Here is a 72,089-nt window from a genome sequence, read left to right on the forward strand (position 1 = left end):
AAAATCCCTGAATAATAACGCTAGTATATTGAATAACCAAATTAATTTATCGTTTAGTCCTATTCTAGATATATTTCCAGTAAACCGCTCTGTTATTGCCGGAATTCCCGCAATTACCCGTCCCCCTTTGTTAACCGCCCACTCAAACACCTAAATTATATGTTTTGTTTATATATCTGTCAATATTTTGTATCATAGGTAAGTTTTAATATTCTCCTGACGAAAGAAGGGTGCTTCCGAAACCGGTAGAGTGCAATTAAAATTAAATTGGTCTAAAACAAATTTATATCTTTTATTGTAAATTATGACGAGCCACAAAGTAAATGCCTATACAAATATGTAATAAACTTATAAATAAAATCTAATGATATTTTCACATAAATATTAAATTATTACGAATAAGTAAGGGTCCAGAACCCTTGGGTTAAAATAATTACCAAAATTAAAAATTGTTAATATTATATAAATACAAAAATAAAATAGAAGAACTCAAATAAATATATAAAAACAAAATATCTTTCCTACACTAACAACACCAATAATCACTAATATATGCCTACAACTAAACTGAACAAATATTTATAAAATGAATGGTATGCAACTGAACAGGATTCATAGCAACAACATGATAAATTGCTGTGTATAGTAAAAAATTATAAATTATTCAATGTTAGCTAGGATATATTTTTTAAATTTTCTTGAATCACACGACAATATGTCAATATCATTAAAATTCTTATTAAATAATTTACACGCTCTGATTATAAAAGCGTTTTGTCTGTTATTAGTAGAACATTTATAAATATAAATTTATTTCCAGCAAAAAGGGCGAACAATCAATAAATTCATTGATAATTTGATGGATATATATTATACGTATATGCTGAGTCTCTTCTAGTTTTTAATAGATTTAGTACATAATAGTTCATCGAGCTGTTTATGTCATGATTACGAATATTTATCTTAAAATATAACAGATTTTCATATTTTCTTTAGACGGATTCAATGCGTTTTATATAAATAAAGCTTTGAGTAAATAAAGCAATATTTAAATAAAGCTTTATGTGAAAAAAGCTTTATGCAAATTAACATTTATGTAAATAAAGCTATATGTAAATGAAGCTTTATGTGAATGAAGCATTATGTGAATGAAGATTAATGTGAATGAAGATTTATGAGAATGAAGCTTTATGTGAATGAAGCTTTATGTGAATGAAGCTTTAAGTGAATGAAGCTTTATGTAAAAAAATCAGGATTCCATTAAGGAGAAGCAAATTCAATACGAATGCGGAACATAAGAAAAATATTAGGTTTTCAGTGTTATTAATATCATTGAATCCTTTTCCGACACGGAATAAGAATCCTAACATTCAATTCTTAAGCGTATAATCTAATAAAAAAAATTTTAGAAGAAAACAGTAACATATTTTCACTGCCGAGAAATAAATAATTTCTGCAAAATCGTAGCGGATTTCTCTTAAATAAAAGCCACGAATATAATTTTTATCTGAAATCACCCCATTTGTGCAACATGTTTGCGCCATCAAACTTCTCCAATTAGGTCTTCCCTAATGATAATGAAAACTGGATAACATTAGGGTAACAAGGCTGATTATTTAACCTAGAACTTCCGGGCATCGTAACGGGTAACGGGTCTAAAAATTAGCTTCATTTGCAACAATGAGCCTTACTTACAAAAATACCTTGCTCGCAATGTTCGGCTACGCAGCATGAAATCAAATGAAAATCTTTCCCTGGTTAATAATTTTTAACGTATTATATTTTCATAACGCGGCCCAGCTGTAAAGATCTTTGGCTACATAACAGCCGTATACAGCAAATAGAACGCAGCGGGTTTTAATAAAGTTTATTTATTTTTCATGTCACATAATGATAATAACGGAAAATTATTATTAACCGGTGCATATTGCGTGGTGGCGGTAGAAACCTAAGATGGGTCTCATTGTGTCGGGAGGGTCGTGCCGTTTTCAGTCGTTACCATGGTTTGGTCCGGACAACACCGGGACTTTTTTGAAAATGACCGTTCTTTTGTCGCCGCCCAGCGGGCTTTCAGGCTGCAATTTGCGACTTTTTCCTGTGGAGTACCTCAAGGAAAATATTTTTAAAGATCGGCCTTATATCTTGGAAGAACTCAGAAGTTGAATTCGGGAGGAAAGGAAAAAATATACCCGTCGAGATGTGCCAAAATGCGGCCGAAAACTTTAGAAATTGCCATCATTAATATATCGCTGCTGGGGCTATAATCTCTCCGGTGTCATCTTCAGAACTTGATGCATTAAACGGCATGGTGTACTGAATAAAATAAAATAAACCATATTTCTGTTAGTTGCGCGGTTTTCTTAAAAGCTTTTCAAAACTCCACTCTCAGTTTTAACACTGTCTGTTTTGCCTCATCCTGTAGATTGTTTGTTTCCTGCCGAAGATACTATTAGAATCGTCCTTTTTTAGTGATAGTCTCAAATGCGATAGTCCCGAAGCCAGCGGGATTATGGAATCTTCAATTTGGGTATGTAAAGTAAAAGGTTGGAAAGTACCTGGTTCTTCAGATATAGTGTCAGTACACATAACTAAATCTATTTTAAGCAACGTTTCGGTTCTGAATAAATGAAATCAATTACCATGGTACTAATCTCAATAGTTCTTGGTATCCAATAATTGACGGCTACACCAAAATTAAACGCAAAAAACCGTCTTAAAATATAATGTATCACCAGTTCTTAAAGAATTGGAGTTGGTGACAGGGAATCACATCTACATAAAAAAGCACACAATTCACCACACTCTTTACACATTTGCCCTGATGATGGACACTGCAATGCTCTCCGAACGATGGCTAAAGAATAAGGTAGCTTAACACGGCATAATACCCAAAAATAAATCAATTTATTTTTTGTATTGTGTTTATTTTTTTTCAGATAATTATAAAAACAGTTGGCTGTTCATCAAAAACAATGCATGATTCTTATAGTTGTTAATTTATTTATTTATGTTTTGTAATCCAGTAGGACTGCGAGGATAGTGCAACAGTCTTGGTCGAGGGGTAAGGTTATTGACGAGCAACCCGTAAGTCACGGGTTCGAATCCCGGATTGCGCAATCGAATTATATTTGAATACTTTGTTTTATTTCACAATTAATCATTTGTAATAAAATAAGGTCTCTATATGTTGTAAGAAATGTTGCGTAAAATGGGTTTAGCCCTTTTTGGCGACCAGATCTGAAAAACCAGAAACATCCCCACCTTCCTCTACCTCTTCTCCTTCCCAATCTCCCACTACCTTTAGCCTTAAAACATGGTGAAAAATCTTAGTCTTCCATATTATATGATATGTAAATAAGAAAAAATTTAAAAAAAACACGTTGACAAACATGATACGTAAGTAATGACGAGATAATGCAAAAATATAATATGTAAAATTATTTTTATTATTGTTTGGAAACCAAAGAAACAAATGAAAATTTACAAAATTTATTTAACAAGCGCCAAACACATTAAATACATAAAAAACCCTTATATAAACCCTGTTATGCATCATAATTTAGCGTTGATGGAAGTCGTATTTTATTGAAGTTTAATTTTAAAAGATCTTAGCAAGCAGAAACTCGCGCAGGAAAATGCACGGAGTCTGTCGGTATTATTTAACGTCATTGCCAGGCATATGTGATGACTAAAGGCTTTAAACCCTGTTAAATAAGACGGGGAAAATATGATAGACAGTGCAGTCTCATCTTTAACACGGCACTTGAATATATACCGTAGGAAGCTCTCCGACGTAGAGACTACGCCCGTAGCATGTCGCTACACCACTGCTACGAATATATTCCGAGAAAACCAGGAGTGCTGAAGTTGGCTGAATAAATTATTTTGGTTTTATATTGAGTTCAGGGAAATTAAAACAGTACACTCTGAGATTATTGTTCACTTATTGTTGGTATTGCCTTTCCAAAGTATTATTAAATTGATACAAAATCACCGATGGACGTTCATTTAATAATTTATGGAATTATACTAAATCCACATCTTTTGAAAGAGGTTAGCTTATGTGTGCCTAATAATCACACTCGTGGTAAATTCTACGCTTATAAGAATGCGCCAATCAACAAAGGGACTCAACTGCTTGACGATTCTGCATTGACTATCGTCATTTTCAACGTCACTTACAGACAATTCAGCAACTATCTTAAGACGCATGTCACAAATAGTAAAAATGCTTACATGACCTTTTTATACTTACACGTACCTCAAATTTATAATATTCTCCGTAATATATTGGTGTATAATCGCTATAAGAAATACATAAATAATTTTTAGACCACTGGATCGTTTTTGGCCACATTTCGGCCAATTTGCAAACACCCGCGAGCGAACGTTGACCAAAATGTGGCCTACTTACACAGCTAGTAGTTTTACAGTTTATCAAGAGATATCTCGCATTTCTTGGACAGTACATTAATAAACAATTTATTTGTTATTTTTTACGTGATTGTTTGTTGTCGCGTTAAAAATTCCCGTGAATGTTTATTTTATTTTATGTTATTTTTTGTATTCTTTATTGAATTTTCTGCATATAAGTTATTTCAAAGTCCTAAAATTGAAAAAATGATTTGAAAATGAAGTTTAATTAGCACCTGTCAAAAATGTACTTTTTCGGTGCGGTATGTTCACTATCGTCAAATAAAATATGAAATATCGTAACTTAAATAATTTTAATAGAGTGATTAAATAACAAAGAAAAACATAATTTTCAATTTTCTAGGATAATTTATAGACTGAAAAATTACGGCTGAAAAATAAAACATCAAGGGGAAAACGTTTTCGTGAGCACATTAAAAATATTATTTAATTGAAATAGTAATGCGTAATGTAACTTTTATATCTATTTAAATATTGTTTTTAGTTCCATTAAACTGTCAATACATGTTCACAAATATACTCTAATAAGTATAATTTTAAAACATTTTTGTTAACAGTCGTATAAATTTCACGCGTTTGTGAATAATAGATATATATAAATATATATATATTTTTTGGAAAACAATAAATTAAGAAATATGGGTAAATTTTAAATGACTTTAGACAATTTATCAATCTATAGATGGTTTATTTTTATAACCTATAAATAAATGAATAATTTTGTTGTATGAATAGAAATGTTCATTGTTAAATGCATGGGAATTATAACAATTTATTGATTTTAATTATTTAGGTAAAATTTCTGTACCTCTTGCAACATTTTTAGACTAAAATAAATAAAGCATACATTTTTACTTGATATTAATTTTGTCTTCACATTATTAAAACCAAATACTATTATACAGATGGCATAAACCGTAAAATTTATATTTAGCCGATTGCATTCTTTGATTTATGTTTTGAAAAAATTTAACACCCTATTGATATATTTTTTTCCTCTGAAGTAAAAATGCTTTTAACGCTATCAATGATGGGTGTATTTGGAGGATTTTTTCACAATTCTGGCGTTTCATTTGTTTAGTGTTAGGTAAGGTTAAGGTAGATGTTAGCCTTAGTTCTAATTTTTTACATTCATTAATCAAGGAGATGAAATCCTTGCCCCTCTGACTGAAAACAGTATCGACTTGATCCACGAATCCTGAGTTTAATTTGCTTCATGCTCTCGTCACATGTAAAATGTTGAGTGACATTTTTCTACGTCACAGATTATACGTGACTTTGTTTTTAAAAGGTTGAAGACAGCTGGGCAGAGAGAAAGGAGCGCGACCAAACAAGTGCAAGGGAGATAGAATGTGGTTAACATAAACAGTAAGAGAAAGAGGGAGTTGACACTAATGTGATATTTATGACATCTTTATCGGAAAACGATGGCATTAGCCGCATGCACTACACTAGACTATACTACAGTCTTCGTCTACACTCACCACGCCACACACTACAGTCTACTCTCGTAGTCTACACTCAGCATGCTACACACTACAGAAAACAAGTGAGTTGGTTGCTCTGGAGAACTAAACCACAAGTAGAACTGAAGTGAGTTCTGTCTGTGAATTGTACACCGAATAGTTGAGACATTTTGTGTAAACAAGAAAATTACGAGCCCTCAAAAGCGGTTGTGCTAAAATCACAGATTAAAGAAATAAAGAATCTAGAAAAATAAAACGTATAAAAGGAAAACTAGCCAACAATGGATTGCAAAAGTACTTAAAAAATTCCAGGTACCTTTGCAATAAATTCTTTGGAAAATGGCTTGGAACGGTAAAATTATAATTCAATTTTGGAGATTATTTAATAAAATTTACTAAAAATTTTTTGGAAAAAGTGATGGTTTATTTAATTAGGGGAAGGGAGGGCAAGATGGAAGGAGCGGGCAAGATGGAAACTATCTACCTATCGCCAACCACGCGACAAAGTGCCCGTGTCTCTATGCACACAGATATAAGCGGCCATGTTGTATTTATGTCCGGAGACTCGGTTCGGCTCGCGCCACCAAGCAACTTGCACGCGTGTTTTGTATTTTCGCGACGTATTATTACAAAATCAGTGTACTTTAAAAGTGTGATTATTCATACAAAGTAAGTAATACTACCATTTTGTTTTTATAAACACTAACTATAAGGAATAGATTGTAGGAATTGTTATATATAAGAATAAACTGAATAATAAAGATAAAATCCAATAACAGATTTTCACTTAAAATTATAAAAATAATAAAAAATATTAAAACAAGAAACTCTTTGCACGCGGCCGTATCAACTGTTGTTACGGCAAAAAGTCTATACTCACACGCGGCTGTATCAACAGTTGATACGGCAACTTTGACGGCCGATATTCCCGCTCTCTTTCGTCATAAATGTATTTCTTGCTCACTTGGACATTTGTAGAACTATCACGATGCTGACATCTACAAGAATTTCTCAAAAATAAAATTGTATTTCATAAAAAAAGATCGATAACCAAGTGCGTCTCTTCGCGCCTTTTAGTCCTTTAGTTTACATTTTTGTCAACGGATGGCGTTTGTCATTCACAACTTTTCATAACTAAGAATGATAAGTGATCATGGTGTCCCACTTGTGTCTATAAACACAGTGGCCTAAGTACACACACACCGAGAGTGGTTTATTTATGACGCCGAGTGAATGGCGGGACCACATTCAAAAGATACGGTACGTCTTTGTATGAAATTTTATGTTTTTGTTTTTATAAACATCTAAGAGTGTTGACACACGAGGATTTGTTTTCATATTGTGGAGAATAATCTGTTCTGTCTATATAGTCCAATAAATCATGCCAGAATGCTATAATTTGACATTTAATTGCATGCATACATATTTTCAACTACCTATGCATGCAATTAAATGTCAAATTATAGCATTCTGGCATAATTTGACATTTAATTGCATGCATAGGTATTTGGGCAAGATGGAAAATTGCATTTTAGGGCAAGATGGAATAGTCTCCATTTTGCCCGCGTGCAATTATTTAGATTTCTGTTTAAATTTTTTTCAACTAATTGTGAATGATTCTCTTTATAAATGGTGTTCAAAAGAAAGAGAAAGATAAGATCTTGAACTGAAGAAACAATTCAGATAGTAATGGACGAAGCTGTAACTACTACAATACGCCCAGCTTTATTGAAATACGGAATTGCGATCGGAACCTTACACCGCTATATCAAAAAAGGTACCGCGTCCAAAAACCTAGGTAGATTTCAAACTGTTTTTTCGAAAGAACTTGAGAGAAAAAATTGTGACCTTGCCATTGAACGGGACATCCTTTTTTACGGCTTAATAAAAGAAAGTTTACAGCAATTTGCTTATGAGGTGGCGGTACAAAACAAAATACCGCATCCATTTACATGTGAGAAGGCTGGGAGAGCATGGCTTAACGGATTTATGAAAAGGCATCACCAACTAACTTACAGGACACCGGAACCCACAGCTTTAGCTCGTTGATCGGCTTTTAATCGCACGCAGGTGGATCGGTTCTATGATAACCTATGAATGGTTATTTCTCAACATAACTTTGTGTCACCTATGAATGGTTATTTCTCAAAATAACTTTGTGTCACGACCCGACGACATATATAACATGGATGAGACTGATGTCAAGACTAGTGCCTCTAAACCTCCTTGAGTAATTTCTACAAAAGGCAAAACACAAGTAGGCGTTGTAGCAACAGCAGAAAAAGGGCAATTTACCACAGTGATTTGTGATTGCAGTGCTATTGGTCGCTTCATTCCACCTTTCTTTATATTTGGACACAGGAAGAGAATGAATGAACGTCTTTTGGATGGAGCTCCCAATGGCTCTCAAGTGTGGTGTAACTGATTTGGGCTGGATAACTAACGACACCTTTAACAACTGTCTACAAATATTTATTGAGAAGACAATACCAACATCAGATAGACCTGTTTAATTCCAGATAATCATGTTACTCATCAAAATCTAGAAGCTTTAAATTTAGCTCGAGAAAAACATATAATCATGGTCAGTATTCCCCCCCACACAAGCCACAAGCTGCAACCATTGGACGTCTCGGTTTACCGTTCATTCAAAGTGGCTTTTGAGCAAGCCTAGACACTTTTCAAAAGAATCATCCTGGAAGAAGAGTAAATCAGTTTGATATAGCTAGGCTAATATGCATCGCCTATAAACATAAGTGCTACTGTGCAAAATGCCACTAGTGGGTTCAGAAAGGCTGGCATCTTCCCATATATAGACATTTGTTTACAGATTTAGACTTTGGACCGGCCACTTTTTAAGAAAACGCTCTAGTAATTGAAGGCGAACAAAATTTCATTGTGACTGATGAGGGAGACAAAAATACCGACACAAATGATTATTCGTCAATAAACCTCATATTCAATATGGTAGACAATATTACCAATGAAACATCTACTGTCCATGATGGTTATGAAAAAAAAACAGGATGAAGAAGTGCAACTTAATTTTGATAATACACAGAATACGATGTCAGAAGAAAGTATATTTAAAACAAGTTCAGGTGTTATTGATAAGAGTTTGGAACAACCATCCACCTCGTACTAAATTTCTCCAATTAAAATACTTCCATCACCAAAAATTACTCCTACAATAATAAAGAAGCGAAAATTGAGATGTAAAAAATCAGAAATCCTAACTAATTCTTCATTCCAAGAAACTATTGAAAAAAATAAGGAGCTGAAAGCGAAACCAAAATAAGTCCTTAATCCGGTCATCAATGGCAAGGAAAACAAAGGAAAGGGTAAAGGAAAGGGTAAAGGAAAGGGTAATAGAAAGGGGAAAAGGACAGAAAAAGATGAGAACATACTACAACATCCGGAGCAGTCAACACAAGACGATGTGTTGTGTGTATTATGTGGAGAAGCATATGTGGAACCGTCCACAGAGGACTGGGTACAGTGTCCACAGTGTTGTGGTTGGGCACATGAACTATGTTCAGACATAGAAAACGGTTGTCTTTTATGTGTCAACTTTAAAATGTAAGAATATCCTATTCATTCCATCTTGCCCTTATAAGCTTTCCATCCTGCCCTCAGGGTTAGGGCAAGACGGAATTTTTCGTGTTTTTCTTTTATGAGTCCTAACAGATTTTATACTAAATTTTAATTATTTTTAATAACTCAATTTTATAAGCATGTAAGATCTCTCTGAAGATTTATTAAAATAAAGGATTGATATTATGTTGTTATATTTTTTTTTACATCTTAAAGTTAAGCCTTCCATCCTGCCCTCCCTTCCCCTAATGGGATTTCGAGAGTTATTTAAAATTATATTATTTTTTCTGAAAATTTCATCCCTCCTCCGTATTCATAACCTGATGTGTTATAGAGCGAGATAGCCAGTAATTTGACTCTCCCCTTTCTATTAATTATTTGATGGTGAAAAAATCAGCATACGAGATAAAATTTTGTTAAATAAATTTTAACCGTCTGAGTTAAAATTTTTGCAATATATGAATATACTGAAAATGTTTGATGAGGCTCCATTTCGCATTATTTGAGGGTGACTGCAAACATCTAATCACTCGAGTATTAATATATTCATTCAATACGGGTACAATAAATTCAGATACAATGTCTCATACTTATACCACTTATAACATATCCCAATCAATTTCCCAAGTCATGTTTCTTCTAAGTGTATTCTAGGGAATTGACTAGAATAAATATTAGATTTTATTGTAATCGAATCATTGGAAAAAGTTTAAGCTCCGTACGAGAAAATGAGAAAGATTTTCAGCGTTGCACTTCTAAAATCGATTAAACGAAGTGCAAGACGTGGAAAGTCACTGAATTAATCAGTACTTGATAATAACTATCGACGGTAGTATTTAATGCTAATGTCTAATGAACTTTGTTTTTAATTGTCTTTATTAATGATAAATATATAAACGATATATAAAATACATTTTTATTCTTCTTTTATAATGATTATCGTGATTATACCTTTATGTTTAGCAAACGCTCGCGTCAAAAAGAAGAAGGTGGTAAAAATCGGGATTCCATAAATGTTTAGTGGAAGTGTTTAGAAAGAGTTTAGATTTTTTTCCTTATCTTGTACAAAAAAAGATAATATAAGAGATAATATACATTAAAATAATAGATAGGAAATAGAAAAGTAAAAAGCGAAGAGGAAAAAGAAGATAATATTTTGTAAAATTTTACAAATAATAATAATTGTGAAATGCTACTGATTGATGTAGCGTAATGAGTAAGATTAAGAAAGGGACGCTTAGATGGTTTGGGCATGTAGAGCGAATGAGCGAAGAAAGAAGTGTAAGGAGAATATACGATGCAAATGTGAATGGTAGAAGAAGTAGGGGACGCCCGAGGAAGACATGGCACGACCAAGTGAATCAGATACTTGAGTCGGGCCATGTCAAGAGTCAGAATAATAGAAGAGTATGTATGAGACGATGTATGAATGTGAATGAGGCAAGGCAAATGTGCCAAGACTGAGTTGTTTGGCGATCCGTCCTCTCTGCCTACCCCTGGACTCGGGGACTTATATATGGCTTAGGGTAATGTTTTAAGGTTGTAAATTCTTGAGAACCATATTCGTCCTAGCCATACATTCTCCTTGCACTTCTTTCTACGTTCATCACTTTCCTTTCACTTTACCACAAATAATTATTTGATTCATGTCTTTCTCGAGCATCCCCGACTAGTTATACCATTCACTTCATGTAGGATAATGAAATCCATATTGTTACTGTTAAAAAACTGCATCATGTCGAATTAAATTCTAATCTGTATTTCATTATACAGGGTGCGCCAGAAAAACTTACTTATTTGAAAAAATTCCCGACCGTTGAGTTGGGCAGGTAGAGGGGCGGGAGGGGGCGCATCTGGAGGGAGACGTCCCCAAGTTTGTTTTCCATTCTCGTCAGTTGCCATATGGTTGCCATTATGCTGTGGTCTAGAGAGCAGCGGGCCTTCGCCGTTGAGAGCTTCTTTTGTAACGGTCGCTCAGTTGTTGCTACGCAACGTGCCTTTCGCGCTCGCTTCGAAATTCCTCCTCACAGACTCGTTCCTGGCCGTAATTCGATTCTGTCGTGGGTCAACTCATTTCGGGAGTGTGGAAGTGTCGCTAATTGACTAATAATTGGCCCTTATTTTTTTGAAGAAAACGTACGCGCAGTTACAGTGAATGCAGCTCGTTACAGGAGCATGATCGAGGATTTTTTTATTCCAAGCCTCGAAGAAATGAACGTTAGGGACGTGTGGTTTCAGCAGGATGGAGCCACAGCACACACAGCACGAAACTCAATGAATTTGCTGCGACAACATTTCCCCAACCGCCTCATCTCTCTCCGAGGCGATCTCCCATGGCCGGCGCGCTCTCCGGATTTGACTCCATGTGATTTTTTTATGGGGTTATTTGAAATCCCTTGTTTATGTCGATCGACCACGGACCATAGATCACCTGAAGAACAACATTCGCGATGCTATTGCCAATATTCCGATTGATATGCTGAGAAGAGTGGACGAGAACTTCAAAAAACGACTTAATCAGTGTATGCGCGATGAGGGTCGCCATTTAAAAGATGTAATTTTTAAGACAGTATGAAAAAAAACTTGATACATTGCATTTTCAAATAAAAAAGAATTACAACAATAACTACAGTGCTTTTGTTTTTATTGAACTTTCAAATAAGTAAGTTTCTCTGGCGCACCCTGTAGTGCAAAGATAATGCGCCAAGTCTTCGCTTACCATTCAAACAACTTTATAAACACTCCTAGCACTAATACGAACATACAATTAAATTTTCAGCAAAATTGGATTATCATAGGAAGGTGGACGGGATAAACAAAGAAATGTCAATTTTTGTCTACATAGTTAAAAATTAATTGAAGGAACTGTAAAGAAGGAACTTAAAACTCTTGAAACAATCTGATTGTTGAGTAATCATATGGATTATTTAAAATACTAATACTTATTAAATGTTCTTTGTATAATTTATAATTGCAAGAAAGATATATTGTAATACAGATTGAATTAGGGAAAATAAATTACGGTTCTGATAGTCTAAAGTTTAAAATATTTCGTATTCAAATAAAAATGTAAAGTAATTTTCTTAACCTTTATATTGTTACCACCACTGTGAATTGAGGCCTTACAAATAATGTTAAAAAATATAGTTTTTATTGCCTTACAATTTATAGTGGGATATTGACATATATCTTCAGTACTATCTGTTTTCTGCACGTGGCATTTTAACAGGCCTAGCGAGGGCGTACGTCGGAATGGTTTAGTACCCTAGAAAGTGCAGTTGCGTGTAGGTTACAGCAGTGATGCATTTAGGGTTGGGGAACATGCAGGTTGAGAGTGAAACAATTTCATTGGATTTTTGCATGACGGTTAACATGAGTCGGGTCATATCAAGAGTCAGAATAATATAAGAGTATGAATGAGACGGTGTTTGAATGTGAATGAGGCAAGGAGTGTGTGACAAGATCGAGTTGTTTGGCGATCCGTCCTCTCTGTCTAGCCCTGCTGAGAAACGGCGTAGTGGTTAGTTAGTTAGTTAGATAACTTTTGGCTGTTAAATCAGTGAGAATGCATTCAACATTGAATGTGTGTCTTTCTTTTCACCCTTTTACGTAACACCCACCTAACTGTGCATTTTTTTGCACTGCAACGTGCACATCTCGTGACTGTAGGGCCATCGGCCGCTGTGTATTCGACAGGTTTGATAGGAAATGATGCCCCGGCGAGAGCGATGCGCTGACAAGCCGGGCCCCCGGGATTCACGTTTACACTAGAATATATTCACGTCCGCCTTCACATGCCGGTCTAGTGAACTATGTAGGAAGCAGAAAAAGACGAATATAGCGCAAAGTACGCCCTGAAATGACTGAACACAGGTACATATTTGTGGTGACTACTGACTGAGTCAATTTGTAATGGACTGGTTCCTCTTTGTATAATACGTAGTGTATTCTTCTTCAGTGGTTGATGGGTAGCTTTACAATAATAACACCGGAGTGTAGGTACACTATTTACACGTTTATTGACGCACTACTGATAAATGTTACTTAAAAGGAAGCTACACTTAAAAATACATGATAAAATATAAGACTTACCCATTTATACTATTCGGCCTAATCATGCTGCCTCTTTCATACATTTAGAAATACGTTGATTAAAATATTAAATTCAGTTCTTCGTAATCATTTTTGTCTCCTGACCTCAAAAGAGCGCGCTTGTCTGCACAGTGTAAAGGCAAGGGAACTACACCACCACTCGGATATATACCTTATATGAAGGAGGTAAAAGGAGGATACCGTTAGTTCATTCAACAGGAACTGACATACAGAAAAACGAGTCGAAGAAACGACCCGTTCTCATGAAGTCAACAAATGCTGGCATCATTATCGAGAAATATATTTAAGTATCAAAATTCAACATTCAGTTGAGTTTTGATACTACAATATATGAATTCAGTGAAACATACAGACTGTAATATTAAAAGAGAATTTTAAATATTCTAAAGTATGTATGTAAATGAAAAATTATCTCAGAAGTATCTTTATAAGTTTTTTTTACTAAATCACTACACCATTACCATATTATACTGCGTATACACATGGTATAAAAAGCGCGAGGCGAGCCAAAAATTATGAAAAAAGAACGAAGCAACCGCAACGCATTATTCGCGGTTCGGTTCGCGCTTTTTTCTTATTTGTACACGCAGCAATATATAATTACCGAAATATATGATATTAAGACAGCGGGATAGTGTCATGTAATCAGAGCCCGGTCGATGAAGAGATGTAAATGTAAATGGCCGTGTGAATATAATAAAAATATGTAAAAAATTAATATTGCTCCGAAAATACTACTCGTACCAATGGGTTACAGAAAATAATAGTCGTTCCGAATGTTGAATGAATGCGGGAACGAAACCATTAGAATTGATCTAAATATATTATAGTTTTCACTATCAAAATCTACCTTTTTGTATCGAAATGTGTATATTTTTTTTGTACAACCAACAGTAGAAACCAATAAGATTGCGTAATGCATGGTAAAATATGTATTATTATTCCACCAATCGAAATTTTTTAAGATGATATCTAAATAATCATAAGTATCAAAATACAAACAACATCAAATAAAATGTGATAAAATATATACAGGTAATTTCAATATTCAGTCAGGTGTACTACAGAGTAGAAGTACTTTCAGTATTGACATTTCACTTGGTCAAATCTGAAAAACCAGTAGCCTTTTTTAATATGTTCACCATATTTTAGGTCAAATAGGAGGTGCAGTTCAAAAACCTATCTTGAAATAAGGGTTGGTCCTTCGGGGAAAAAATTTGATTTTGTCCGAAAATAAAATATATACACATTCCCTTAAATTAGGCGGTATATTCTTAAATTAATTTAACGCTGTCTAATTTGCAAATGTGTGGATTCCCTCCTTAAAAGCTTTGTCTCACTGATAGCTTCTCCAGTGACCAATGCAATACACGACCTATTCTCAACGGTGCTTTTATCAATGGTTAGCCCACATTCGGTCGAGGCTACGTTATTTTAATTTGTCTTGACATTTTTACTACCGCCATCCCTCCTCTAGTTTGATCGAAATAACCAGCACAAGAGTATAAATCACTCAGATGAGAATAAGAAATAAAGTTTTATTAATATACCTACACATGTGAAGTTGTTATAAAATGACCTTCTTATTAAATATGCATTTAATTTTCAATTATATATTTTCTATAAGGTACAGGCTTGGTACAAGTACTGATTGTTGCATTACGTACACTGTCGTAAAATGTGTGTTCCAGGTTTAGCGAGTATCTCTAGTAATGATCGCGTAATTATGGTCCAGAATATCAATAGTCAATTAATAAATACATTACGTCAACGATTTCGATTATGAGATTGAAAATGTAAAAATTGCTGCATACTATTTGCTTCCAAAGGACCATTTTATTTCCCTTGCCAACTTAGGTATGTAGGAAATTTATTCATTCTCTCCCATAATATGAAAAAATCCTCCGAAAATAACATAAGAATTTGGATTACCATACGTGAAGAACTACTCGTATAATGAGTTTAAAAGGAATTCTGTGGGATATATGAGCATTTTTCAGTATTCAAATGTGAGAATGCCCGCTGAAGGCATTAACACTACACGTGCCTCACGGCAGAAATATCTCCTCACGATTCGCATGCTTAATTTATTGAGCTCGTTACCAAACGAGAGATCTCGTCTCCACATTCCGGAAAATAGCGCGCAACATCCTCGTAAGAAACACGACGACGAATGTATTCCATTTGAATAAATACGAAATAAATAAATTGTGTACACCCCGACAAGCAAAATGCTTTCCCCGCTATAATGCATATAGGCAATTCCGTCGGGTTTCTCGACAAAATAAAATATATATACTCCTACGACTCCTCCGAGTAAAGTGCCGCTGAGGGAAATATTGTCCAAATATGATTTCACGTCATATTGTCTCGCCGGAATACAACCGAGAGTATATTTTGTTTGCGTCAAAAGTAGCGCAAAGCTTTCAGCGCGGAATATATTTCCAAATTGTAAATGAACGCTCTTCGCGTGTTTCTTTTGCTGTTATCCCCCAAAAGAAAACCGCCGAAAGTGTGCGGGTTCGGAAATTGAAAATGAAATATGGGACCCGGGAACGAGCAACGAGCAGCTCACGAACTGGGGACTGTATCTGTTTGCGGAACATCGCCCAGGGCGGGATTTACACGTCAGCCGAATAAGCCTTTATCCGAAGGTCCTCACCTACTTTCCATTTACGAATGCCGCCTACATTGAAAAACACCTAAATTGCAGTTCGTTTTTAAACTAAAATTGACCCCAAAATATACACGATAGTAAGTAAGTCTGTATAGGATACATGTAAGGGAGACTACTGGAAGAAGTGTTCTACAAATGAGGTCGGTTTCAAAACTTCTCAAGCAATTTAAAATGTTTACTTTTATTTTACAAGCAATAATTATTCGCCTGACACACTCATCCACATTGAAAAATCTCCTGATAAAAGATACATGACGCCAACAGGACTTGAACCCGTGTCCTTTCGATTTCCGGTCAACAGCTCTGACCACTGAGCTATGGCGGCTTATCTCCTATCCGCGAAATAATTCAATATATACTAGTGTTTCATTCAACAATTACTGCTTGTTATATTTTTTTTCCACCTGAAAACAACCAATTTTATTTTAATTTTGATCAATATAAATAAAATGCAGCGATTTAAGAATTGTTTAAATATTAATTTTGAAAATTTTTTTTTTTTATAAATGGCGGATTTGACTTCACATTCAATATTGATTGCTTCCTTCCAAACTTCCAAAGCACGAGCCTCTACTCTTCAAATAGCACTTAACAGATTTAGATTATACATTACTTCACACAAAATGATCAATCCCCTTTTGACAACCATCAAAGTTAATAATATCATCAAATAATATAATCCCACAGTAAATTATAAAACAAGTAATGTCTATTTTTTTTACTTACAATCAAGGTTGCTAAGGTCAACTACATGGTAAGGAAACGACCCCTCATCAGTTTTAGCTTGCTCAAAGTAATTAGACCTTTAGTAATGCCACCAATCATTTTGACGTATTCTTGATAAGGTCATCGTTCTTATTTGAGACAACATCTCGGGTCCAAATCCTCCCCTGTCTTGAGCAGCCCATGTAGATGTGTTTTTTCTCTGGTTAATCCTTTGGTGGCATTCGTACGCTTTGTATGCGTTAACTACTACCCTTGTGTGTGTGATGAAATTAATTTTCGATTACCGTTTTTTTTGTGTACCATAAATCAGGGAGAAGGCGGAATTTCATTTCGGTGATTTACCTTTTCAGGAACGTGAATTATTTTTTGTGATACAAAATAATACTCGGTGATAATGTACGTAGGTAACGGCCGGGAGAATCGATTTCACTACGGATTTCCCCGGATAATTTTTTCGGAGGCAGAGTGCTAAAAAAAGATTTTGTTGTTGTATATTTTTCAAGGTGAAAAAAAACAATACATCAGAATAGAAAAGAGATTTCGAAAATGACCTTACGCAATCTCTGGAGATACTGTGCCGAGAGATCAATTACAGAAATTAGTTTTTGCTATGGATGTTAAAGAGTGTTCTGTACCTGTATCCGTCGGTGAACTCAAGCATACTATGCTTGAGTTCACTGTTCGGAAGCATGTTTTTCACGTACACCCGAATCGAATAGTGAAATAGAGCGTCGTATTTGATTCCAACTCGATTTGGATAAATATTTATTACGTGCGAGAGACGAATCGAATGATTGCCCAAACATATTTAAGCTCCATGCGATTTATTTCGTTTACTTTCAACTATAACCTTTCGGTTAGTTTGTATGCATTTTATCCAAAACTCACAAAGTTTCATAAGAACAGGCTGGAAAAACTATAATATTTATGCGCCTTGTTAAAAAAAGCATTATACAGGGTTTTCCAATAAGAGGTGTTATTTTGAATAACCCGCTATTTCGGTAGATGTTACTTTTGAAGCTGTCATTTTTTTAACAATAGACAAGTAAAAACAACGCCATTAATTAAAATGGAACGATATACGCTTCAACAACGCATTGAAATTATTAAAATTCACTTGAGTGAATCAAATGCAAATCATCTTGAGTTATGAGGCCCATTTCCACCTCGGTGGCTTCGTCAACAAGCAAAATTGTCGCATCTAGGGCTCGGAAAACCTAAGAGTTATTGTTGAAAAGCCTCTCTATCCTCAACGTGTGACTGTTTGGTGCGGTTTATGGTCCGGCGGAGTCATTGGACCTTCCTTTTTCGAAAATGAGGCTTTAGCAACAGTTATTCCGAATGGATTGCGCTATCAAGAGATGATTAATGATTTTTTATGGCCGGAATTGGATGATATTGATCTGGACAATGTTTAATTTCAACAAGACGGCGCTACGTGCCACACAAGCCACAAAACCATTGATCTTTTACGATTAAATATCAAAATAACATCTCTTATTGGTAAACCCTGTATAAACCTTTGCTAGATAAAAATTACTGTTAAATAAGGCATAAAATGCCTGTATATAGTTCGATAATCGATCAAGTGCATCTGAGAGATGCATTTGGTCGATTATATGAGAGGTCCAGGTTATATGAGATTGCCCTTGAAGCAATACAAGATATGAGTGGAGTGAGAACTGATAAACGAATGTTTTTTTAAGTTTCTAGTATTATATGGCAAAGCAGAAGACCAAATATACTTCCAAAATAAGTTATTTACCTTTTTGGTGTCTCATTAAAACAAACCAAAAATAACACTGGTCGACATTTATTTTTTTAAGTGCAGTCCTTTAAGCAAAGCTAATTTTTTTTATATGTATTTAGTATCCATAAACACGAAATGAATAAAAAAAAAATTTGATAGGTCAGGTTTTTTTTATTATTTAACAAAGTTTTTTTACATTATTCTTCCATAGTATGACGGGTACTTACTTAACAAAATTTCAAAACTAATTCAATTTATTTTTTTTTGCTCCTGATTTGCGCTTGTGAGTATCTTGAAAGTCTCTCTGCAGGGTCCAGCAATAGTCTGCTAGCATAGGTGGACTCCACTTTCCTTGGTATCACTTTTCCATAGCCGCAATGTCCTGGTGAAATCGTTCGCCGTGCTCGTCACTGACATCTCCCATATTTTCGGGGAAAAAATTCAAATGAGAGTGAAGGAAGTGTATTTTTAGTGACGTGTTACATCCCATATTTTTATAGGCCATGAGCATTTCAGACACAATGCTGATATGGTCTTCACTTTTATGAGTTCCAAGAAAGTTCTCGACAACATTCTTGAAAGCTGACCAAGCGGCTAGCTCGACTGGTCTCAACATTGTTATAAAATTCGGATCAGTCAAGACCTCCCTTATTTGTGATCCCACGAATATTCCTTCTTTAATTTTTGCCTCGCTGAACTTGGGAAACTTTTGCTTTAAGTAAATCATGCCATTTCCATCCTTAGACAAGCCTTTTACAAAAATTTTCATCAAACCCAATTTAACGTGTAGGGGTGTAAGTATGATATCTTTAGATTTTACTAAGGGAGCATGTTGAACATTCTTCGTGTCAGGTTTAAGGTGCTTTCTAGTAGGCCAGTCCTTCTTGGCATAATAGTTTTTCCTGTCTCTGCTGTCCCACTTACACAGAAAACAACAATACTTTGTGTATCCCGCTTGCAGTCCTAGTAGGAGCCCTATTATTTTTAGATCACCACATATTTTCCATTCTTATTTTACATATTTATTTTTTGTTAACAGCAGCTTGTTGTCATAGTTTTCTTTCATGTTTGCAGCATGACCAAGTGGAATGGATGGTCAAAAAATCAAAAAATCAATGATAACTCACGAATAAATATGAATTAATATACATTTTAGTAAAACTTAAAACCAATAAAAACCTGACGTGATAGAAAAAAACTAATCACATATCTGAAATCAGCGTGAAATTTCCTGTCAGATTTGGCAGAGCTTTCGTTAGAGGAACAAAAAATGTGTTGACCAGTGTAATTGGACGAAATAATTTAACTTGATTTGAATTACTATGTAATTATTTTTTTGATAAACACTCACCGGTTACAGAACAACCGTTGCTCCCTCAGGGCAATTAATATATTATGTTTAAATTTAGTTAATATGTTAGTATATATTTTGCCCTGAAGAATGAACGGTTGTTCCGAAACCGGTCAGCGTTTATCAAAAAAATAATTAAATAGTGGTTCAAACCAAGTTAAAATGTTTCATTTATTTATAATAGATAACCACAAAGTTAGAGATACTTTCAAATGTAAAAAATAATTGGTTGTAAAGATTGAGAAAATTGCAATAAAAGACACCATGCGCTTTGTCTTGTAACTTTTGGAGAAATGGCGTTTCCCACAAACTAACAGGACTGGTAAATTAATGACCTGTGTAATTTCTTTGCAAGATCCTTGTATAATCCTAAAAGTAGGAAACGTATGTTCCTTGCGACTCGTTACCTCAGTGGCGCATACATTCATAATACCGCATATTAGCGTAAGTACTTACGAGCAGCCTGCTCATTGTTGGTACATCGTGTTCATCCCTTCTTGTTGCGCTCGACAATACTGAGAAATAAGTTCCAGAAATAAATATTCCTTGCGGTGAATTCATATTTTCCCAATGAAACGAAGGAGAAACTTAATCGAGTATTAAAGGCTTTATCGATTGCCGTGCAATATAAAAAATGCTATTTCTTGTTTATTATATACCATTTAAATTCTCACTTGCACGTGTAGGTACCTACCTTGAGTCAGTTACCGTTTCTACAAACCTATGGGTTTCTTTATAAGCCAGATTGCGATTTAAAATTCATTTTGTTTGGATATTTAAGTTGTTCAATTCTTTTATCAATGGAGCGTTGACTAAAAGTTATTAAAAAACATTCTCGAATAAAAAAAAAGTACATATTTTCCCATTTCAATAACTTAAAGCTATATTTATTGCAATCCGTACTAATCAGTGACTTATACCAATTGAGCTTGCATACGATAAAAACAACAATGCCTGGTTGTGAACTCAACATTGTGGACGACATGGTCACATATAATGCTTGTTTTATTTGAATAAGAGTACATGCATTCATTTTGTTATAATTATACCACAAACTAATATTTCCATCTCGTCTCGAGTACTGCCTCCGAAGTGACAACAGTGATTCGAAACTGGAAATAAGAAGCTGATAGTCGAACACCTGTCGGCTGTTTCCGGTTACCTGTCATAAAATACCATCTCGCTTCTTATTTCTCCAGCGGCTACCGTTTTCTAGAAATTATTCAGATGTATTCTATTCATAGCTCAGGACTCAGAATACTATTTTGTAGGAAACGCTGCATACCCAATATAAGTCCGCGTACGTAGATAACAAATATATATTTTACAGCAGGCTGTGGAGAAAAGTTATGGGTACAATAAAAAGTGGCTGCAATCGATATCATTTCACCATCAACCAACTATAATACCTTCTCTATATATATATAGGTTGTGATTACCGAGTACAATCACGCTGGAAAAAGTTTATTTTTATAATGATTCCTGTATTCTTTTTAGTGTAATCAGTCATTTTCAGTTTTCATTGAATAAAATCATGATTTGTATTTATATATAATGTATGTATATTAGAGTATTTCTTCGGAATTATAAGTGGACTACAAAGTGGCAGAAATCGAAAACATTGATTTGATTTTGAAGAAAGCAGTACATAAAAACATAATATTTGGTTTATTAAAAAAAATAGATTGATTATCTATGATATTACTAAGAATAAGTAATACCTATCATAGTTATTACTTATTTTATATTATATTAAGAATAAGCACAGATTTAATACTGTTACAAAGAATACTACATTTTAAAATTGACTGTCCCGATTTACTTCAATTTATCAATATCCATGTTCCCAAAAAATCATGCCGACATTTCTTACTTTTTTACTTCAATAACACCAGGACATTAGCTTACCAAAATTCTCCGATTCCGAGACTTCACAATCTCGGAAACAAATATTCTGATCTGGGTGATATATTTCATTTGAAAACTAATCAATTTATCTGTTGTATATTCTATCACTTTTATTCTTCTAGACACAAATAGACCTATGTACCCATATATTTTCAATGTTTACATTCTTCTTTATTGTATTAATTTTTAAATGCTTACTCTGATACAAAATTCTTGTATTTTTTTAAAGAAAAGCCCACTAGAGCGTGTAATAAATAAATAAATAAATAAATATTACTTTTTACTCCTACACCAAACTCAAGAACTAGTTCTCTTAATTGGTGTAGAAATACTAAAAAACATATTTTCACTATTTTGTTCTTACGCCATTCACTATGTATGTATTATTGCAACAATATTTAAAAATTTTATGTGTTTTGTATTTTAAAAGTATAAAATGTGAAAATACTAAAAAAAAATTTTTGCAGTGAGGTTATTGTGTTGTTTATTTAGTTATTTTATGGTTGAGCTTGAAATATGCAAAATTTTAAAATGCTGATTTAATTTAACTCTATTAACAAAAAAAATTACTATCTTTTTAAATTTTTGATACAATATTTCTTTTGGTTCCTTTTCTTAGGGTAGATACGGCTTTTCCGCCTTTCTGGAGTGTACACCACTGGGTTAAGGGGTGCACCTGTCAGAAACCTCTGTAAAAAAACACTGGTGCTGTGACATTAATTGAAAATGTTTTATTTCAGAAGTGACACGATAGACCATTGAGATATATTTTGCAAAAAATGTAGAGTGGAAAAACTGCATTTTTTTAAATTTGACAAAAAAAACATTTAAAATTAATGGAATAAACGCATACAAAACTGAATCACTTTATGTCTTCAAACTTTTGTGTAAAGTATTATAGCTTCGACATCCCCTCTTTGCTTTTGTTATCGACTTGTTCGATTCACATGACCCAGCCAATTTTCGGAAATGCAATTGTCATACTTAGGTGGGTACTGCATATTGTTTTGCAATATTTTTTTTTCAACCATTATTTGTTTCTATCAACCAACCATAGATATTCTCGAATCTACTTGAGCAAACTGTCGCATTTAGCAATTTTAAAGACTTTTATAGAAAAAGCTTTTAGGATGGGTGCTAATGGGTAAAGCTTATCGATTTGTCAGTTATTCAATCGTTGTTATTGTTTTTAAAATACCATCTATTTTTAAATGACACTGCAGAAATAGCCCTCAGAGTCCAGAGTCAGTAGAACTACGTCTTCCCCATTTGGGAAAGTTTATGATTAGCAAATATTATCTAAATGAATGCAATATAAATATATTTAATCTCAAAATGCTCGTAAGATTAATTAACTAATTTAACGACAGATCTAACCAATATATTCTGGTACAAATACATCTATTTACCACTACACAAAGCGTACCGAGTGGATTCGGCATTTGCGCCCTTTATTAAAGTGTGACCAGGCAATTTCCTGGAATGCCCCCCGCTCGACCTTCCCCCGCAGGCAATCTGGAGATGGGAGGATAGCGTCAATTCCCGAATTTGTCCGGAAACCAATCGGGCTGGGATAATTAATTGCAATGGCTAAGTCTCATCTCGGTCAACTCCTGCGCTCCTGGTCTGCTGGAAGCTGTTTGCTGCTCGGTCGCACGGTGAAACGGTGGTGGGTCACGCAAAGAAGATCCATCTCGGATGAGTCGAAGGCCAGTAGACACATTGCACACATTATGCTGCCCAATTCAAGTTATCGGAAAAGATTTAAAATGAATTCAATCATTAAAAAAAGTGGATTTATTTGTTTATTTCCAATGCTGAAGATATTTTGAGAAAAATTTTGACAAGTAAAACAGCAAGAATGTTTTTTCAAATGAACAAGATATTTTTTTGTAGATTTTTTTTTGTACAGTTTTTAATTTTAACATGTTTTTGGTTGATAGCTGTTTCGCCTTCTTAAGGTGTAGTCAAACTGTAAAATTTTCTATATATATAAGCTGTAACAATATCAAAAACCAAAAAAAAATCTGGCAGAACTTAATAATTATATTATTAAATTTGATTTTAATTCAATAAAAAAATAAGCTTTTCAATATTTTATTGAAAGTATTTTTTAATCATATTTTAAGCATGAGAAAGGATGAAAACAGACTGACAACTGTAGAAATGAGATCCCTGAGGCCTGTGTGTGGTCAAACCATGTATTATCGTGTGAGAAAAGTGGAGATCCGCAAATAGTGAAAAGAGTGAAAATAGTGAAAAGGATGATGTAAGCGTAATGAGTAAGATCATGAAAGGGACGCTTAGATGGTATCTATGTACTTGAGTCGGACCATGTCAAGAGTCAGAATAATAGAATATGTATGAATGTGAATGAGGCAAGGAGTGTGAAGTTGATAAGTGAATTTTTAACAACATTTTAATGTTTTTGAATAGTGCATTTGTTAACAAAGTTGACTGATTTTGACCCCGCTCACTTTTACTCGACGCTTATCGGAGGCTAATTTGGGCAGATCAAGCAAAAATAAAATTAATCAGCCGTATTGACGACTTGAAGATTGTTCCTGTCAGACGATCTTTAACTTGATTGTTTTAACTGTTTGATTTATAAATATTTTGTGAAAAAAATGGTAATGCCAGAAAAAAAAAATTCATTGAAAAACGTCACAAAATAACAATTTTAAATGTCTCAATGTAGGTGTTTTAATGTAGTTTTAATGTCTCAATGTAGGTGTTTTTTTTCTCGAGTGTTTAAAACAACAAATTATGAATTTTCTAGAATCTAATTCAATCCTCTCAGCTAATCAATATGGCTTTAGAACAAACCTTTCCACCAACGACGCTATCTTTAGTTTAACCAAAAACATATACTCTAACCTAGACTCTAACACTAAGACTCTAACGATTTTCCTAGACCTAAAGAAAGCGTTTGACACGGTCAACCATAAAATTCTATTAAAGAAAATATCTAACGTTGGTATCAAAAACAAAAGTCTCATGCTATTAAAAAGCTACATATTAAATCGCCAACAATCCACAAAAATAGGATCAACCTTAAGCGCTTACGATCTAGTAAAACATGGTGTTCCACAAGGAACTGTCTTAGGGCCACTACTTTTTCTAATCTACATCAATGACTTATGCAACATAGTAATACCAGGTAAAATTCTCTCTTTTGCCGATGATACTGCAATAACAGTACAAGGTAAAACATGGGAAGATACAATAAGTAAAGCCAACAAATGCTTTGCAATAGTCAAAGATTGGCTAGATAGAAATCTTCTTAGTCTAAATTATGAGAAAACCGTTTTTATTCCCTTCTATAATTCCCAAAAGGCATCCCCTAAAAATAATCCTAACCTGAAGTTCCATAATGTTAATTGTAACCCTGAGACATGCTCAAACTGCGAAGATGTAAAATTAGGAAATTACATTAAATACTAAGGTGTAACTATTGACTGTCAACTCAAATGGACTTATCACATAGAAAAAACTGTCAATAAACTGAGGCACCAAATTTACATATTCAAACGCATGAGCAATATCGTTAACATAAGAACTATGAGGCTCGTTTATGATGCATTGGTACTTTCATCCATTTCCTACGGAATAATCGCCTGGGGAGGAACATTCAATAACCATGTGAAACCTCTAAAAATTATTCAGAAGTCTATCATTAAGATAATGCACTAGAAGACCAAGACATATCCCACCGATAAATTGTTTAAGGAAACTGACATTATGGAACTAAGGCAGATCTACTGTGTCCAATGTCTTAAATTTATATACACTCGTCCTTATAATTTCTGTAAAAATCCAAATCGTTCTAGCCAGAGACACAACATATGCATGTACACAGTGCCGCACTGCAAAACTAGGCTAGCCCAAAGACACATTAACTATATTGGCCCAAAATTGTTTAATTCCTTGCCGAGTTCCATCAAGATGTGCCAAAACCTAAACTCGTATAAAATAAATGTCAAAAGCTGGGTAAAAAAGTATCTGGAAGTGAGAGAATTTTTTCTATAAGTTATACGAATATGACACCTATAATCTATATATGATAATATGTTACCATCTAAATTAAATTAAAAAAAGTTTAACTTCTTTTAAACTGTTTTTTTATTAAAATAACCAAATGTACTATATGATTTATTTTTGATTCTTTATTCATATCTCTTTTTTCATTTAAACCATAGATAATATAACCACCACTATTTTGATTTTCACCTTATAATGCCCACGCACAGGTTTCGCCTTTGTGGGATTTTTTTGTTACTCTTTATATTTTGTATAATTATATATATACCTGTATGTATCAAAAAAATTGACTATAAATAAAAAAAAAGGTACATGTATTTTTAAGACCGTGGAGTTTACTTTGCTAAATTCTCTACCTAGCTGTCTACCTTTGCGAGATGTATGTTAATGTAACGTGTTGGCGGAGGAAGCAGGAAACTCTCTGTATGTATTTCCTTCCTTATCTTATGAAGCGTTAAAAGGACGTTTGTCAGACCACATTCAACAAGGAAAAGTTTGGCGAAGTTACGGGCATGTCCGATTGTGAATCCTTTCCAAGATTCAAATGCGAAATTTACATACTTTTGTAAGCAATACAAAGAGTCGTCCAGCTTTGCACCCTTTTGAGTTAAATTATAATATATTATAGAAGTAGTATCACCGGTGTTTTATTATTAATATGACTAGTTTTATTTCCAATGTTATAATCTTCATGTAATATCGACCGGTTAGCAGTGACCAATGCATCTGGTTCCCACGTTGATGTCGAGTATTGAAATTGTCTGCTGGCTAAGTCCTCATTTTTTTTATGTGACCTCACAAAAGCACCAAGTGATAATATAAAAATAGAGTGTAAAAGGAGCGGAGTTATGTGGTTGGCAGCGCTGTGAGGATAATTAAGGTAGGGGCTGTAGGAAGGGATTTATTAATGCGGGTCTTGAAGATGCCCGGATTATATGAAGGAGGAAAAACAGATGCCAAAAAGTCGAAGAAGCGGCCCGTTCTAATGAAGCCAACATCAACTGTGAACGGGTGTTCCGCTCGTGTAGATCGAGTTTCACGCATGGGCAACAGTGTATGGGGATCAATGATGCTAGCTCGACAGAGCAGGCTCCATTAAAATACCTGTAGAACAGACTCAGGACCCACATTGCGTCTGTGCATTAGATATGGCAATCGGTTTGTCACAATGGATTATCAATCAGACAGACAGCCCTCCTTTTCACAGAATCAAGTAGGTTTATCAAGTATTGTGGGATTATTACCATTATGGCACAAACAATATTTTCCGCCTATACCTAACTATGGACCTAGGAGTATTTCATATATTTCATATTTTTCATAGCCGTAGCGTAGTGAATATTTATCTTCATTAAAAAAAGAAAAAATGAAAGAAAGGTTTCTTTATCACTTGATAGTACGCGTTAATTGACACAAGTTAAAAATGCAGATAGGTAAAACACCTCAATTAAAACTTTTAAGAATGCTGCTTTGGAGTAGGTTCAAGGAATGATAATCTAGTCTCCTTCAATGGAAGCAATCTTCCGAACAGGCCTTCCATTGATATGTTTGGTGTAACTATAAGTGACCAGCTCAGGTACGGGGGCTCCATCGAAGCCAGGGTAATGTTGGCCTCTCAGAAGCTGGGCGTACTGTACGGGGCCCGCAGATACTTTGATAGTACACAACTGCTGACCCTGTACAAATCGCAAGTGCGCCCTACTGTCGAATTTGGCAGCCATCTCTGGTCCGGAGCCCCTAAATACCTGAAAAAAACCCTTGACTCTGTGCAAAAACGGGCGGTCCGTTTGATAGATTCCCCAATCTTAACAAACGGACTGCAATCTTTAGAGCACAGGCGTCAGGTAGGTATGCTGTCCTTGTTCTATCGGTATTACAATGGAAGATGCTCTGAGGAACTAGCGTCATTGATCCCTTCGGCACTTGTGCGTAGTCGGGATACACGCCAAACGCGCGCCCAACATTTGTACACGGTTGACATTTGTCACATGAGAACGGGTCGCTTCTACGATTCGTTCTTAAGTTCAACAGCTTGGCTGTGGAACGAACTGCCGGCCTCTGTGTTTCCTCCCTCCTACAACATGGGACTCTTCAAGACCCATGTTCACTCCTTCCTCTCCACAAAAAGACCCTCCATACAGCATCCCCAAAGATGACATAGGCCCTGAGGGAAATTATTTTTTTCAGGGCCTCCTGTGTGGAGTTAATATAAAAAAAGGAACTACCTGATAAAAAAATCAGCTCTCTTAAAAATTTTCATACTAAAACTTTTTTCGTTTAGTAGAAATATCTGAATGAGTCCACCCTCAATCTGTCGTACTTATATACAAATTTGCATTAGTTTACACTATAACAGATAGTTAACTAAACAGTCTCCCCTATCATAGTACATTGTAAACGCAAGTTCAAGTCCGAACCTGAGCAAAACAGCGCCTGGGTCGAATAAAATTTTGACGCCTTTTGTCAAAACCAGTAGACTCCTATCCAGTAATCAATAATATTAGGTTGACATTTATTTTTGTGTAGCGCGTTTATATGAAAAATAATCTCACGGGTGTTTGGATTGTAAGGTATTAGGTTAGGTTAGGTATTTTTGTGTAGCGCTTTTTTATGACAAATATCTTAAGGATGTTAGGACTGTTAAGTATTGGGTTAGGTTAGGTTAGGTATTTTTGTGTAGCGCGTTTTTTTTAACCAATCTTTTTAACCAATGTTTAAAGGAAGGTTACACGCCTTTAGATTGGAGAAGGGCTGTGATCATGCCATTATACAAAGGTAAAGGGTCACGTATGGAATGTGAGAATCATAGGGCTATTAGCCTGCTTAGTTCAGTTGGCAAGCTGTATGGTAGAATTTTGATTGAAAGAGTAAGGAAGGAAACAAAGGATAAAATATGGGATGTGCAAGGTGCTTTTATGAGTGGAAGGGGGTGCATGGACCAGATCTTCTCATTGCGTATGCTCACTGAGAAGTTTCTGGCAAAAAACCAGAAACTTTTCTGTGCCTTTGTAGATTTACAAAAAGCATACGACCGAGTCGACAGGAAAAAGCTATGGAAGGTGTTGTCCAAGTATGGAGTGAATACGAATCTGACTCAGGCAATTGCGTCTCTGTATGAGGGAAGCGTTGCATGTGTTAGGGTAAACGGTGGTTTTACGGGGTGGTTTGATATCACAAAAGGTGTTAAACAAGGCTGCGTAATGTCGCCGTGGTTATTCAATCTATACATGGATAATTGTATGCAAGAATTGAAAGAGGTGGGATTGGGCGCGAATTTGAATAATTTGAAAGTATGTTGCCTGTTGTATGCTGATGATGCGGTGCTGATTGCTAATAGTATAGATGATCTACAGTCTCTCGTGTCTAAGATGAACGAAGTATGCATGAAGAATGAGTTAATGATGAATGTAAGTAAGTCTAAAGTAATGGTGTTTGAAAGAGAGAGTACGAAAACAGTGTGCAATATAATTGTGAATGGGGAATACTTGGAGCAGGTGGATGAGTTTGTGTATTTAGGAAGTATGTTTACGAGAGATGGGAAGGCTGACAGAGATATCGAAAGAAGGGTAAATGCAGGTAATTCCGTTAATGGAGGACTAAACGCCGTAGGCGCTAACAAAAAATTGTCCAAAAAAGCGAAGTTAGCAGTCCACAACGGAGTGCTGGTACCTACCTTGATGTATGGAAGTGAGGCATGGAACTGGCAAAGAAAGGATGAAAGTAGATTAAATGCTGTTGAAATGAGATCCCTGAGGCGTATGTGTGGTAAAACCATGTTTGATCGTGTGAGGAATGTGGAGATCCGCAAAGAGTGCAAGGCTGATGTAAGCGTAATGAGTAAGATTAAGAAAGGGACGCTTAGATGGTTTGGGCATGTAGAGCGAATGAGCGAAGATAGGAGTGTAAGGAGGATATATGATGCAAATGTGAATGGTAGCAGAAGTAGGGGACGCCCGAGGAAGACATGGCACGATCAAGTGAATCAGATACTCGAGTCGGGCCATGTCAAGAGTCAGAATAATAAAAGAGTATGTATGAGACGATGTATGAATGTGAATGAGGCAAGGAGTGTGTGCCAAGACCGAGTTGTTTGGCGGTCCGTCCTCTCTGCCTACCCCTGCGGGGAAACGGCGTGATGGTTAGTTAGTTAGTTAGTTAGCGTTTTTTTGACAAATATCTCAAGGGTGTTGGGACTGTTAGGTATTAGGTTAGGTTAGGTTAAGTATTTTTGTGTAGCACTTTTTTTATGACAAATATCTCTATGGTGTTAGGACTGTTAAGTATTAGGTTAGGTTAGGTTATGTGTTTTTGTGTAACGCTTTTTTATGACATATATCTCAAGGGTGTCAGGACTGTTAGGTATTAGGTTAGGTTAGGTATTTTTGTGTAGCGCTTTTTTATGACAAATATCTTAAGGATGTTAGGACTGTTAAGTATTGGGTTAGGTTAGGTTAAGTATTTTTGTGTAGCGCGTTTTTATGAAAAATATCTCAAGGTTGTTGGGACTGTTAGGTATTAGGTTGGGTTCGGTTAGGTATATCTCAATATCTCAAGGGTTGGGACAGTTAGGACAGTTACGTGTTTGGTTTTATCAGCGCCTTCGCAATTCGTAGCTCCAATTGTACCCGCAAAGGGCCGGCCCTGCATAAACCTGCAGATAAATAATCGGATAGTTATGAAGTAGTATTAAAGAATTTTTATTTATACTCAGTCAGTATATTTATTGTTGGTACGTAATAAAACATTTTTACATACAACGTAGAAATAACTCGTGAAATAGTTGTAGAACAAGTTCAAGTACCTTGTTAAATTAAAATCCAGCCCACCCGTACTGATCCACGGTTTTCGACGATTAACGTACCGCGATTCGTTAGCGACCGGCTTCCGTTACCCAAGGGACGAATACGTTTAACGGACGGGGCCATTCGTTAATCCGTTAATCCGTTACCCATATATTTACGTTCGTTTTATTATACAATACTGGACAATTACACCACTTAGGGCTATCAATATGTTGGATAATGAAGGACATTAGGGAATTACTTGTGGGATACCCGTTTCATAAAAAGGGCGATCATTTGCAGCGGCTTTAGCTACAGCCTTAAACTTTATTAGCCCAATCAACGAAACATCATATTTCCATTACAGGGTTTTATTTTACTAACCGATAAAGTAGGTGATTGTAAAATACGATATCTTTTTGGGTTAGGCTATGTTATATGTTGTTTTAAATTATGTTTTAACCACTCGAGCGATGTATACATTTTCCTTATTATTTATTTAATATCATTCATAAAAATGTTAATATGAAAATATACAAAATGCTTACTGTGGTTTAAAGCCAATGAATCCACATAGATTTCGCCGTTTATCTAAAATCTTTAGGTTTTATAAATATGGCACATTATGACAAGTAATCGCTCAAAACGTTTTTTCAAACTTTGCATAATTTGTTTAAAATTGCTTCAGTGGTTAACCATATTGAATTGTCTGCACAGACATAGGAATTAATAGACGAGAAGATAATGGCGAGGGGTAAAATCAACTGTTGAAGAACGAAGGGCGTAAGACTGACTGTGATTCGTCAATAAATCAATCTGACAGTAAATAGGCATCTCTCATTATAATATCACCATTTACTTCTTAAAAGTAAAATCTGCTTTTGAATGAATAGACATTTTTACATGGGAGCGCAAATTACTCGCCACGTTATGAACAAATTTACGAAGTCCAAATTCGGCAAAAAAATTCGTTCTATTTTCAGAGTCGAATATTTCGTTTAAGTATTTAGTTAAGACACTTTTATAAATGTTCATAATTTACTTCCCAGCAACCAACCAGCTTTGTGTTTCGCGTCCAGACGTTTCTCGATGTGATATTTATATGTTTCTAAAACTGATCTATATTATACGATGTGAATATGCTTAAAATAAAGTAAAATAATGCTTATATATGGAATGTAATACGACAATTGGGTTTATTCTCTTTTTCACATCTATTTTTACAAGTTTTCATAGTACAAGTCAACATTTTGCCGTGTTATTTCGTAAAATGAACCGATGATGCCTCGACCATAGTTCGCACAAGAATGATGACGTCACGTTTTCAAATTTCACTTGAGGCCATACGCGAGCACAGCCGGCTCCAATGGAACCGGTATGGGGAGTGGGGATAATACGCTTTTAATCACTTAGGGCAGGTCTACTAATATTCATATGTCTATGATTGTCTGCTATTATTTGAAACTAGCGCAAACCCATGGTGGAAAATCATGAGATATTATAATTGTAAGATTTGGGAAGCTGAACATATTTAAAAAAAATGCTTTTTCCTCACGATCATTGCCATTCTAAAGACAATCAGAGTTTTTTTCTTTCAAATAAGAACTCTCAGTAAAATTGAAAAATGACTACATCAATCTAATTACAATCACCTAAATTTAATTCCAGCAAGACTAAACAGAAATAAAACGTATCGTTAGAAGCCTAATTGAATACAACTCGGCAATTTTGTCTCCTTCTAAGAAAATTCACATTAATAACATAACACTGAGCGATTACAAACAAATCTAAGTTTTATAAATATTAAATTAAATACCCCACCAGAATAAATATTATCATTTCTTATTAAATACTCTAAACCTACACACATCAGAAGATAGTCTTCAAACGAACGATTTATTTTTCTTATTAAAAATACTAAACTTTAATTCGACTTATTATTTTTTAATGATAAACTAGTGTTCATAAGACAAGGTTTTATGCATAGCATAAAGTATATCCAATAATTATAAGCAGTAATGGTCTATTATGATTCCTAGATATTTTATTTTCATCAGTTTTTTCTAGAGTAGGGCAATCGCATATGTTGGTGTCTATGAATCCATGTGATTTTTTTTTTATTTTTTTATTTTTTATTATTGTACAACAGAACATTCGTTCCAGTTACAGTACAATTTTATAAACAGTATAATTTAAAACAAATTCAATACAATTTTACAAACAATTCAATACAATTTTACAAACAGTATAATTTTACATCATATCAGCATTTGGGTAAGTGACTCTTCAAAAATTGTTTTAGGTCGTTTAAAGAACAGTCATTTACATCCAAATTCTTTGCTAATTCGTTCAACAGCACCACTCCCCTCGTCATGCTATGCTTTGCCAAGACGTCGGTTTTGCCATTTGGTACTCTAAATAAGTCATGGTATCGACTTCGGCTGTAGTGGTCTGGTACATATAAATCATAGCATCCCAAGAGGAATGGGCTATCAATAAAATTGTTCCAAATTTTGAAAGATATAGTGGCTAGGCTTGCTTTCCGCCTAGTTTCCAGACTCACAGAATTGGTTTCCTGAAGTAAGTCGATATGGTGCATGAACCTGGGATAGGTTCCATGCGTCCGCATATAGACATACCTGAGGAATTTCTTCTGGATTTGCTCTATCATTTCAATGTACTTCTGGTGGTACGGTGCCCAAACATCGCTCGCATACTCCAGCTTGCTTCTCAGTATGCCATCGAACAATGCTAACATAGCATCTTGGTTATTGAACTGCTTGCATGTCCTAATGACGAATCCAAGAAGTTTGTAGCAAGACTGAGTGAGCTGCGATATATGGCCAGAGAATTTCAGTTCGGGATCAAAGACGACACCGAGATCCTTTACAGAATTTACACGTGATAGTGTTTCGCCCTTTATCTTATAATCGTAAAGTATAGTGTTTAAAGAGCGAGTGTAAGACATAGTGACACATTTTTTTGTATTGAAATCTAATTTGTTTATCAACGACCATTCAGATAGTGCATCCAGATCAGCTTGCATTTTAAGACAGTCTTGTTGGGAGCCTATTTCCATTAGAATTTTAAGGTCATCTGCAAACAGTAGACATTTACTATTCTTAACATAGTTTTGGATGTCATTTATTAGTATTAGAAACAACAGCGGTCCGAGGTTAGACCCTTGAGGAATTCCAGATTTCGCTGAGAATTTTTTTGAATTATGTCCATTTACCGAAACAAATTGTTTTCTGGATTTTAAATATGATGAGAAAAAGTTTAGTGTTGGTAGGTCGAAACCTAGTTTAAACATTTTCCTCAGTAAGATATCATGGTTAACACGGTCAAATGCTTTGGCAAAGTCGGTGTAAACTACATCTGTTTGGTGCCTTGAGTCTAAACCGGTGGCTATCAATCTCGAGAAAGTAAGCAGATTTGTGACTGTTGATTTCTTTGGAAGGAAACCGTGTTGATTTTCTCCAATGAATGGCATAATCTGGAGACTTAATTTGTCACAAATCATTTTTTCAAATAGTTTTGGTAGCACTGATAATACGGCTACCGGTCTGTAGTTTTTGACGTCTGTCTTGTCACCAGCCTTGAAAATGGGACTGACTCGGGTCAGTTTCCATATCTGGGGGAAAGTAGAAGTCAAAATACTGGTATTAAATATATGACAAAGAGCTTCACTTATCATTGGCGCTATGCTAATGATAGTACTGGAAGGGATTCCATCCGGCCCTGTAGCCTTGTCAGTCTTCAGTTTACGGATATAAGCTTCTACCTCTGTCGGGCTCGTTAATCTTAGGGAAATGTTACCTACGTTCCATGGGACCTCTGTTCGCGTAAAATCTGTACTAAGATTAGGGGTTTCACTATCATACACAGATTGAAAGTAGTCTGCAAATTTCTGACAGATAGATTCTGAGTCCGTTATAAATTTGTCTCCACTATTCAGGCCGTTATGTGACCTGGAGTTAGCTTTCTGTGATTTTATAAAATCCCAGAAGCATTTGACATTGTCTTTAATCCCGTCCTGAATTCTGTTTAAATATTGTCGTTTAGTTATGACAATATCTTTTTTGAGCTCGGATCGCATCGCAGAAAACAATAAGTAGTCTGATCTTGTGGTGTTTGTCTTGATTTTTGGCTGTCCTCTTGTATTTATGCTGTACGTCGTGAATTTTATTTCCGAATTCACGGTAATGTTTAGTGTAACTAAGTTTGTACCTAACCACGTTTTTACTTACATGATTACTAATTGTACACTTTCGTCCAATCTTTAGATACTAATAGTAAAACTGTGTCTTCCGCGTAACTAACAATTTCTCCAACTATTTTCATCTTGCATAGATCATTTAGGTAAATAATCAATACAACAGGCCCTAGTATGCATCCTTGGGGAACTTCACATGTAAGCGCCAGTGGCTTGTTAGTATGGTGATTAATTCTGACTTGTTGTGTTCTGTTACTCATATAATTTTTCATTAGGAGTTCCTTGCCTTTGAAATAATTTTTTTCTATTTTATAATAAAATTTTGTGGCTAAATATAAATAAATAGCCATCTATTCTATGTTTTTAGTTTTGTTAAATCATTATATGCTGTATACCTACTATATAATTTATCATGGGCTCCAGTCCATGCTGTACTGGTATTATTAGGTATTCTAAGCTTTTTGGATATCCGTATTGTAAAGTTTTTGTGTTAAGGCCTCCTATGGTGATTATATTTTTTATTTTGTTGAGATGAGTTGATGTACTGTTAAGAGCTAGGAAATTTGTATGGTTTTTTTTGGAAGGAAATGTCAAACTCTGGTTTGTAGTTTCAACGCTTTAAAAAGCTCAGTTTATATCTATATTAATAAAAATGTAAATGTTCGTTTGTTCAAAATCTTAAATCTCCAAAAGTTCTTCACTGAATGCTATGAAATTTTGACACGACGTATGTAGCATTCGAATACTCGTGTGTTTTTTATAAACCTACTAGTTAGTTATTAGGAAAATATTTTCACATGTGATTTATTTGAACTGAACGGATTAATAGTATTATATGTGGAAGATGTATTCAGACACGACTTATCAATAATAATATTATTGGAATTATTTAATGAGTTTTGAACTACTTGGGTAGGAAATGTTAAATATCACAAGATTATAAAAACAAACTAATTATAAATCCTAATAGTAATATTACAAATAAAATTTTGTAATGTAGTAACCTGTTCATTGATATGAGAAAATTGTGAAAAATCACTTTTTAATGTTGAGTGATCATTGAAAATAAATATCATTCGCGAAAAGTCATTAATCACACGGACCCACAATAGACCCTCGCGGAACCCTAAGTAAAACCTTAGAATAACTCCAGTTCTTGCTTTGTTATTTAATTTCCTCCGGCTCGAATTTCCTGAATAGAACCGTTACAGTTCGAAAATTCCCCGAGAGTTTCCCCACCCAATAGATTATCCGTAACGCTGTTTGGAATCGCCCCTCCTCGGACTAGAGTGTGATCATATTGTTATTTGCTCGATAATAATTATTTTTACACAATAAAAATACTGACTCAAGATGAAAATCTAGGTCGCACGATAAAAGCTTCATCAAATAAATTTATTTTCTGTGTTAAAATTATTTCGAAATGGGCAGTTTATTGCGAAGACCCGTTGCTTTGTTAACTACAAACTGTACTTGGTATGAAAATTTACGGAAAACGTACCAATGCAATTAATGTTTTTTTTTGCCCAAAGACAGTGAGATTATGGATTCTCATTTGGGATATGTTCTAAGGTTGAAAGCAGTAGGGAGGGGGATCCTAGAAAGTTGGGATGTGCCTTGCTATTCAGATCTGGTCACTAAACACTATTTCCAGAAACATTTCAATTCCTATTTAAGGTCTTCCTCCAGGGCGCCACTGAGAGTATCTACCACCGTAAGAACTATACTAAAATAGATACGCTGTGTAACGTTAATGCATAAAATATATTGAAACAATTCGATTCAATATTAGATATCTCCATATCGACGCCTAAAGTGTATAACGTAACCATTATAATCTGTCCTCCGAGACACGAACGACCAATAAAAATGAATAAGTGCACCCGGAATAGTCAGGCCAGTAATGTTGGCCATAAGAATTAATTTCATAAATTTCCCCCAGACCTGGGGTGACACCTCGGACGAGGATTTAAGGGAAGGTTCGTGTCGTCTCTTGGTCCGCTGCCAAGATCTCCTGTTGAAGCTGTAGACAGTGTAGAGTGTAGGCTGTACGTACATCACAGATTCGCCGAGAAGATAGGTACACGGTGGACTTTTAACATCTCTTGCAAGCTATTGACATGGATCTGTGGAAATATATATTGATTTTTTTAAATTTTGCATTCTTTGAGGACATTGATTAAACAGGCGGATAGAACATGTACAACGTTATAATCCAATGAATTTGAATACATTTCACTAATTTATTAATGTTCCGTTATTATTTTACTAGCTAGTTTAATATTCAGCGATTTTCTTAAAATGCGATCCAATAAAAGTTCATGAATGATGTGATTGTGGGTGATTCATCTCTTGACTTCATGGATGATGTTATTGTGTGCGATTCATGTCTTGACTTCATGATTGATGTGGTTGTGTGCGATTCATCTCTTGTCTTCATGAATGATGTCATTATGTGCGATTTGTCTCTTGACTTCATAAATGTTGTGGTTGTGTGCGATTCATCTCTTAACTTTATGAATTATGTTATTGTGTGCGATTCATCTCTTGACTTAAATGTTCATGATGTGATTGCGATACATCTGTTGACTTCATTTTATTAGCATTATTTGTTAGAAAATACTTATAAATGTGTGTTATAACTTGGAGATTATTTTTGTGTTAATTTTTTTTAACCAACAAAATTAAACACGTTTAAATTTATACGTACAAAACAGTATAGATCCTTTCGACTGCACGAGAAAAGAAGGATTGATAACCCCTTAGATTTAAAAAAATGTATTTTCGTTTTAAACCACAAATTAAATAATAAGGAGTCAAACATTTCTATGAATGTAATATGTACAATTTCCGCTACTCATTTTTATTAATTCAGACTAAATGTTAAGATAGAACAGAACAGAAAAGCAGCCGTGTGGCAGTTTTGTTGAAGTACCTACATATTTTTCATAGAACATTACTTCTATTATTAACTACCATGTATTATTATTATTGAAAAAAAAAATAAACGTCTATTTCCGATCCATCGTTTTTTAATTCCATTATTTTTTAACACAAATGTTAAATGTGTAAAAAAATATATATATTTTTTTAATATTCGATGCTTCTTGGCATTTCCTTGTATTTTTCAGAAATATTATTAATCGCGTACAATGAAGACTAATTTATAGAAGAATATATTTTTTAATCTTCTTTTTGCCCGATCATAGGCATTATCCACTCCCACCCGTAGTCATAATATCATATACGAATATTCTCATGTTATATTCCTTTGGAGATACTTTACGGCCGCGGGCTCTCCTGTATTTGTTTAATAATACGCTCCCTTGTTAATTAATTCCTGTCTCTTTGTGCGGATTTTTTCCAGAATTTGTTTGATATATAAAAAAAAATATTATTTGGAGGCGTTTTCTTTATCAGCGTAAAGCGTTAGAGAATTCTCGTATCAGAAACACTACGCTGTAAAGCCGATAGGTATTTTAAACCGATTGGCTTAAATTATTCTTGTTAATCCGCTTGAGCATACTGAAAATTCATAGATTTGAATTATTTTTCCGGGTAAATCCTTTCTAATGAATGTTTACTAAGTTTTGATTATTTTAGTGCCACACGGAGAAAACTTACTGGTTAAAATTGCAAATTTATAAAAAAATCTGGTATAATTATTAGTACTCCTGATAAAAACGTGACTCCAGGCCTTTAACGAATGAATTGACAGAATTCTTAACAAATTATCATTAAAACATAATGACATATTCAATACCAACTTGGCAAATTTTGTAGATCATTTAAAACATTTATTTCAACAATACTCCTAAACACATAATGTAAACCAACAAATAGCTGTAATTTTCTGTTTTTGTTTCTTGTGTTTGTATGACTTGTTGCATAGCTTTTATCAAATGTAATTTTATTCTTATTTTTTATGTTTCAAAGTATTTGTCAAATTAAAATTATACTACCAACCATGTAAAAGCCCTCTGGGCGTTAAATAAAAAAAAAAAAAAAAAAAACACGAATATGTTATGAAAATATCGCACATTGTGTTTTTGAAAATTGTAATATTTTGGAATTTTGTCATTATAATATATAATAACAAGATAAGCGTATTATGAAACAACTTATTTGTTAGGAAATTGAATGCTATCACATTCTTAACGTTTGTTCAAGCTGTGGACCTTTTAATAACATACCTAATCAATTATTCTTTGGCAATGAGTTTTATACAGGTAGAAGGGTACTTACAGATGTGGAGGAACATTCACTTGTTGGGAAGCTAATTCCACTGTAGTTTTGGTTTAGCAAAACTTTATTTATTGCGATGCGTTTGTGATGATTTTTATTGCTATGCGATGCGTTATGGGTAATAATGTTCATTTCGCGTGACAGTTGTTGGTTATTGACTGACTCCCGGATACAGAGGAGTGGTATGAAGGAGAACAAAACGGGGTTCAGGAACAAAATTCATTGCCATAAACAATTCTCTATGAAACGACAATTAGCCATTATTGGCGTAAACAACGTTTAATAAATCGGCCATACTCATTTTTCTCCGTGCAGACATTACATTATTAACCTTTCCCTTACTGTCCTAAAAAAATACACGCGTTACGGTGCTGTGTAGTCAATACACATCTTAAAATAAGCGATTTTAAATCGGAAAAATATGAATATTCATAGCCAATCGCTTATTTTTATTATATTTTATGTCAAAAGTGATAATAATTGTAATTTAATAGCTGAAAACATGAAAAAACCATCGGCAGATGCTAAAAAAACGTGCGAGGAGTGCTTATCTAACGACGGTCCGTGACCGAATGGCGGCTGATTCCGCTGATGGGCGCTGGACTATACGCACACAGCTTCGCGTGTTTACGCTGCCAGTCTTGCAGGGGTTTCAAACTTTTTTTTTTTTTAAATGAAATAAACAAATGTGTAAAAAGAAATATTATATTGAGAAACTAAACATTAAAAATTCCACATGCATTATATTTAAATATAACAGCAAAATTATGTAAGAACAAAACAATACAGCGAAATTAAAAATAATAAAAATTTAAAACCAAATATATAAAATTGTTAATCTAAATTGCATCGCAATTGTGGCAGGAAATATATTTTTTTTCTTTTCTGTGGCTTTTGCATACAGATTTTTGACAAATATGACAAACTATGGTGCTTCTTTTTTTTGTGTTGTATGGGCAAAATCTGCAAGTTTTCGACGGTGCTCGGGACACTAGTACATTTCTTGAATCACTCGTAATATCATTCGTAACAGCAGTTGCGGGTGGTGTTTCTTGATAATATGACAAAACTGTCTCGAAAGCATCTTGTTGTTGTTTGTGAAATTTGACCGTGCTGTTTTTTCTTTTCATTACATTGGGCTTAGCCAACTCTAAACCTAGCTGTCTTATGAATAATTTCCTTTTACTTCTATTATTTTTTTTCCACTCCGGATACTTTTGAATCCATAATAAATATGTGTTCAGTGCAGCAATGTCTAACATTTCCATGAATAAACGAAACGGCCATCTTCTTGTCGACCTTACACACGAATACTCGGAGGTCATTTTGTCCCCTGTGTCAACGGCACCTTTGGTTTTATTGTAATGTAAAATAATCTCTGGTTTTTTTGTATCGGTTTGGCTTATTGCATTTCCAAGGAATTGAGTTGATAGCAGCAAAACTGCTTTATTTTGCTGAGGCACATATGACACAAGTGTTTTATTTGATGTAAAACCAAACTGGCTACTATACAATGGCCTTTCTTTTGATGGCAAAAACTCTTTAGGGATTTCCCTCTTATTTTTGCGAAGAGTGCCAGTTATGGTCAGATTTTTAGACAAAAGATTGTCCGCCAGTGGTACTGACGTAAAAAAATTATCTGTGGTTATGCCTCTATTGGTGCCATATTGAGGTTCCACCAATTCCATAACGACACGATTGCCTTGATTTATTTCTCTTTTATTATTTATCATACCGCTGTATATTTGCATGTTACATATATATGCGGTTTTAGCATCTGCAGCGATCCATATTTTGATGCCATACCTAGCTGGCTTTGACTTCATATATACCCAAAAAGGACATTTACCTCTAAACGCCGCCAAACGCTCATCCACGGTTATGTCAAGCGATGGAGAGTAATTTGATTTACACGCATCTACCAATTTACTGAAAATCGACTTAATTGGCTCTAGCTTGTCTGAAGAAGCTTCAAATCTCTCTCGTCTTGTATCTCTATTATCAAAACGGATCTGACTATAAATATTTATGAACCTGTCTCGAGACATAGCTGCCGTGAAAAACGGCTGACAAAATGGACTTTCACTTGTCCACAACTCATTCAAACTTAGTTTTCGGGTGCGATTTCTGCCGGAAGCAAGCATTATACCGATGAATGCATATTATTCATCTTCGGATAATTGCTCAATCATATTCCCGGGTAAACGCCTCAATTGACGATTCGTTTCTTGGCATATTTCTGTCACCATATCTGCGCTTATAAATAAAGCAAACATTTCTCTTATTGTGTTAGCTAATAAACTACCATTTTTCAGGCCGGAAGTTTCATTGACAATATTGCATTGCCGACGTCTCGATGATGATGGTGGTAATACACTCCATTCGAATCCATGTTTTGAAACTAGTATTTCTCCCTCGTCTTCATTTTCACTAGTCGATTCCGAGTCCGATTCTTCTAAATGTTCAACCAAATCTTCAGTATCTGATATGTCATTGTTCATTTCAAACTCAATATCACTATCATAATCAAGTTCTTGCGCTATCTCTTCTTCTGTTAAATTTCTGTCAGTCATTATTCTTCCTGAAAATGTAAGTGTTTTTGTAAATAATGTAAAACGCAGTATTGCTTAGCTGAATATTATAACGAAAAAGAAAAAAAATGTAACATTTGAAATAAATATTCAAAAATAAATCTTAGATCAATGATTAAATGACGAAAGCGCACGGATAAATAGTTACGTAATACACACTTTTCAATACTATAATATAAGGTAATAGTATAACACAGTATTCGGAAATAAATGAAAAAGTACTTACCAAAAATTATTAATTTAATTATCGAACGGAAATAATGATTCACTTTAGTACCCCTGCACAAGTTGGTCACGAGACGAAGCTATACAATGCGGCCGTAGGTATCGATGGTCTAAATAGAACTGGGGACAAGTGGATTTCTCATGTGCCCGTATATCGAAGTAAAGCGGGACATCAATAGCGTGTCATTTCCCCGCACACTCTTCACGTAGCAATGGCACACGGTTGATTGTATTGGTGTATTTGTTCCCGATTTCTTACAAAAATCTCTGATTTTTAATTGAATTTGAAAATTATGTTAAATATTATTTTTTAATTCAGTGCATAAATGTATAACGGAGGAATACCTAAAATCTGAACCCAGAATTTATTATATTTATAGAGTTATTAAAGATATTATAAGCAATGTGTAGTAAATACACACCACAGATGAGGAAAGGTTAACAAGGATGTATTATTTTTAATTCACTTTTCTTAATCGTTGACAACATTTGAACAATATTACGGTAGATGAGCGGCGCCTTAAGAATTGCCGAGGCCAAAGGTCTAGATTCAGAATCGAACCCAAAAGTAATGGCTTTAGTCGTGTTAAGTCACCAAATCAGAATTTTCAGTACTCTGCAATTTTCCTCTTCCCATCTCCTCACTAAATATCCAATAGAGGGATACCTAAGCCCTACTAGCTCCGAGCATTGGGGATTCTTGTGATGTATGACCGAAAGCTATTTCTAACAATATTTAAATAACAATAACTATAGCTGTAACAAATAATAACAAATAAATTAACTACGAATATTAAAAAAAAACCTTAAGTAATTTCGAAATAACATAAAAACGTCAATGTTCTAAAAATCCTAATTTTGGTTTAGTGTCTCCACGTCTCCGGTTCAATAAACTCTATAACTTGGATTTATTTTGATTTTCAAAATCGGAATTGATTGTGGGAACGATTCAGACAAGCGATGAAGTAGGTATCTAAATTAAATTAATTTGATTGATTAATTAAAAATCCTGCATATGAAATTCGTGCTTCTTTTGTTAACATTTTTGATAGATGTCGTAATTTTTTAAATTCTCTAACAGTGTTCATCTTCTCTAAAATTGTAATTTTGTTTATTATATTATTTAATGTGATCAAAGAAAGTTACACGCCTTAGTAAACAACTCTACTTGTCTGAAATGCGTGTAATGATCGGTCCAATTGTATCAAATTATCATTATGTACAATCGATCGGAAAATCTGGTAGGGGATATTTTTACAGGGCTGGTTATTTATCGTCCAGCCCTGTCAGGACTCTTGGGTAGTGTTCTGTAGGGCAGCCCTTCTCAAGCGACCAGAAGCAGGGGTGGATTGCGATTTGCAAGTCTCATGGGACGAAATCATTCATCAAGTGATGTTGTTAGATACACGATATATTTATAAAATGAAAAAAGCGACATCAAAAAACCATTGACTTTGTTGAGACAAGTAGATAAAATGATGGTATACGGATGTAGCAAAAATACTGGAAGCATTGGAGCCACTCTAATTTGATATGTTTTATTACGTAACTCAAAACAATTTAAAATGGCCACATAAAATTTAAAAAAATGATTTTTTTAACATTTTAAAAATATTTATTTAAAAACTTTCATACCTGTTTTTTTTTTCAAATGTTCATTTGGGTATTGTAATGTATTTCTACGTTCGTTCACATCCATTTCTAAGCATTTAAAAAAAGATTACATTTTATTATTAGATCATTAATTTCTAACTATGTTTTTAAGGCCGATTAACAAGTTTAAAAAAAATTACTGACTATAATTGCTACCCTTCTCAGAACAGACATCTAGCACCATCATATAGCGAGGTGGGTAACGTTCACGCACATTGCACATGTAGCATATCATTAATATAAATAAAAGGTAGGGTTGCAGGCAATGATGTACATTTAAAAAAAAAGTATATTTATAATACATGTATGTTTCTTGATGTTAATTAAAACCTCCGTAATTGAGAAAAACTCGTGTGTAGGTAGAGATATTTATATGTGTACAAAATCAATAATATTATTTAAAGAAAATGAAACGGAAGAAGACACAGAATATAAAATTAAATAAATAAAAACAAATATAAACAAAAACATACAAGAGACTTGAACTCTATGTGCTATAGAATCCTTTTCAATTCCGTCATTTGATCATGTACGTTGATTTGTGAGCAAAGCGCTATTCGAACACAACTGCACACATAGATGTAGGTAAAATTATTCAGACAACTAGGAGTATATTTTTCTCAGGAATGACGCCATTTCATATTTCTCCAACGTTTGCCGTTGCAATTATGTCGACCTATTTGATGACTAGGAAAATACCTTTACATATTTTTAACTTACTGAATTCATCTTCAAAGATACTTTTTTACCATACTTTTTTCAGAAAAACGGTAAAAAGTGTATTATTTCACCGGTATTTCTGGTATACAGAGTTATTTACACATTCGGACCTGTGGAAATTTTCAGGAAAATATCCCGAGGACCCCTGTTTCCCCAGCCGGGCAGTTTTTGTTTTGCGTCGACAGGAGGCAACACAGACACAACTACATGACAGATTTACCACTTCTTTGTCTGTCGGCGAAATAGGCCGAGCTTTTTTCACTCTTTCTGATTTTATAAATAATTTCACAGGCGCGATAGCAAGGCGGAAAACAGACGATGGACATTCTGTACGTTTTAATAGGTTTAACTATTGGCAAGACGCTGTCTAGATTGCGATTTAGTTCGGGTTGAATCTTGCGATCATACATAAAGATAGTTGCCAATAAAAATGTGCGGTGAAAAAATGAAGACAATGTTAGTAGTTCTTATTCGAAGTATGATACAGTTAAAAGTGACCGAGGGTAATAGGGTCCCATTAGCTCAGTTGGCAGAGCACTGTCCCGGAAAGACAAGGGTCCTGGGTTCGAGTCCCAGATGTGACCGTTTCCTTTTCTGATTTTACTGTTTCAGATTTTCGTTTAGAAATCACTAATATTGTCTTCAATATTTAAATATTACAATTTGAGGTTTTACTCAGTAAAGTTATTCCGAAAAATAAATATTTATTCTAGACTTTCAGAAAAGTCAACATATGTCGCACATTAAAAATAAAAAATAAGATAGGTTTATTTAAAAAGACGCTGTCTGGATTGCATTTAGTTCGGGTTGAATCTTGCGATCATACATAAAGATAGTTGCCAGTAAAAATGTGCGGTGAAAAAATGAAGAAAATGTTAGTAGTTCTTATTCGAAGTATAATACAGTTAAAAGTGACCGAGGGGAATAGGGGCCCATTAGCTCAGTTGGTAGAGCACTGTCCCGGAAAGACAAGGGTCCTGGGTTCGAGTCCCAGATGTGACTGTTTCCTTTTCTGATTTTTCTGTTTCATATTTTCGTTTAGAAATCACTAATATTGTCTTCAATATTTAAATATTACAATTTGAGGTTTTACTCAATAAAGTTATTCCGAAAAATAAATAAAAAGAATAATTTATTGTTATTTTGAAAAAAATAAAAATACACTTTAGGGGACAAAATTTACTTTACGCTTTCTTTTTGACCTCACCGTCCCATCGTTGTCTTTCACATCCCCTAGAGCCCTTTTCATTTATCACCGTGGTCACAAACCGCCCAGGATAACTCCATCGCCCTCGGGAGGTGTTCCCGCCCACTTTGGTAATCCTTAATACAAACCAAATTGAATTTTATTTTCACTAGTTTATAGCAAATATTTAGCGTGCAAATCCTTAATGGAATGTTTAAAAATAACCACGTATTTTAGAAAAAGCTATTTATTATGTGAGACCGAAACGAGAACGCATTAGCAGGTATTAAGAAGTGGGTACACAGAAACTCGTAAGTACGTCATACACGTTACCTCGTTTGCTCGTGTAAAGATTCGTATGTTGCCATTGGTTTGATATAAAGTATTTCTTCCGAATTTAAAATGGAATTACTTAAAGAAAACTCTGAGTAAGCAATCGGAGAAAATCGATCCGCGGAAAAATTACTTTTGAATAAATCTTGTAAACAGAGATTCAGCAGCGTTTATCCAAATCCTGTTTCCGCTGGAGGAAATTCAGGTACCCGGTACAAAATATGTTTCGGTGGCGGAGCGAGCTATTACAAAACTCATTTCAATTTAAATAATTCTGTAGGAAAGCGGAATGGATTGGAAGGGGGATGAATTTGGAAAGAAGGAGAGAAGGCTTTCTGGCAATTGGCCTGCCTGGCTGTGCGGATATTGCTCTCTATTTCTTCTCATGGTCTCATCTCCGTTAATGTTCAGTGCAGCATCATTAAATTCTAGATACAGTCTGTTAGATAAGAAAGAATAAAATTATAATAAGAAGAATTTGTACAAGTTATGTACTTTAATCTTTATTCTGTTGAAATTTGGATAATTGAATTTTGCACGAATTCTTGTTAGGTTTTCTATTTAATCATGATTTTCTGTAAGGCGTATCTTACTTATTTCAAATAGTGTTTCTCGGAAGCCAGTCGAAATCATAGTCGGAACGACAACGGTTATTGTTACCAACCAACCATTTAACGTTAACCAATAAATAAGGATAGAGATCATTTCGTTTAATAGGTACACACAAACTAGGCATTTCCACCGCTGGAAGATTTTTTGTCCGGTCCCATGTGCCCATGTGCAGGTTGTTATGTTTGCTCACTTCAAAATGACTAATATATTCTTTTATATGTTGTTTTTATTTCAGATGCTGAGAACACATGTCAGAAAAAAAACACCTTATGCAGTATAAGACCAAAAAGTTAGAAAGAGTATATTTCTCCCAAAAACATTATCCGGCACCTGAGAATTTAAAGTAGTTGAGAATTTCTACATTATATATTTTTAATATTTCTCTTTAAATTAATTGAGTTTTTGTAAATTCTTGTGTATTATCTTATTAGATCACGCTCAGATTATTTAACTTTATTTTATGAAAACACTTTTTCTAATTAACCAAAAAACGAGTTCCTTGTTGCATTCGAAGTTTCCCTACTCTATCCTTGTGCATATAAAACAAACATGAGCATATTTTAAAGCTGTACTGTAATGCCTAATAAGCATTTTTCACAGTCGCAAGCACCTCAGACAAGTACCAAGTCAATATCCGTGTTTTGCACTACCTAACATTAAAGGGATGCCACACGTAGTAATGCAAAAACATATGTTTTTGGTTTGAAAATTTGGTCGCCTAGAAATGTTTCAGATGCTTTAATTAAATACTGCGAATAGAATACATCTTGAACTTTGAAATTATCGAGTATTTTTTATATAAGTCTTTTTATAAGCCCAGAAAAAAATAGTGTATTGGCCTATGAAAACTGCTTTAAAGTTCAGAATCTCCTACTTACGAACCCATTTTCAGTTACGATTTTATTGTATAATGTGGCAAATTAAGTTATTTATAAAATGATTCGAAAAAAAATAAATATTCATGCCTGAACATTCACAAAATAAAATAAAAGGCACTTTTTAGTAATGTTTTTTTCTTGCATAAATCAAAACAGGCGGATGGTGTTAAGCAGGAATTTAAATCTTATCCCCATCTACGTAAGGGTTTTTATTGAAAGCGGCTCAATTTAAAATATTACGTGACGTAGTGCATCGCCTTAATAACATTATCGTATTTATTTATTCGAAATCTTTTTTTGTTATTTGTTTTTGGGGTGTTATGCCGTGTTGCTCTAACTCCTTCTTTAGCCAACGTTTCGGACAGCATTGCAGTGTCCATCATCAGGGCAGATGTGTTATTGATAACACATCTGCCCTGATGATGGACACTGCAATGCTGTTCGAAACGTTAGCTAAAGAAGGAGTTAGTGCAACACGGCATAACACCCCAAAAACAAATAACAAAAATACTTTTGGCCGTGAAAATCTTAAATCATATTCGAAATCTTAATTTTTGTAGATTTTTGATATTTATACCATCCTATATTTATAATTGTATCTCCATGTTTCCTTTTGTTGTGTAGTTATTATTTTCGGATTCCGTTCTTGTTATGATAACGTTAATTACTGTTATTGATATTTCAAATGAGGTTCAATTTACCGTCACAATCATTAATAAAACATTTAGTTTCAACCAACGTAGGCGTGTTCGCGCCAATTAACTAGGAATCTTCCATATAAATTCCATATAATTAGGTAACCATACAGGTTCCACGATACCACGGTAAACAATATAAACAGAGGTTTCAATTAAATTGTCTTGAAAATAATATTATATCCGCTTAAAAATTCTGCAATGTTTCACATCTACAGTTTGGGAGGCGGATATGGGTACCGCCGCCCCGTGAACCATTTATTTGATAACCAGCATCTCTGCCATAGGTCAGGTCCAAGTGGTTCGCTACTTTTGGTGACTAAGCAGAGGTGCCCGGGATCATGAGGTGAGGTTGGTCTAAGCCTTGGTGGCGGATGCGTTTGCCCCATCTAATCCCATCTAGTAGGAGAGTAAACGCATCCACCAAACTTGGAGGGTCGAATGAGAGAGGCTGGTAAAGGGACGCCTTTTGACCTCTCCAGCTGGATTGTCTCTAGACCTATCGCCTTGCACCTCCGTGGGAAAGATGGGTTGGTTCCTACTCATCCCTCATACTTTTTATTTCCCTGTCTCTCCTTCCTTTCTCTAATAAGACCCTCCACACAGCATCTTCAAATATAACATAGGCCCTGAGGGAATTTTTTTCCTCAGGGCCTCTTGTGTAGAGCCAAAGCAAAAAAAAATTCGCCATATTTATTATGCGAGAAAACGCAAACGATTTTTTTTAATAAAGACGACGATGCAGATCTGTAATATATATTTTTGTTTGCAACAATTTCATAAAATATGTGAATTGAAATTATATAAAAAGCATAAAAATGTGGTTTTGCTCGTTCTAGTCACAAGAAGCGTGTGTTGCGTCTACCGACCGCGTCTCCGTCTGCGTCTACAGTCTATAGCCTCCGCGATGGGGAATTTAAGTAAAGTTATGACGGCGGAATTATTTTTCTAATGCCGTAATTTGAAATGAGCGCGCGGAGAAAAGAGAAACGCCCGCACGGTTTTAAGGAAAATAACAATATTTTCATAAAATATGAAAACCGTAGCATCCCTTTTTGTAGCCTCGTGTAAATTCTCATACGGTAATGCTATTTATGTAAATTTAAGGGCGTGTTATATGGATGCAAGAACCAAATTGTATAGGTAAGTACTTGTGCGGAAATGGTCGAGGCCCTAAACACAGCCAGGATTTTTAAGGTTCCCTGTTAGACAGGAACCAAAATAAATTAGACGTGGAGTCTTTCAATAAGAATAAACCGTTTTAGAAAAATAAAAACAAAATCCTTCATTTATTTTTGCTTGAAGGGCGTGTTGAATAACACGTACCTAAAGCACTTAGGTACTATCATGGCCATTATTAAATTATTACTGCTGTCCACATCCAGTAATCTTTCAACCCGTCCTAACACTATAGTTAATGAAATATATCTAAATTCGTGTTACTTCTTCAAGTTAGACCTTCCTTATCGATTACCAATTTTAACCATCACATTTCACTGGTTAAAATCTTTAAAGAATTTAATGTTTCCGTTCGCTGACAACTAATTCTTGTACGTCGACTTCGTATACCAGTACATCTAGCACGATCAATCTATAAAGGTTTTATCGATACTGTCGGTTACTTGTCATCGTTTCCAAGCATGACTGCAGATTGCCAATGAACAGACAATGGTTCAAAATGACGTGAAAGTGTTCTTAATTTATTTAACGTGAACTGCTGTTGGTACGTTAGCAATTTGCAGTAACGGGAATGGTTATCAACATTATGGATAAATTCTTTATCGATTGTTCGTACTAGATACTAAGAAAAATAATACGAGCACGTAATAATTTGTCATTTTCACACCTTGATATTTAAAACTGCTGTATAGTCAGCAGACCCGGGAAAAACAATTTATTGTTTTCATGAGGTACATTCTACATTCCTAGAATTTTTTAATTAAAATTGTTTGCACTAAATTGATAAATAATTACGTTCTTCGATATTAACGAATATACCTCAAATGTTTGACCACTGAAATAATAATTTAAAAAAAAATCTAAATTTTCCGGATTTGCATTGAAATTGGGGTGTATTGTGACGATGAAATATTTCAAATTGGTATCGGGTTCAGCGGATGGCGACAATATAAATCTGGTCACGACTTTATTTTCCTATACCTAAACAAAGAGCTTGTTCTGTGTCGCCATAAATTGTAGCCAAAATCTCTCAATCGGGCGACACCCATCTGAGCGGAGCCAATTTAATTTGTTTTTGTTCTTTTACCTTCTGCGTATAAAATTAGACCGTATAACCATTGTTGATTTTAATTACCAATTTTCCTTCCGGCAGCTGTAGAACCATTTTTGAAGGTATAAAGAAATTAACAATCAACGCAATAACGCCCTGATTGACAGCGCCCATTTATTTTCGGGCGAGAAGCACCGCTCCAATATTATATTCTGGCAGACCGAACCCCAACCTTCAGGGGCCGAGCTACTATCCAGAGTACGTAGAACAGTCAACGATAAAGGTTTTATCGATAATATCGGTAATTTGTCATCGTTTCTGAGTATGACTGCCGATCGCCAACGAACAAACATTAGTTCACAACGACTAAGTGTTGTTAATTTATTTGACGTGAACTGTTGTTCATACGTTGGCGATCTGCAGTCGTGCTGTGGAACGATGACTGGTTACTGACATTATATATAAAAGCTATTGGACTGGTTACTGACATTATATATAAATCTATCGACCGTGCTAGATACCTGTTATACATTCTAAAAAATAATTTCATCTCTTTATTTTCACTTCATATTATGGCCATGGAGCTTTTGCATTTTAAAAGATGGTTATGTTTATACAATACAGTTATCAATTGAATTACAATTTTAAAGTTTATAATTTAAATTAACAACAATAATAAGTAAATAAAAAACAGGCATCTTTTCGTAATAATTTTCCGCGTGAATTTAATAATACATAATTCTAAGCTAGTGAAGTTTTCTAATAACAGAAATTACTTATGCATCTAGGCAAATACAAATCCAAAAAAACGTTAGTATTTTGCAAACAATATGTCCGAAATTGGAATTTTTTTAGTGTATAAACGAGATAAAAAGGGAAGTAACAGTTTTCTTGCAAATTCCCTAAATAAATGTTTAGTAAAGTTCTTATTTTGTGAAATTATTCGAAATGTTTTTTTAACCTTTGTTCGTGTATAAAATTTAAATATTCCAATGTATTTTAATGAATATTTTTGAAAAGACAATTTTATCTAGTTTCTAAAATGGTATTTGATTTTACGACATCTTCAACCCATTGGCACTAAACCCCACAGGCCCGGTGTATATCGCTATCTTAAATCCAAAGATATTAGAAGAACATATCTTTGCTTAAATCAAATGTTAAAAACGAAAAACGGACGTACAGGTGACATTTGGGTTTCAAATTTTAATTGCTAACCGCTCTATAGATAATATTATATATGATATTCATGTGGTAGTATTGTTTTAGTTTTTCCCTGATAATTACAAATTAAGTTTTAATAATAATAATAATAATATTTTTATGATTTGTATAGCGCCGTTTTTGTGCAAGATCACCTTAAGGGCGCAGTACAAATATATAATACATTTCTAAAATGATCTATGTTATCACTAACTATTTATGGAGATAATATACAGTACAATACTTACCTGGTACGTCACTTGAGATTAACACTTAATTAAAATTAATTAATTGTTTATTAGCGAAATTTAGATACAGCATTTAGGACGTAATTGGAAAATTGGATATAACTGGACTTTCTCTCAAGAATGGTATATTTAATTTAAGGGCATGACAGCTTAAAAGGTAAGTTTTTAGTTTAGACCTGAATCCTGTTGGACTTGTTATGGATCTTAGTTCCGGAGAGAGTTTATTCCAAGCCTTCGGCCCAGATACTCTGAAAGCGCAATCACCAAACTAAGTATTTGGCTTGCGCTTAGGTTCCATCAGTCTGCCTACAGCTGATGATGTTGCTGATCAAAGAGTTGACTGCCTCTGACCAGTGTTTTTCAGGACGCAGATTTCAGAGATGTAGGGTGGGGCCATTTCTTTGATGGATTTAAGCACCATCCAGCACAATTTGTACTGGATTCTTTCAGAACACTTGAGTCGGTGAAGGTTACGAAGGTGTTCTGAAATGTGCGAATATTTTGAAACCCCGGTTATGAGCCGTGCTTCCGCATTAAACACTGATTGAAATTTGTCAATTTTATATTTTGGAAGGCTGGCATAAATGCCGTTACAGTAATCGAGAGTTGATAAGCAGTTTTGTTGTTTCTGTAGGAAGATTTCTTCTGACAAACTTGAGTTGTCTTAGGTGAAAAAAACCGGTGCGTACAGTCCTATTTGTTTGACTTTTAAACGAAATGTCCGAATCTAACTTGACACCGAAAAGTTTGACTGTTGTTTTTGGGATGATATCGCTGACGGAAATAGAAATAGGTGAATCGTCTATGAAATGTTGACGTTTGTTTGTGGCCGCCTCAGAGAAACTCAATCTTAGATGGATTCAGCTTCAGCTTGTTTGAAGACATCCAACGATTTTTTTTCGATCGACGTCAAAGTGATGTTTCAAAATGGCGAGTGGTTCTGGAATCGTTAACCATGCTCGAAAAAACACGTAGTGGATGCTTTATGTACTATCATACCAAATAAAAAATTTCCTTATACATATATTATGTACGTAAATAAAAATTATGTCAATAATATTGACCAATGTTCAAATTTTATGTACCTAAGTAAAAAAAAAAATTAGAACAAAAACTTAAGGGTCTTAAAGTTATATTAAATGCAGTGCACTACTACAGATTTAAACAAAATTGGTACAAAATTAATGCGGAGGTGAAGGCCAATTTTTAAGCTTAACAATTCAAATTCGAATGGGTTACAAAGTATAAATATAAAGCGAGTGTAAAATTTCTTGGACATATTCCGAAATTCGTTAAGAAATTTCAAGTTTATGCAACAAATAAACTACCTGCATAAACAATGGGTATATCAGTTATTAACCAAATTTATTATTAAGGCTTTTATAATGGAATAACTAAATATATATTATAAACAAGTTAGCGACTGACATGGCGTTGCGTTTGGTTCCAACTCTGGCATCGCGAATTGAATTCCTAGGCTGGCTAAGTATCCATTTGTTTCAGTTCAGGTCCTTGTTTCATTATCTTAAAAAGGCTAATAGCTGGTTAAAATAAATACAAATATATAAATATATTTTAAAAAAAAACTCTTCTTTTGATTCTGTTTAGAAAGGCAACACTGGATGTCGACTTTTCTTTATGTTATGTTAATAAATGTCAGATCAGTTTTTTTGTTTCTTAATTTGTTTTAGCCCTTTGTATGTACATGATGTCCAAGTTTACAAATGTTCAATTAATTATTAATTGCATATATACATAAAAATAAATATAACACTTGAAACTGTAATCGTGAGCACTTCTGAATTGGAAAGGTTTTTAAAAGAGCTTACAGGTTTCATAACTTACTATTAAGTAATTTAAGAAAATTTCTGCCTTGGTGATTAATTTGGTCTATAATGCACCCAAAGTCAAAAATCTACTCAAACTCGATATCTTTCCGAAACTAGATCTGTATAACAGCACACCTGGATATTATTTTTAAGGTTTTATTAATTATTTCTGCCTGTGTCCTCGCTAAATAATGGTGACCATTATTTAGCGAGAACGATTTCCGTACTTCGGAGGTTTCAATCGAAATTCCCGGTCCTACGCAAATTGGATTTTATGAAATCACGCCACAACCTGAATATAAAAAGGGTGTCTGTATCGGAATTAATTCAACCTTACTGACAGGATATTTCGCTTTTTTACTTCTTTATTAAGCCCATTATTCGGATTTTATGATGCTGTAATTTATATATTGGTTGGTTTTTATTAGAAAAGGTTTCCAAGAAGTATTTTTTGTTTAGTTTTGAGAAGATTGTTCCAACGATTACGAAAATATCCTTGCAGAAAATCGTACATAGAAAAAAACCAACATAGTTTATTTTAATAATATTTCGATTAAAGCCAAATTGTTCTGCTTGATTGTTAAGATTGATAAACCTTTTAAATTTACTGCACTTCTGTCATAATGGGTATTTTGACGCAGGAGTTTCTGTTTATCCCTTTACTTAGAATTTGATTTTTACTTCTTTTCATTGCCGGCAACCCGCTGAAAGATTAATACAATTTTTATTTGATACATGTTTATATACGTTACTCGCCTCAATAGATGATGTCTTTTCCGAGAGGAGTAGCAAAAACCTTAGTGAAATAAAATAATTATTTTGCTTAATTTTCTACCGTGCTACTGTCATCTTCTGACTGGTCAATAATTGCATTTCTCTTTCTTTGCAATAGCTTCCATTTCTTATATGCGCCTTATTCCTCCTCTTCTCCCCGGTGCCCTACTCTTCAGGAATATTGGCGTTTATCCTGATAAACTTCTATTGGACCTCGGCAACAGAAAAAGCTCCCCCACAGCATAAACACCGGTCAGTCACAAAAAATCTTGACATACACCTTCACCTCTCCTTTCGTGGATAAACTTCTTTCTTTTACGTATTCTAAAGCACTATCCATTTAATGGTACGTGTTACGTATTGCAACCGACCGAAAATGGATTTTCAGCCAAAACCGAAATCGGTATATATCTAAACGGTATAAAACAAAAAATAGTTAAAAAGTCGTTATCCGCGTCTGTCTGTATGTGCGCTTAGTTCTTCTAAACTAAGCAACGGATTTTGATAGAGTTTTCACTATCATTTAGAGAATTTCTTCCGAAAGGTTTATATATATAAAACATGCATATTATACTTAATATAAAGTAGAGAATAGTATGCACTGAAATAAAATGTTTTTTTTTTATTATAAAATTGGTTAGAGTTCATTGTAGTTAGGACGGGTTGTTTCACAGAATTTGAACAATTCATCACATTTCAAAGTTAATTTTAAAATTCTATGATGGTTTTATCAAACCGTCTTTAGTGTTATACAACCGTACAATGAAGAAATATATCAATTTAATGAGTGAATTGGCTTAGCGTTTTTTGGTTTGTTGTTATTTATTTATTTTATTTATTTATTTATTTATTATTTTATTTACGCCCTAATGGGCTTTTACATGAAAATATACATTTACATTGATTACAATAATTGAACATAAGAAGATAAATGGAGTTAATTGTAAGAAAGCAACACATATAATAAAATTTTGTGCAAATTAGCAAAACACTAATAAGATGGATTCAATATAAAATATACCCAAGCATGAAATAGTAAGTAAAAGAAAGTTCAACATAAAAAGTAAGTAAGTGGGTGTGTTTAAACCCAGTATTAATTGTGAGTTTAACAAATCGATAAACCAATATAAATTAGAGTGTAACTTACTCGTGAGGTAAAGAACATTATAACAGAGATTTAAAAAAAAAAAAAAAATAACAAAATAAGAGTTGCACCTGTAAAAAGCAAAAACTAATAGAATTTAGCAATATCGACATGAATAAGAAATAATAAGATCTGAGATGGAACATAGTGTTATGTATAAAAAGTAGTTAGTAGGTATATGCATACAATTATAAGTGTATAGTAGAGCAAATAAAAAACAAACAAATATGGATATAATTTACTTGAAAGGTTTCGAATGGGAGAAGATGTAATAAAATTATTAAAGCTATAAAAGTTAATTATTAGCCGATAGAATCGAAATAAGTTGCCTTTTAAAGCTCACAAAATTGTCAAAACCAAACATATCTATAAGTTCACAGTATTTATTCGCAAGGTTGTGAATTCTAGGAATTGGTGAAAAAATAGAATAATTAGTGTTGAGGTTCTTGTTAAATTTAAAAGTATCTTTACTGCGAGTTTGCCTAGCAGGAACATTAATGCAAATAAGTTCCAACAAATTAGGGCTGTCAATTAAAGATTTAATAATTTTGAATAAAAATAGCAAATCAATTAACACTCTTCTATCAGATAATTTAAGAAGTTTAGTTTCAGCAAGCAAGTTATTGTAATTTATAAATTCGATTGGAATTTTCATTTTAAAATTAATGTACCGAAGGAATTTATTTTGTACCTTTTCTAATGATTGAGAATGGACCTTGTAGTACGGTGACCATACGGTGGAATTGTATTCTAATTTGCTTCGTACTAACGAGCAGTACAGATGTTTTAATGTTGACATACTTTTAAAATTTGCTCCCATTCTCAAAATAAAACCTAGTATTCTCATCGCATCGCTTGTTATTTCATCGATGTGTTCGTTAAACTGTAGACTCTCGTGGAATATAACACCAAGATCACGAATCTGTGATACACGAAGAAGATTAGCACCATTCATAAAATAGGAAAAATTAAGTGGATTTTTGCCTTTGTAAAAACTGATAATCTGGCATTTACCTAAATTTAGTTGCAAATCATTGACAGAACACCACGCACATAGTTTATTAAGGTTCAACTGCAAAATTGCGCGATCGTCATCGTCTTTGATTATTCTGTATATCTTCAGATCGTCGGCAAATAACAGGACTTTAACATTAGTAAAAATATTAACAATATCATTGATAAACAAACAAAATAATATTGGGCCCAAGTGAGATCCCTGTGGTACTCCGCTCGAGGCAGCAAATGTATAAGAAGTAAACGAATCTATCTTGACTGCTAAGTACCTTCCTAATAGATAACTCTTAAACCATTCCAACATGCTCCCTCTTATTCCCAACAATTTTAGTTTACGTAATAATATTTTGTGGTTTACTTTATCAAATGCCTTACTGAAGTCAGTATATATGGAATCAGTTTGATGTGATGCATTAAGGGCATTAACAATATCATTCGTGTACAATATCAAATTGGTAAGAGTAGATCTACCTTTAATGAATCCATGTTGAAGGGGAGAGATGGTTCGATTGATTCGGGATATCAACTTATCTAGTACTAGGCTTTCAAAAAGTTTGGGTAAAGTAGACATTATACATATTGGCCTATAATTTGTTACTTCGCTCTTATTACCTTTTTTGAAAATGGGCGTTAAAAGACTAAACTTCCAAAGGTCCGGGAATACACCTGATGAGAGTGACTTTGTAAATAACTTATGAATAGGATATGACAATGTATGCATACAATTTACTAAAAACCTGGGCGGAACATTATCAGGTCCTGCGGATTTTCGGGAATCAAGACTCTTCAGCTTAGATATAATATCGTCTATGGTTACATTACAGTCAGATATATCAAGAGTTTCAACCAAATCAAAGCACGAAATATTGCTGTCTTCACTTGCATTAATGTAAACGCCGCTAAAAAAATCAGCAAAAAGATTAACAGTTTCCTGAAGATTTTGGGATAATTTAGAATCGAATGACACACTACTAGGTATGTAAGTACCATTTTCTTTTTGGGATTTAACATATTTCCAAAAGAAATTTGAGTCGTCCATGATAGAGCCTTCGACATCACTAATGTAATTTTTGTAACATTTTGCGGAGAGCTTATTGCACTCTGCCCTCAATTTTTGAAACGCAGTATAATCGATGGCCAGGCGACTTTGTTTGAATCTCTTATGAGATAATTTTTTGAGGTAAATTAAGTCTATCAGGTCTTTTGAGAACCATTTTGGGTATAGAGTTTCTCTGTAAGTCGTTAAAGGAACAAATTGTTCAATTGCAGAATTAACGATGAAGTAAAATTTTTTAAGGTGTACATTAATATCATCGTCGCTATCAAAGAATGACCAGTCAGTCTGTTTAAGGAAATTTGAAATTTTAACATAGTCAGCTTTTTTGAAATTTCGAGTTTCTACTACCTTTTTTACGATAGGAATTGGTTTAAGATTGGACATGCATATTTCTAGTGGTGGATGGTAAACATCGACAGGTAATAGAATTTCGGTACTTCTCACAACACAGATGTCAGACACATTTGACAGTGCCAAATCCAACGTACGACCTCCTATATTAAGAACATTATTACACTGTGTTAGACCTAAGAACAGTGCCATATCTCTAATAACACGAATATTAACATTAGAACAAGAATTGACAGAATTCATATTACACCAATCATATTGTGGCAGATTGTAATCACCAACTAGAAGTAGTTTAGTATTAGGATATTTAGCACAAATTGATTCAACCTCGTCGCAGTGATTGCTGTAGCTTTGGACATCAGAATTCGGAGGTAAGTATGCACATCCCACTATTATTTTACCTCTAGAAGTGTTCACATTGACAAATAGTTGCTCGATGGATGTGTTTTTTGTGGATATTTTTGAAGAACTGAGATTTTTTGAGATAGCAATGGCTACACCACCTCCTCTCGTTTTGGCACTTGTTTTAGAATTCCTATCCATACGGTAGATGTTGAAATTAGGGAAGCCTAATTCGGCGGAATTGATTCCTGAGTCGAGCCATGTTTCGGTTAAAATGAAGATATCACTGCTGATAGTTGCCGCCGAAGTCAGCAACATGGGAAGTTTAGTGCGGATCCCTCTCACATTTTGGTAGTAGCATTTTATTTTTTGTTGTTTCAGTTTTTTGGCGCACATTCAATAATTTTAGGTACAGAGTTCACATATTTGATAGTTATATTGGTTTCACCGTTGTTCTTCCTCGTCTCGAGTTGTTGGCGTAAATCTAGAAGTTGAGTCCTCTGCAATGGTGTTTGGTCGTTACTGGCCTTTATACCGTTTTTCAGTTTTGCGTTCCTGGTCAAAACCTCACGAGCCGAGACAGAGTCATTGAATTCGACCTTAATCGGTCTAATTTTGTTGGACTTTTTTACACCAAGTCTGTACGACTTAACCACACTCGGTATTAATTCATTATTTATATCACTAATCGCTGAAACTACTTTATCGCTGTCCATTTTAATAATTGTTGTTGTTGATTCTGAAATACTTTCGGGAACATTAAATAAAATAATGTTCTTTGACCGGGTTTTTCTTTCCTCGGCCTCTGCGAGCAAATCATTTATTGAAGATGAAGTATTTGTCGGGTTAGTAACAATAGACTGAGTATCCGTTACACTTTTTAATGTTGACAATTCTCCTTCCAACATTCCCATACGAACAGCCATCAATCCTGTGGTTCCTAACAGATCCGTTGTTATCGGGGTAATTTTACCCATTTGCTCCTTCGTAAATTTGTTGCCGGGGTCATTAATAATTTTTATCAGCGAACAGAGTAGATCCTTGGCCTTGGTCATATAGTTAAGAGAGTTCTCGTTTAAATCCATATTAAAATTTATTTAAAAAGAGTTAAAAATATGTTAACTTTATTCGTAATTAGTTTATACACAAACGCCTGTTTCCCGCAAACTGTTTAGCACTATTCGCATACATACAAAAGTACTACAACGAGGAAACCGAATCCGAACAGTTACCGGATCCTCAAGAATATTTTTTATTATAAAATTGGAAAAGAAGTTAATATTTATGAATAATAATATTTAAAAAATTATTTTGTCTGTACGTTTAAATTTAGCAGAATTCTGGACATTAATGAAGGAATAATTGAGGGAAGTTTATTAAAAATGAGCAAGCCAGTTACACAAAAACCGCGATCATAGTAGAGAAGGCTCGATTTTACCCGATAAATTATTATCAAAATAAAATGTTTGAATCCAGAATATTTGTTGTTTTTAAAATCTCTCTTTTTTTCTTACTTTCTTATCATGATAGGTTCTTACCTAATGCGCAAAATGGATCTTAATTTCCCAGATATATTATGTAACAGTTCTTCAATGTAGGTACCCTGTAGGTACTTTAAATTCAAAGGAATTACAAAAATACAAATGATGTTAGTCCTGTGTGTTCGATAATGAACAAATCTATCTAGTCTTTAACGATATTTATTTTACGCAATAGCAAAACATTATTATTTAAAAGATTAAAAATGATAATAATTATCATATATAATAATTATTCAAAACTATTTGAAATTTTAACTTCAAGATAACTTTTATGCAACAGTTTCTTTAAGAAAAAGTAATTCTAGAGGCATTTTTGCTCTGACGTTTCACGAACGCAGGTTTCGGCGAAACCAAAAACGCGGCAGAAACTCATTTATTGGCCAAAAAACTGAGCGAAATCAAAACTTTGGTCGATCACTAATTACGCGTAATTATAAAGAAAAAATCCTAAAGAATCGATATGCCTTTTTTTTAAATTTAAAAGCAATGGATTTGTTCAAATTCTAGTATCATTCAAAGTTTCTAATTAGCAAAATCATCCACTTCGAAACATCTTTCTTTGTGCAGAGCACTTTCGCAATTCCTAAGGAACATTATTTATTCCATATCCTGAGAGGATTTGAAGTTTAATAAGTCTATTGAAGGGAACGATCCATGAAAATGGGAATTTAATTAGGCCAAGGAACCAGAAGTGTGGGGATTTATGAAAACTGACTTTCTGCTACGCACTTTAACTAGATTTTACATTTCTAGAAGGTACTGCGATACTAATAGTTATTAACGACCTCCGATAGACGGTAACAAAGTTAAATTAACTTCTGTAATTTATGATTTTGTTCAATTTCAGAATCGCGTGTGCTATGATAACGCATCAAAGAGTTATGTTAAATACGTTAGTTAGGACGCATAGATAAAATACATAAATAGTATGTTCATGCTTTGTAACCATTTAATGTTTAAACCTACATAATTGACCAAAAATTATTACGGATGACAAGATTTTTCATGATAAAAGTATGTTTAAAAAGTAGGTAATAATAATGCAAAGGGTTAGAGAACCAATTAACAATAACACAGGAAAAGATACTCGTATGTAGGTAACAAAGGAAAAGATATTAAACAGGAGTCAGTTATGTTTAGCAATAATATCATTCTGATTAGAAATTATACATACAAAAGTACTACAACGAGGAAACCGAATCCGAACAGTTACCGGATCCTCAAGAATATTTTTTATTATAAAATTGGAAAAGAAGTTAATATTTATGAATAATAATATTTAAAAAATTATTTTGTCTGTACGTTTAAATTTAGCAGAATTCTGGACATTAATGAAGGAATAATTGAGGGAAGTTTATTAAAAATGAGCAAGCCAGTTACACAAAAACCGCGATCATAGTAGAGAAGGCTCGATTTTACCCGATAAATTATTATCAAAATAAAATGTTTGAATCCAGAATATTTGTTGTTTTTAAAATCTCTCTTTTTTTCTTACTTTCTTATCATGATAGGTTCTTACCTAATGCGCAAAATGGATCTTAATTTCCCAGATATATTCTATCGATTACGTTTGAGAGTAGTAATAATAAGAACGTAACATTTTTATAGCCTTTTCTATTGTTTGATTCCAAGTGCGCTCTACTAGAATGCAGTATGGGAGAAATGCAGACGCAGAGGTCTCAGTTATTAGGCTGTTAAATTGCGCCTGATTTTAGGCAAAATGAGCAGCGCCCAAGCTATTTGTATTGTGTGTCAACAGGAGTATTATTCTACAGTTTTTACAAAAGATAACAAATAATAATAAATAATAATAATACTGTTTTTTATTTTTTTAAATTTAAAAAAAAATTTTTTTATTCCAGATCTCGGGGAGGGTGGTGCAATCCCACGAGCTCCATATTGTACATAGAATATATATAAAATAAATATAAAAAATATTGTAAGATAATACATAGTAATACAAAAAACATAATGAGATTAATGTTTTTTAAAAAGAAAAAAAATATATTAAAAAAAAAAAAATATATTAAAAAAAAAAATATATATATATATATATATATATATATACCGGGTTAGTACCGATACACCCTGTATATATATATATATATATATATATATATATATATATATATACAGGGTGTATCGGTACTAACCCGACAAACTTTAACCAGCTATTCCTTAGCACATTTGGAGTAAAAAAATGTTATGGGCACTTTGCTGTCCGGTAGCATTTTTTTTCAATTAAAAACAAAAAAATTAAAATTTCCACACTACATCACTGTCATTGGCATTGCGTTTCGTGTTCAACAGCTGTTATAAGCAAGTATGTCAAAAAGCGTCTTCGCTCTTTCGCACACACTAAATAATAATAGTTAAAAATGAGACGAATGGTGCCGTGTCATTTCGCTGTGCTTGTAAAAGTGCGCCAATATAGGTACACACGTGCATTATTCAACGGAATTCGAATAAAATATTTGCCAGATGGGTTTTCAAACTTTGACAAAGGATAAAACAGTGGTGACATGTGGTGAAAATATGAATGGTAAATTTTTTATTAAAAAAAACGTTACCGGACAGCAAAGTGCACATAAAATTTTTTACTCCAAATATGCTAAGGAATATCTGGTTAAATTTTGTCGGGTACGTGCCGATACACCCTGTGTATATATATATATATATTTTTATCTATGACATCAGGATTTGGCTCCATCGCTTGTAAATAGGTCCCTGCCGGAAGTGCAGTGCTGCCATCACAAGACCGTTTTCGCTCGTGGCTAGTCGTGTTCGAAAGCTGGTGATCCGTTTTTTCATTAGTGCTCGGAATCCAGGAGCACGTCCTTCTACAAACATCTCAGTGGCACTGCAGTACCAAGATAGCCCAAAAAGTATTCGGTAGGAATTATAATTGGATGACTTGTATAGCGCCGTTTTTGTGCAAAATCACCTCAAGAGCGCTGTACAAACCTATAATAGATACATCTCTACAGTGATCTTTGTTATTGCTTAACTATTTATGGAGATAATATACAGTACAATACTTACCTGGTAGGTCACTTGAGATTAACACTTAATTAACATTATCTAATTGTTTACTAGCGAAATTTAGATACAGGATATAGGACTTAATTGGAAAATTGAATATAACTGGACTTTCTCTTCGGAATGGTATATTTAATTTAAGGGTACGACAGCTTAAAAAAGGAAAGTTTTTAGTTTAGACCTGAATTCTGTTGGACTTGTTATGGATATAAGTTCCGGAGGGAGTTTATTCCAAGCCTTCGGCCAAGATACTCCGAAAGCGCGATCACCAAACTTAGTATTTGGCTTGCGCTTAGGTTCAGTCTGCTTACTATAAATAATTATATACATGCATGGAAAATAATAATAAAATAATAATTTTAAAAAACAACTCTTTATATGGGAATTACCTGCGTGTGGGGAGTATAATTACACAAGTTAAAGTTATTTAAAAATAATTGGGTTTGTAACGAATACATGAATAGTGATTTTTAATATATTTTTAATAAATAGTAACTGAATTTCATAGCGTATTGTAGTTAAATCACTCCAAGTGCACTGTATTACAGTAGCCATGTTATACTTCAAAAGCTCGATTTCAGCAGGTATTTGTAAACAGGTATGAGTATCTCATTACAATTCAAGTACATCACAGTTTAATGCAAGGTGTTCGCCACTTTTACGGCACCAGCTGTCATCATCGTAAGAAGAAAGCTTATAAATGTATTAAAACCCGAATTCCATTAGAATATTTACTTGTTGCCGATGGTTGGGTAGTTCCCCATAAAGGAGGTTTATTTTTTATGATTTCGTTAAAAAGGGGCTCAAATGATGGCCTTTGGTCCGCTTAATCGAGCGCAACACTCGAATATTACGGTGGGCTGGGAAGGCAGACCGATTTTCACTTGAAGTTTAAAAAAAACTTTGTATTTTGTGATGTATATTTTTTACATCAACTCCACACAGGATGCCTTGGGGAAAATAATTTCCCTTAGGGCCTATGTCATCTGTGTGGATGCTATGTGGAGGTTTTTTTTAAGAGAATAAACATTGGTTTTGAAGAGAGTAGGAGGGAGGAAACACAGAGGCCAGCAAATCGTTCCACAGCCAAGCTGTTGAACTCAAGAACGAGTGAAGCTATCTCTTCTCATCTGAAAAACGTCGACCGTGTACATATGTTGGGCACACTCAGATAATATTGATCATATGATCATATTGTCAAAACACACACGTAGAATAAATATCTCACCGTGTCTCGGATGATTTTTCTAATTAATCTATTCTTCAATAGCGACGAGTCGTTCACGAATCAGCCGCACAATCTTGAGCTAGTTCTTTTTCACGAGCCGAATTCGTACGACTCCCTGTCAACCGTACCACGGCTCCATTGAATGCTTACTCTTTTTTATCATGAAAATTTTTAGAAAAATAGCGTCATTAAAATTATTCAAGTATTAATTGTTTGACAGTCCAACATCTGGGTATCCAAGATCATAATAAGTCCAAGATTGTACATATTATATACCTCCTCTTAATAACTACGTATCATCTTATTTTTCTCGTGGTAAAAGGCCTTACCGGTACCAAGAGTCGTTGGATCATTCATACGATTACGCTGGGAGTTGGGAGCCGGATCTGTATCGGAAGGACCGTTTCTAAGGAGCCGTACAAGGGAAGCTGTATCGGACGAGCACAGTATTCTCACTGCTCATACGCTCTGGGCTCACGTCTTCCGTTCAATTAAGCCGTAGTTCAATTGAGTAAACTCTTTGAGCCATAAAAATATTGAGCGGGTTCTCGCGGAGCTCCCGACCTTAATAAAATGAGTTATGACCCAACGCTATTCTACAAAACCAATAATTAAGAGAACTCTGATTTGTAAAATCGCCATTAGATGAACGACAAATATACATTTATAAACTAATTCTAGAATATAACAATTTTTCTAAGGGTTTAAAATTTTTTTAAAGTCTGTATTAGTTTGTATTAGTTTCAATATTAGGCTTTCGAAGTACAATAATAGCAAAAAAAAAAATAAATCTGACATTACCAAAATAATTTTATTGTGTTATCCTTCCAATCAATAAATTTCGAATGAAGTTTAATGTATTATTTTTTTATCTAATTTTGGTTGGTACTAAACTACATTCTTTGACCCAAATACTTCGAATTTCCAAATAACTTTGAAAGGAATTATTCGATTTTCCCAATCACGTAAAACTGTCTTATATTGACACATATAAAATGCAATTATATTATGACAATAAATAAAATGCCCAAGGTTTTTGTTTTGCAAATAAAAATATGATCATAAAAAAGATAAAAACTTGCCGCCGAGATTGCCATCACTGAAAAACCGACCGCTTTACTTAAATAATAAAAAAAAAAACATATTTGCGATTGTAAACTAAAATCACAAAACTCACCCCGGGGGCTGATTCGCCCGGAAGCCTTGGTTGGAAACCTTTCCACCAAATTAGTTCACCTCTTGTAATGAAAGGGGAAGGAGGTTGCTGAATGCGCCATTACACTGATCTCCCTAATATCCCCGAACTAGCGCCGAGCCGGGCGCGGGCGGAATATCTCATTCTTTCGAACCATTTCGCAAACAAATAATGACGTGCTATCTATCGGAGATTTTTAAAGATGCACTCAATATTTTAGGAAAATTTCGAAGAGCAAGTTTTTTAAACCCGAGATATATTATTAGATAGATAAGTAAGTACCTACACAAGTTCATCTGATAGTATTATTATCTTAATGACTGTACAATTAAGGATTGTCGTAAACGGATGTGGCGCCCTCTGTTATCTTCGAAAAAAACCGTTGAAGGTTTTTATCTGCTAGTTTTCTTCCACTCTAGAAGTTTGTCTACAACTTTACTGTACTGTGTCTATTGATTCTATCGGGTATCTTCAACAGGTCTCCTATTCGTAGCTCTGATTGACAACAAATTGACCAGATAATAACGTGAATGCATCGACCAAATTATATATCGATCAATGGTAAAATTCTAATCACATTGAATTTGCGCTTACTAGTACATGTATATCAGTTTTGTTATCAGCAGGAGGTCAATGTTATTATGTACTGTCGACCTATATAAATATATACCATTGTTAATGTGAAGTTGCGTGTTCTGAAATTTTTTAAACTGGATTTCAGAAATTCTTATGAAATTCCGGAATTTAATTGAACGTGAAACTATCATGAGATTCTGTAGGTTTCAAATATTGCGATGTGATTTGTAAAGAAAGAATGTCAGATGTGAAAATACTGAATCATGACCAAATGTTTGCCCCATGGGAAGCGAAATAGAAAAAGAGGTGGACTAACTACAGAATGAGAATTCCTTAGAGCTGGAGTCAAATGGTTAGGAATCGGAGTCGGTGAAGAACATTTATTGAGGACGATGAGTCATGATGACGATAAAGTTTTTACTAACTATTCCGCATATAGCAATATTTTTACTGAATTATTTTTATCTTAAAAAATTTCTACAAGTAAATGAAGATACATTTAAAATATTCATGTTATTAAAGTTTCCTTTAAAATATTCAATAATATTTGTATTCAATTTACAGAAAAAATAGTTTATGTGTTTAAGTTCTGCTGTTTAATTATTACTACGCGTGATAGCTGTTTCGACTTCTGAAGGTAATTATCCAACTGTGGTGAAAGCACTTACAGACGATATATTTTTTGCCATATAGGTACTTATGATGAAAAACAAAATGCCTGAAATATCGATACAAATAGAAAATATCTCCCGAGTAAAAATAAGTGCCGCCAACCGGAATTGAACCCGTGCCTTCTGATGTCCGGTCAGGTGCTCTGAAACCACTGAGCTATGTCGACTTATTTCCAACACGCCAAATAATTCAATATGTACTAGTACCTCAATCAACAATTACTGCTTATTATGTAGTTTTTCCACCTGTAAACAGCCAACTTTGTAGGAAAGGCTTTGTTAGTGCTAAATTTCTCACTAGATGGCGTCGAGACATATTATATCTTCATTTGTTGGTGAAATATTTTTGACTTGTAAAATATTACTATTTTTTTATGCATATTTTATATTATATATTTTTTTAATATTTTCTATTTGTATTGATATTTCAGTCGACTAATTATTGCTAATTAATGCATAAAACCTTGTCTTATAAATATTAGTTTATCATTAACAAAATAATGATTTTATTTTTATTTCCTACGTCATTATTGATATCCTAGTAAAATATCGGAATGCTTAATGTTTATTAATAATTATCATTTTAAGTCTCCCGCAATTATAGAATAAAACTTGAATAGAAAGTTCACATAACTTGAAAATCAACTTTGAAATTTGATGAATTGTTCAAATTTGTGACACCTCCCGTCCTAAAAGTTTAGTTCACGGCCTTTATTTTGTATATGTAACGGAGTTGGCTTATAATTATCTTGAGTGGGTAATTTTTGTCTAGGAGATGTTTAGCAAATTGTGGCTGTATTTCATTTTTTTCTTATTAAATTGAATTGTCACATTATTGAACATATTTTGACGGCCTCTGAGGTTGAGGGATATGCTGCCATGGTAAATAAAAACACACTGTTTTCATTAAGAGTCTCAAAGAATACACTGTGTTTTACGTTACTGCGGCAGTATGGCTATCGACTAGCGATCCGAAGGTCGCGACTTCAAATCGAGTAAATTAATTAATTGATTCATTTTATTTGTTGAATTTGGGCCATTTTAAAATTTAATAATTTAAAATAATATATAAGATACTTGCGATACGTTCCATAGTAGAAGATACTCTTAATATCGCCCTGGTGTAAGACCATAATTCAGAATTGAAAAGTTGCTTGCAATGGCTTTAGCCGTATTTGATGACCAGATCTAAATAGCCAAGAACTTCCCACCTTCCTGTTTCCCATCTCCTGCCCCTACCTACTACCTTCAGTCTCACTACTTACCCCAATGTGGGATGCCATAATCTCACTGGCTCCAGACGGTTTGGAGCAGTTGGGGAGTATAATATTTTTTCAGTAAATAATGTCATATTATATTAAATTTCCACAGGACAGAATAACAGAGAATGGGAAACGTGCTCGCGCTGGTAAATTGGGGCTTAATTTTTACCAAGAAAACACGTTACAGAATTAGGTGTCTGGCAATTGGTATAACCTCTATAACCCATGACCTGTGACCTGTTTTAAGCATAAAATTTTCAACGGCATTGTTTTATTTTAATATGTCGAATGTGCCTACAGTTCTGCCTAGAAAGTTTTTAAGCTCATTACATGCGCCCGAAAAAATATTTAAATTAAATATTTTTTGTCTCAGGCTAACATAATTTTTATGAAAACTTTTTAAATGATTAAAGTACTGACGGTAATATTTTTTTTTGTTCAGAGGTTAGACAAAATCATCATAACAGTTGTTAATTAAATAGCCAAGTACCTACTGTTGTTTTCAGGTTTTTAGATGATAAAAGGTAAATTTGAATCAGAATCTTTTCGATTATAATTCACTTTCTTATAATGATTTTTTTAATGTAAAACCGCACAAAAGTCTCAACTGCTCCCAACCGTCTGGAGCCAGTGAAACAATGGCATCCCCAATTGGGGTATGTTGTGAGTTGTGATGCAAGTATATGGGAAAAAGGAAGGTGGGGAAATACCTAGCTATTCATACCTGATCATCAAACCCGGCCGAAGCCATTTCAAGCAACGTCTCAATTCTGAATGGTGGGATTACACCAGAGCAATTCTGCTTGGATTCGAAACCGCGTCCTCCCACTTATTAGGCGAGAGCCTTACCCCTCTACCGAGGAGGCCGTCAATTTGAAGTCTCAAAACGAACAATTTGTACTGCGTTCAAGAACAAATTCTTTATTAAGTGTTGTTCAGATTTTAGATCACTATAGCGTTAAAAAAAGGAATAAAATACTTACGTCATACTTCAGACAATTTACAACCTTATATATTTTTTATTATTAGAGCTTATTATATGGCGTAAAATCATAAAATAACACCGAGGTTTATGTAATATACGGTCAAATAAAAGAGGTTATTGGAAAAATTACACTCCCACACCGAAAAGCAAATACCGGTTGGAAATATTTCTGTCACTTGTATACACTTCCACGACATATATCGATGAGTTTCCCGGGAAATTTTTTTTGCATGTTTTTATACCAGATTGTCGACTATATCGAGTTCTCCCTTTATTGTGAGTATATTAGAAAAATGTTTTCAAGAAGAATAAACTTAGCATTGAAATATAATAAACTATGCATAGTTATAAATGGTAGGTTTTTTAAACACAGGCGATCCCTACTGTGAAAGCATTCAGTGAAAAATAGATAGACTTGTCGACTTCAGCGTTCGAAAAGAAGAGGATGGTTAGAAATTGATGAGTTAAAATGTGAATGTTACAGGGAGCGCGCTTATATATAAAATAAAACTATTGTTATTAATAGGCATTGGGGAATGCAATCCCGCAAGAAAATGTCAATCCAGGTATTTGCGGGACAGAACAATCTTAGTCCCGCTGGATCCAGGTATTTGCGGGATTCAGCAGAGTGGACTTAGATATCTAATCCCGTGAGGAAAATAATTTCCCTCAGGGTCTAGGTCGTGAAAAGGAAGAAGAGGAAGTTCTGGGAATGATAAAGGTATGAGGGATGGGTAGGAATCTAGGGATCGGTGTATCCAGGAGTGACTAATGAATGTTCTATTCCTCACGAGAAAGGTAAAGAGAGATCAGTTGGAGATGTCAAAGGGTCTCCTCAAACTAGTCTCTCCTAATCCGGTACGCCACGCAGCTGGTGGGCAGGCGCATTCTGAAGACACATCAACCGATGAACCCGGACATCACTGCTAAATCACCAAACGTATTGAACCACTTTGGTATTGTTATCCAATAACCGGTACCCAAACCCGCCTCCCAAATTGAAAACGACGTTACGATACGAATTTTTTTGTATATTGACGAATACATTTTGTATTACGATTTCAAACGTGCCATTTTCAATTCTATACTGAAAATAGAGCAAATATCTCTCAAAAAATGTCTTTAAAGAAACACTATTATTTTTCACACATATAACATGTTAAATATCAGAACCAACGTGTTTTTATAGTTTTATAATGCCTTAGGTTTTTTTCTATCTAGAGAATTTCATATAATTACTTTTTCAACTCGGCGAGTGTATTGAGAATATCTTAAAATTTTTTGAAGTTGTTACAAATTTTAAGAAATGTTCAAAAAAAGTATCTATGTTTAAATCGGTAGAAATTCGGAGTGCGAGATCTTAACAGTTTCAAAGATTTTAAGTAAGAATTTTAAAATATTTTCCTGCTTTGACTTTATGTTAATAACTTGCATTATTATCTTAATTTTTCAGAATATATAAATATATTTTATTGTACATTATTATTAATTTATTATACACATAACTGAAACTACTAAAAAATTATATATTTTAGAATGTTTACTTTGAATTTTCAAGAGCTTTTTTTACTTAATTATAATTCACTATGCAGGTATACAAAAAAAATTTCTTAACCAAAAAAACAAGCTCAGGGCTCACTTAGAAACAAAACAGGACTGAGTAACTGGTATTTTTATTTTTGTTTCTTCTTTAATTCTTTTAATTACTTTATTTTAACTCGTATCCTTTTAATATGTAAACAAATTACTAATTAATGTTAATGGCACTTGTGCCCTGAATGCGATATAAACATATAAAATTACTGCACGAATCATCTACATTCTGTGTCTACTAATATATGAATGAAAAAAATTATTTTAGTTTGTATTATAAAACGTACTGATGTAAAATATTGCTAATTTATTAAGAATCTCTTTATATTATCCATAATCCCGTTAAAACGGGACTGCAGGCTCTTAAAGAATAAAGTGATAGGTTGTGCGTTAAACCTATGTAAAAAATAAATGTATTATCGTGGTCTCAGAACACATTTTTATAAAAATCAATATTTGTTCGCATTTTGTCATTATAAGGGCAAATGTAAGTGCATGAATATGTGTTATGATATATTAGGAATGTATTGAAAGTTTGACAGAAAACGGCAAACAATCCTGTTTTTAACGGATTTTAATAAATCAGCAATACTCGTTTTTCTCAGTGTATATCATATTAATTAATTTTTTTATTTTTGTGAGATATCACCTTTTTCACTTTTGTGCGATATCACATCAGGGGCGATTTACAGTTGATGCAGGTATTACAAAAAATAAGGATATTACAAAAAAAAGTGAAGTTAAGTTAAGTTTATACTTTGAAGAACAGGAACAGGTAACACGAATATAGAAGATGAAGACTCTGCAGCAAGAATCCAAGGTTGTGAAGAAAGTGGACCAGCTGCTGCAGCGAGAGAGTCCTCCGCGTCCACCAATAGTGCCAGCACGAGGTTCGTCATCCATCTAGGTATGTGTCTGCTGCTAATAAAGCGCTTACACAATATCTTCACACAGAAACAAGACCTTAGCAGCACCACTGTGACGTTCGACGAATATAGAAGATGGAGACTCTGTCGCAAGAATCCTAGGTGGTTAAGAAACTGGACCAGCTGCTACAGCGAGAGTCCACCGCGTCCACCAACAGTGCCAGCACGAGGTTTGTCATCCGTCCAGGTATGTGTCTGCTGCTAATAAAGCGCTGATATATATAATATCCTCACATAGATAACAGACCTTGTCAGCACCGCTGCAACCATCGGCGAGTAAATCATATCTAATCTCTATTAATGGTAATAATAATAATATTTGTATGATTTATATAGCGCTGTTTTTGTGCAAAATCACCTCATCTCTGACAGTCTCTTTTAATCTCTTCTATTCACTTCTTAGCTATTCATGCTACTTACTGCATCTTTTTGACCCTTTTAGGTTAGTCTTGTCTCTTCTTGTTTCTTATAGTCTCTCTTAGCCCTTCTAGTTTCCTCTGTAATTATTCAAGCTAAATATTCCACTTACAATGATAGTAAAAGGAGTTTGTCAAATATTGTCTTATTCGTAAATTTTGTGTTTTTTTAAAAGAAAACGTTAACAAATCAAACTTAGTGGATGCTAATGTCGGGTTCTCACCTCATATAACATAAGCAAGGGGTATTTCTTTCCGAAGCTAGAACTG

The 72,089-nt window shown here is 34.1% G+C and overlaps 1 protein-coding gene across 1 annotated transcript; it reads right to left on the reverse strand.

Moving 5' to 3' along the window:
• Positions 1-8,544: 8,544 nt before the first annotated feature.
• On the reverse strand, positions 8,545-42,172 carry LOC149421247 (uncharacterized). Its single transcript, XM_089635184.1, has 4 exons — positions 42,120-42,172; positions 41,680-41,883; positions 40,205-40,743; positions 8,545-8,595 (listed from the first exon to the last, which is right to left on the reverse strand). Exons 2-4 carry the CDS (start codon positions 41,873-41,875, stop codon positions 8,545-8,547), a joined length of 786 nt encoding a protein of 261 aa, XP_089491310.1. The 5' UTR covers positions 41,876-41,883; positions 42,120-42,172.
• Between the last annotated feature and the right edge of the window lie 29,917 nt (positions 42,173-72,089).

The sequence above is a fragment of the Hesperophylax consimilis genome, chromosome 9, assembly GCF_061612785.1.
Source record: "Hesperophylax consimilis isolate HC1 chromosome 9, BYU_Hcon_1.0, whole genome shotgun sequence".
Classification (NCBI taxonomy): domain Eukaryota; kingdom Metazoa; phylum Arthropoda; class Insecta; order Trichoptera; family Limnephilidae; genus Hesperophylax; species Hesperophylax consimilis.

Excerpts from the sequence above, each read along its gene's own strand:
- LOC149421247 (XM_089635184.1), bottom strand. The coding sequence starts at position 41,875 with ATGACTGACAGAAATTTAACAGAAGAAGAGATAGCGCAAGAACTTGAT. Across the intron at positions 40,744-41,679 it reads AAAACATGGATTCGAATGGA|TTTTGCTGCTATCAACTCAA; the intron begins GTGTATTACCAC and ends AAAATAAAGCAG. Across the intron at positions 8,596-40,204 it reads GTCATATTTGTCAAAAATCT|GATGATTCTTTTGAAAAGTG; the intron begins GTATGCAAAAGC and ends CTCTTCTTCCAG.